The following is a 72,089-nucleotide window of genomic DNA, read 5'->3' on the forward strand; positions in this document are numbered from 1 at the left end:
CTTTAGAAAAAGTCGTTTGACACCTGAGCAAACTGATGTTGACCGTAATATATGATTTAAAAAGAAAACTACAGTAGTAAGTAGATTATTATTAGAGAATGGGGAAAACAAGTTTGAATATACGAAATACATAAATATAAGTATGAATTGATGATTAATAATGAATGGTTTGGTTGAAAGGTGTATCCTTTCTCTGTTCTCATCACACATTGCTTATGGTTTTGTTGTAGGCTGCACTGTGCAGAAGGTGCTGCTGCTGTCTGTGGCCTCTGGAGGGCAGCAGCACTCAGCTTCTTATTGCAGAAAGACCACAGCATCACAGTAACCTTCACCTCCGTCTCCATCAACACAGTAATTAGATAGTGTAGTATGAGATCCCTCAATTGATCTGAGCTATAAACAAAGTTGTACTTTTTAATATAATTGCATTTCTTCTCTCAGTCTGTCTGATGTCAAATCTGACTGAGAAAAAGATTTTACATCACGCTGAACATCAAAAGCTTAAAGCCTTAACTACAACAGAGGAACAAACTCAAATTCTGACTGACTGATGTCTAGTTAAAATTCAAAATCGATGGTGTCGCGCTTTTTTGGAATACAAATTTGATACCTTAATAGATGGAGTGTGTGTTTGACCAAACAGCTGTCTAGAGGAGATACCACAACACAGCTCAAACAAGTCTGCCAAGCCCTTAAGCCTTCAGAAGGCCGGCAGCCAGGTTCACTGAGAGGTCTGAGTGGAAAGTCTGTGTGTACACAGACACCAGTGAGATATACTGTATTCATGTCACTGTCACAGACCCAGGCTGTGTATTTCCCTCTCACCTCTGAGAACACTTGGCCATGAACGGCAGCCACTGCTGCCTGTTTCATGTCCGGACGTCATGGGCTGTATTTGTGCCTATTGGAGTACAGCATAAAACAGTGCTGCATTAGAGCCAGGCCCGCAGGGTAGTAAATAACAGATGATGTTCACTCTGGCCAGGTCTACATACCACGACTCTAAACAGTTTCGCTGTGAGTTATAGCTGTTTACTAAAAGCCCTTGCCTTTGTTATTCATATAGTATATGGCAGGGTGTTAGTCAAGTATACTACTGTGGTGAGGGATTGTGTTGGGTGTTCAGCATCTGAAAGATGGCTGCCTTCTTGTTCTCTAACTGTTGCACAATTTGAAATTTCTTGCCTAAGAGGTTACATCAACCATTTGTATAATGTACGTTTTGGGAAAAGGTAATTGCACTAATGCTGTCTCATTCCCCATTTTTTGTGCCAGACTGACTTCAGTTTCCTGCTGTGTATAAAACATAATAAGGACTGTGGAATGAAAATGGTCACTTTTAACTTTTTATTGCAATTCGAGTCAAATGCTTGAACCAAAGTTGGGGACTGGCTTACTTTTGTACCTAAAGAAGAGCTAGAGTATGGGCTCAAAATGTACTTTTTTCATGTAATAAATAGTAGATAATAACAAGCACAAAACCAGTTAATCTGACATAAACTTTATTTAACAAATGGAACATAATTAATCCACTTTAAGAATGTTTTTTAACAGCTAATAGAAATCCCAAGCCCAGGAAACCCAAAGTTTCTTGTTCAAAATACACAATGCCCACCTTCACTTACTTGCTGGTTTTGTTTCAGACTTTAAATATTTGGTCACATTTGAACTCACGCCTGCTTCACTACAACACAAATTCAAATATGCACAAGTAGGACAAACATAATTTGACCAACTAATAGGTAACCAATGCCAGCTTTATATATTTTATTCCTGTTTAATATCATATTTTATTATATGACATTAAAGCAAACGTTTGACATGTTGGGAAATACACTTTCTTTCGCTTTCTAACGGAGAGTTAGATGAAACGTTTGATACAACCCTCATATTTGTCTAGTAAGTGGTGACAGCTCGCACAGGGCTCCCATGAACCCCCACTATAGCTGCACATTATAAATCATGGCCCCCCACTTTGCAAGGATTTTGTCCCATCTGAGTAATTTATTTTATTTTTAGGTTTGAAGATAATAAAGTTTTTATAGTCAATCAATGATCAAACAAGGATCACTATAAATTATTCAGCCAGCCCTATTTCTTCCCTTTGTTGTTCCAACCTACAAAAAATTTAAGTTAAAATATTCTCTTCTTCCTTTTGCTGGGGATTCTTTACAACCCACTCAAGGACCCCTGTTGTTTCCTGGACCACAGTCTGAAAACCTCTGAGCTAACCAACGGTTAGCTTAGCATAAAGACTGAAAACGGGGAAAACAACTAGTCTGGTTCTGAACCTCAGACGTAACAAAATCTTAATCTAAACTAGGGCTGCATGATATGTTAAAAACATCATATTGCGATAATTTTCAAAGTTATTATGATTGCGATATGATTCACGATTATTGTGGGATTGATCATTTTGGCATCACAATTTTCATTTTCACCGAAAAAACAATTAAAATCATAAAGATATGACATTTGTTGGAGTCTGTACCAAACAAACATGTTTTCTCAAATAGGGCAGAGCACCTCTGCAGAACTACAGCTGTTCATTATATATATATATATATATATATATATATATATATATATATGTCACATTTTACCTTCATTAAAACACTCAGCCTTATTGCAATTTTGATAATATTGCTATTAATTGTGCAGCCCTACACCTCAGAAAATAACATGTTATGTCTCACTTGTTAAAAAAAGTGTAAAAAAAAAAAGGAAAAAAAAGGCAATTTGCTCTTTTACAGGGGTTATGTGCCGGACTTGGCCAGACAAAATTTTTTCTTCCTAGGACCTGTTGCCAGGCAACCAGCGGAGACTACAGGAAGTTACTGACTGTGAGCTTTTGTTAGTGTTTTTACGCTAATTTATATGTTTTTATATTTATAATATTCATTCTTTGTATGTTCATCACTACCAGCCACCAGTCATTTTATACATTGTTATTATAAAAATTTAATTTATATCCATTTTAAGAAAAAGTAGTACAATGATACCATAATATCAAAATGTTCCACTCCATTCAAAAATTCACTTAAGTACAGTACTTGAGTAGTGTACTTGAGTCCTTAAAAGTTACATTCCACTACTGTGGAAAGGTGGTATCTTCTCATCTAACTCTCCACCAGAGTGAATAAAGTGTACTTAATAAAATGTCAAACTATTGCTTTAAGTGAAAATCATCAGACAGATGCACAGAGCCTTTCAGGGAAATAAAGTTTTCTATAATCTTTAACTATGCAACAACAAAATAAACAATATTCTTACCTTTTGGACAATATAGCCATACATATAAAACAAACAGTGATAATTCTTTATAGTAGCACTGACAAAATAAATAAACCTCATAATGTACAGTTAATATTACACTCATCAATAACGTTTTTCTATCAAAAATCTTTCACAATGTTTTATTTCTGCTAGGTCATATTTGGTCAGGAAGAAAAACAAAAAAAAATTGTAAAGGCTGAGCAACACAATTCCAGTATCATACAATGCAGTGACAGAGGGGACAAGGCGATTTTTAACATTTCATCTTTAGCAGTGAATAAATTCACACACTGATATTAAGAACACTGAAGTGTTGCTTTGTATTTGTAGGTTGTGTGGTTACACCTGCTCACACCAGAGACATCACAACCACATAAGAGTGATTTTCAGATGAATATGAACCTCGGTGTTCCTCCTGGTTTTCACTGGTGAGGAGCCTAACAGACCAGTGTTTGTCCAGACTTCTCTTTTTAAAAGGCACACAAGAAAACTGTGACTCAAATGTTATACAACTTAACTGCTAATTTTCCCTCCACGATGGCGAGATGACTTAAGCTGAAGCTAACACCTTGAAAAAAAACACAAATCAGCACTTACTACTATACAAATTACTGAGTAATGTTTCATCAAGGCCAAAAAACACCTGAAAATAGCTTCTTAACAATTCAAAGCAGTACATAATGCATGAGATTAGTCAAGTGAAAATGTCCTTGCAGTTTGCTTTTACAAACGGAGAGCAGCACTCTGAAACTGATATGCAAATGAAATTCTCACAATGTCCCACAATTACAAGCTACATCCTTGTCACTGACTGCACACGAGTGAATTTCTTTTCCACTTGAAGACACAGTGTACTGAAATACGTCATCACTGAAAGCAAATATTCATGTTCTTACTTAATGTACATATGAAAGAGAGAAGTGTGTAACCTGAATTAAGCTACGCCATCTGTAACTTCGTGTTTTATGGGTTTCTCGTAATGATGAAGAGGTTGATTTGTCATCCTTGTGCGCTCTTTTAGCATTTTAAAAATACTTTGCTGCCCACCAATGTTTATTTGAATGTCCAATTACAGCATCCAGCCAGCTTACTGAGCAGCCAGACATGGCTGCCAAGAAGAAAAACATGCAAACCATGCAAGTCCCACATTTTACAGGCTTTCATACAAACTTCAGATGTATCTGGTGTGCCTGAGTGAGCAAACACTTTATTCGCGCTTTGCAGACACACAGCAAAGTTGCCCCTTCCTCCCTTGTCTTCATCCCAAACATACGACATCCTCTCTCCCACCTCCTCCCTCGCTCCCGCTTCACTGATTTACATCCTCATTCACCGCAAGCGTGACCTTCTATGGTGACAACGTTCACACTTTTTTACCCTTCGCACAATCTCGCCCTGCCTGAAGTTCACAGAAGCACAGCAGGTAGTGAGATATCCGACAAAGCACTCCATTTATTACACAACAGAGTTCGTTTAAGGATTTCTTTTTTCTTACTTCTTCTAACCCTTTAGTCTTAGGCATTTCATTGTGTTTTATTGCAGGAGCAGCATTTTTTCTACGCATTCAAAAAATGGCTTATTTGAGAAGTACTGCAAAGTTTTCACCACAAATGTCTTTCTTTTTCCTCACTTTCCTCATTCCTCACTGGCCTCTCAAAGCATTCAGGATAATCTACCAAATCTTGATTTTCTCTCAGATTTGTGGTCTCTGACAAGAAGTGGATTTATTCTCCTTGTTTCTTCTGCAGCTCTGGACAATTTTACCTCTTCTAAAACTAGCTAGCAGCGATGCTATCACCAGCAGAATGAAGGGTTACTCTGCAGGAAGTAGGACAGATGCCTCTTTAGATTACTCTTTCTCTTCAACAGATGCACAAATCACAGAGTCGCTGGACAATAGTAGGTCAAGGCGTTACTGTGTGTATTTAAGTCCTATCTACATTTACTGCAGTAGCACATATTTTGTTTCTGTTGATCACACTTTGATGGTCTCTGATTAATCTAGTTGCTGGGTCTTTACTGAGACATCACAGGTAGGAGCCACTGTGAGCGTTCCAAGGATGTGCATTAGACATGACATAGATAAACTGTTTAACGATAGAGTCCTGCTGTAGAGTACCTGAGCCAGATTGCACACACACAAGCGGGGCTTTCACTTCCGCTGTGTCCGTCTTTACAAAGTCTTACATGGCTTTGACAACCTCTTGAGCTGAACCTGACGTTGCGACACACTGAGCCTACGTGCTCCGGTAGGTCTTGATGATGTCTTTGATTGTCCTCCTGCAGATGGGGCAGCAAGCATTGGCCATCTTCTTGAGTTTGAGGCCACAAGCGTAGCAGAGACACATATGTCCACAGGCGTAGAGGACTGTGTCCACCACGTTCTCATAGCAAATGGTGCATTCGTCACTCCACGAGCCCGAGCAGGATGGGAAGGCAGGGGACTCTGGGTGGCTGGAGAAAGGAGAGCTCGGGGTTGTGCCTGAGGTGACGAGAGAAAAAGACATTAGGGATGTGTGAGTGTATGTGACAAAAAATTGCCAAAACATGGACAAAGCCTCTCACGTAGTTCAGGCAGACAACTGTAGTTGCATTACTACTCCAACATATATCCAACACACCTTTTATTTGAATACCCTTTTAAGTAAATACCCTGCCCACTGGTTTTCTATGCTAATGACGCTTCAGGAAAACTTTATGTAGGAAAAATTGGGTTTGTGCTCCAATCTTAAACCCTTCTGCCACCATCATCTGCCAGGAGTTTTTCTGTCATACTGTCGGCAGCCCGGGACTGCAGTGATGTCCGGGATCACTGCTTCACATCACCAAGGTAAATATTTGCTTCATGTGCAAACATGCGTATTGTGAGTCGATGTTCTGGTGCTGTTCAGTCATTGTTTGTATGCTGCTGGCTGTTTTATTGCTCTCCTGCATGTCTGCATTTTAATCAGTTTCATACACAAAAAAAATTGCTAAACAAGACAAAAAACTAAAATGTTGGACAAGAAATACATCACATATGTGAATGCTTGAATTGGAGACCATGACTTTAATAGATGTTGTCATTACAGGAGAGGCAGAAACTTCTCTATGCACAGCACAAGATCAGGAATAAAGATAAAGAGAAGATAGACAGATAGACAGAGAGAAAGGAATAAATTGGAAGACTTGGACAAACCTGTGGAGGAAGAAAAGACGGTGTGGTAGTTGGAGTTGAGGCTTGAATTGAGGTTGATATTCAAGGGTGTGTTGAGGTTGGGCTCGGAGTTGCCGCTACAAAGCATTGTGGGGGTGTTGGGTGTACAGGATGGGGAGCTGGGGGCCGATGGGCCTCGAAGGTCTGCGTGCGGAGATGAGCCTGAAGGCACAGAAGAGACACCAAAGATTTACCATCGCACTCTACTTAAGTATGAAAGTTCTTCTGTGTTCAAAAGGGCCAATGCAATGGTTTCTTAGCTGGGAATCAAATATTTCCATCATTCACACTGTGCATCCTTCACTCAGTCAGTGCTGATAATTAGCAAATGGAGGAAGTCTTGTTGCATCTCTCTTTCACACACACACACACACACACACACACACACACACACACACACACACACCCCCCACACACACACACACACACACACACTAAATCTTTTCACCAAGCAGATGACTTGAGAGTGCACAGTGTCTGTGTGTGGGTGTGTGTGAGTGAGTCAAGAGCCTATGACTTGATGTAGTCTCATCAGGGACGCCAAGCCTTTCTCCTTCATGAGCTCATGATCCCTCTGGGTAGGGTACAAAACTCTTCGATAGTCTATCTGTTCCGTATGATCTGTCCCCATCCGTACCCCATAACCACCGGCCCTGGCTTCAGTTCTCATATTGGCAGCTCATTTCTCCTCACAGACGGTAATGCCGACCCTGGTTCCACTGACAAATTCTGATCTAGTCTGCCTGGCAGGCAGACGGCATTGTTGTTTACACATTGTCCTTCAACTGACCATGGCAGAAATATTGCTATACTATCAGGCTGGCCACTTCCTTGGCACCACCATCCCTCCATGTGCCAAATTATCTAATATTGGTAGTTTACATCCTATCCCACAATTTGCTTATCCACATTTTCCTACATTGACATTGTGGAGTGGAGCAACAGCTAAAAAAAGATCCAGAGATGTTGAGAGAATGCAGAAAAAATGAAATACAGTTGGCTTAAAAAAAGAAAAAGACACATTTATGTGGTCTGTTGTTAGCACAAAAATGTATACAGTTTGTTTCATAACTCTAGCTACGTGCTCTGATCCATTGCTCTGAACTCTGTTGGCTTTTCCTCGGACCACTCCAACCACTGCAGTTTCAGTTTCAGCCTATGTAAACAAACCATAGTAGCTTTTTAGTCATGCAACAACCAGTTTGCCGCTAAAAAATCAACAGATGTAGCAAAGAGCACAGGACTTCTGGCAATCCATACAAAAACCTTTCCATACTTTGCTTGCATTCAAGGTTTGCATTGGGATCAATGTGTTTGTACCACTTTGCTGAGACAAGCTTTTTTCAGTCATCTATTTATTTATTCTTTATATTATCATATTTTAGTGTGGATACAGTTCCGTGTTTGCATACAGTAGCATTTATACTCCCTTCCATTACCTACTTAACATGACCTATGTGGCAGCACAGCTGTTAGCAAATGTCTTGGTCAACACTAATAAGTAAGAATGGATAACCTTCATGTCTATTCATGTCCCTTTCATCAAAGGGACCTTTCATCTTCTCTCGTATTATGAATTTACTGCTGGCTCCGCCACCAGGAATGAGCATGTGAATGTCTTTCGCTATGCAGCCAGTGCAGTAGACTTATTTGGGGTTCAGTATATGTGTGATGGCTTTCAACACTTGCTTATCAAATATAGAGATCTCCACTAGGCATCCGTTAGGCAATTTCTTTTTCTGTTTGTGTCTGAAAGAAGTCAGGTCTTAAACAGTAACATTACCTTTTAAGCTGATATTGCAAACTTAACTTGTGTTTGTGTCCATTTGAGGAATTCAAGTCCAATATTCACTCTCCTTTTAGCTCTGTTTTGGTCTCCATCGGGTATATACCTGGCTCTTCTGCACCTAATTGCTCCATGTTCACCAGCTACTTGCTAACTATGTTCATGTGTCGTACAGCGGGTTTTTAGAGCTTTTTTTACTGAAAAACGGCGCTATCGGAGTGACGAGAATGGACCAAATATAAAATTAAGTTGTGTGCTGGACAACCCGGGCTCTGTAGAGCTGAAGGGAGCTGCAGAGTCAGGTTGTAATTTTCTGTAGGTTCACTAAGAGCGACTGCTACATTGTTAATAGAAAAATATTGATCATAGCAGCTTTTGAAATTGAGCACAGAAACCCACAGCGAGACACCTGTAATGAGAATTAAAGGCCTACTGCGAGCCAGTGCTGATGATCTCACAGGGAATTATAAAATCTTGGTTTGTAAGATAACACGGACAAAATGACCATGTGAGAGCAACAGACTCCCATCTGTTCCACTTCACAGGCTTGACAACACCCAGGCATGACAAACTGTCACTTGCCTCAGTGGCTAGATGTTTCCATGGCAACTCGTGGCGTGCGGCTGCAGCGAGTGGGTGAGCAGAGACGTCACAAATGCACTCCCCACAGCTGGAGTGGGTAATGACTCGAAGAACGCTCATACCCCAAAGAATCAGGGGAGAGGAACGGGGTGAGTTAGTAAGAAAATGCACGAGGAAAAGAGGAAGAGACTCCAGAGACGACTGGAGGACCAGTGTTAAGGGAACGAGCTGTGGGTGGAAAACCGAGCATCTCGAAACCTCCATGCAATTACATTTTAATAATGCATATGGAGGGCATCATAAGGAGCTATCACGGCTCCCCTCTTGATACATAATGCTGGCTGCTGGGAGCCCACGCAAGACAGAAATAACCTCCTCAGCCCTGGTCTGACTGACTACATGAAAGAGAGGAGAGGAGAGGAGAGGAGAGGAGAGGAGAGGAGAGGAGAAATTGTGATCCAGAAATGAACTACAAGAGAGAATTAGTTCAAATCAACAAATTCTAACAAATCAATGCATATCGACCATCTCTGAAGTTCCTCAGAAAACTTGTGAAAATAAGGCTAACTTGTTTGGACAGAATTATTATCAACTTAGCCAGAAGACAACACTGTGGTGGAGACAGATTGTTTTCAAAGAATTAAGATGAACGTCTTTATCTGCAGCGACCGTAAACAAATCAAAAGCACTCACATTTGTGCTTGCCGCACTCTGCAGTATTTCACATTCACATCATAATACACTAAGTCCAAGCAATGCCGGAGCTCCATCTTATGAAAAATAGAGAATTTAAAATCCTTTAAGTGCAGGACCTTTAAAATGGACATACTAAATATTTCAAACTTAAATTGGATTCCCACAAATGTGCTGCAGCGTATTTACCTCTTCAGTGAAGATGTGTACTGTTTGTCCTAGAAAATAAACTTAGCAATGTCAGAGAATTCTCCAAACCAGATAATAACTGCTACAACCTACGAACGGCATGTCCTGAACACTAATTATAAAATGATATCTTCATCTTGACTGAAAGACAGACAAACTGTCTTTGAATCCAACCAGAAAATGACGGCAATCTTCAGCCTGTGATCATCACCACAACATTAACATGTAATGGTTTCATTTTCAAAATCAACAGAATCCAGAAAATCTTTTGTGAAGGGAAATTATACCAAAACTTGCAACCACTGCTTGTCATTAAACCACCACTTTCCACAGCTCCTGAACCTGTTAGCCATTATATGTTCTTATTCTGCTAATACTGCCTCAGACAGTCCTAAACTGTGCATGCAGTCTCACATCCAAGCAGCCAGAATCTCAACACCAGGCATGATTAACTTCAGGGTACCTTCAGGTAATGCTGCGTTATCTTTGTGTGAAATCTGCTGGAATCAAACGGAGCTGACAGAAATTCTGTTCAACTGAAGATACAAAGTTAACATTCATATGCAAACTGTGGGGGTAGAATGTAAATTCCCAAGAGATATACGACTTGATAAAAAGTCAGAGAGCAGCCCAGACAGCAAAGGAGTTGGAAAGTATTTCGTGACTTGGCTGAGTGGGAATTCAGCCTCCAAAGGTCGTTGATGGATCACAGACTGCATTAACTTCTGAATGGAAAGTTACAAATGACACCCTGTAAAGATCTGTGGGACAATTTCCTGAACCACGATTTAATTAAATAATCAAACTTTTACTGAAACTAATGCTAATGAGGAACTGTTGACCTGTATAGGTACATTTATGCCTCCTGTCGGGATCCAAATGGTGTAACTGCAATCTAATGAAACACATTTTTTTAATTCCAATAGTAGAGTTTGTTCAAAATAGACTGTGACTCTGCATTTAGATGTCCTGGTCACCTCACTGCAGGCAGGTCATGGCTAAGATCTTAACATGGCTCTTTTCCTTGGAGTTGTGGGTATCTATGAGTAGTCAAGCACATGTGGAACATTACATCTGAATCTGAATAGGGAGGAGATATCAATTATAGTCCACTATTGTGAAAAGTTTACTTTTTCCCTAAATGTTTTTACAGGTTTGCTTTGCATTCCCAAATTAGACCATAACCCTGTTTTTGGGAGTTTAAGATACAATCTAAGAATGCTGTTGCAAAAAAAGATCAAGTGAACAAACCTAAAATCCTGAGTTGTGTGATGTTGCCGTGCAGACCGTAGAACATCCAGAGTGGCCTGGAGTTATCCACACACAGCTGCATCCCTGCACTAATGCCGTTATGGCTCATCATGACCTCCCCTTCTGCATTCACCACAAAGCCCAAGATGTCTCCGCTGTGGAGCGGCACTGCCACCCGGCACACAGCCCAGAATTCCTTGCGGTCAACCAGGGATTCTGGGTTGGATGGGAGATCGCTGGGCCTCAGGGTGGCAGGGTCACACGATGTCACACCGTAAGAAAGAGACCCGGGCCGCGTGACACCCGCCTTCACTTTCACAAACACCGTCTCTGAGCAGCGCATTGGCCGGCTAGTGAACACCAGGGTCCTCTCGTCACCGCGGTGATCCAACCGTGCCACCGTGTGCTTATCTAGCACAGTCACGTGGATGCCATGCACCAGGTGGAAGCGCAGATCAGTGTCCAAATGGCTGGGCAGCAGCGAGCACTGCTGCGAGTTCTGAGAGTTTTGGGGCACATGGCAGGAGGCGGAGCTTAAGGGTTGTAGCCGTTCCTCTTCCTCATCATCTTCCTCCAGGGTCGTCTCCTGCTGCTGCAGGCTCAGGTCACACAGGCTGATTGAAAGGCGAGGGTCATCACCGTTTCGCTGAATGGAGGCCCGGTGGGCGGCAGCAAAAGAGCGAGGACGCAGGCAGTCCAAGGGGAGCATCTCACTGTCTGTGGAGAAAAACACACAGGAATGTTATATAATCACTTGTTTGTGGTGTTTTCAATTTGAATCAATGCCTTATTTTTCTTGTTCTCTAATGTTTTTTATTTGGATAACATCAGACTGTGGCTAATACAGTCACATGTACAGTCTTTGCAAAAGTGGGGGAAAAATGTCCAGAGATCCAAATTGAATTCATGCACCCACTTAGTATTCTGCCTATTTCCACGAACAACACTGGTTTGTTTTACATTCGCTGTCTGTTCATCTCCAAACACACGTACACACACACTGTTCATTCATCATACCCGTCACTGTAAACAAATGGTGGCTTCCGGCTTCTCTGCTTCGTAACGTATTAACTCTAATGCACTCTCTCTGTACTGAGGCTTGCAGTTCAACTATATGACCAAATACATCAGTGTTTACATGTTTAGAAACACATCGGGACTTTAAGTGGGGTCACGCTGTAGCTTCAGGCTAGTGGCCACATCACAGTATGAGAAACATAATAGCTTTATGTAACATTGAAGAGATAAGAGATACACATGAAGCCACTGAAAGACAGTGAAGCTCAGTTGTGTTTCCCACTCTGCCTTTAGCTTGGAGTCCTGTGATAATCAGTAATTTTCTTATCTTATTTCTTATTCTTATTTTCAGTCTTTTTGGACAATCCAGAGCCTAAAGTCTGAAAATGGAGTCTATATTATAATCTATTAAATCCAAAGATTGGGTTTAAAAAAAAAAAAAGGCTGCTCTTTAAAGAAGTCCTTTGTCTTTGTCTTTGTCCAGGACTAAAAGTATATGTATAGTATAGAGTGGGTTTCAAATAGTTGCAATGAGCCGCCACAAGTCCTATGTGTTTACATAACAAACTGTCTCAGCAGCAGTGTATTAATGTACTGTATTCTACCTCTGTACACTGTTAACATTTTCAGTTATGTGTCTGGATGCTAAAAACAGCTTATTTTCCAATCATTGAAAGGGAAGGGCATTCTAAAAAGTGTATCACATGTCTCTCCATGCTGTGCAGCCCCCTCACAAATAGCCCTTCCTATGCTAAATTCTGCCCGCTGTAAAAAAGAAGCCACATGGGAACATCGTTGCAAAAAAGAAAACAGAGAGAGCGTGTGTCTTTCCATGCACACAGTCAGTACAAACGGATCTGCATCGTGGCACGCTTAGGGACACGCTGCCAAATTTAACACAGCCCTCTAACACAGGCTAAAATTAGCCTGATTGGACATTTGAGGAGAGCAGGGGGGGACAGGCCGAGGGATGAGTGACATGATGGCTGAGCTGTGTGGCTCTTAGCCTCGATCTGCTCTGGGCTTCCCCTGTGAGAAGTGGATGAAGTGGGAGTGCGACAGAGGAGGAGAAGATGAAAAATAGGGTGGGGTGGACACTTGAGAGAAAGGGCATACCTCACTAGCTCCTCTTTATCACACAAAGACAGCACATCTCCGGCCAGCCACTGATAAACTGCTTGAACTTAATTACTTCCTCAGTCAAGAGTGTCCACAACCAAGCATGAGGCTCTTATTATTAGCCGCCTTATCATCTTCAAGGCAAAGTTAGCCGACTTTGGGATACAAGAGATAATTTCTATTCTTGCTATTATGGCTTGCTGCAGTTCACAGTTTCTGTTTTTGAGAGTGCCGCCGCAGTCAAAACAAGCCGTGCAGAGAATTGTAACACTACAAGGAAGCTTCTACCTTTTGCGAAAAACAAGATGTACAAAAGATAAAAGAAAACGAAACAATGAAAGATAAAGATGTGAGCCAAATAAATATGTATGACCCTCTTCCTGGGTTTGGTCTCTAAGGAGTCTGAGACAATCTCACACATTAAACACCTGACAAATATGAAAAGCATCCAGCCAAACAGTAAGATTGCAAGGCTTGAAACACAAAAACACTATGTTTATCTTCACGTGTTTACGTGTGTACACCAACATTCACAGAATGGTTGCATGCACAGGGGGAAAGAACTGCTCCTGTAACAGTGCACACATAGCAGAGACAAGGCTGGAATAGTCCTGTTCAACCTGTCCACACTTTCTAACATTCACAACAGTAATTCCCAAACGGGGTTGGCTACTTGTGTGCCAAGGGGTACTTCTGTCATTGCCAAGGGCTTGTGGACAGATTGTGAGCTCAATTAATTTTGAAAAAAATGTAATCCACATACAGAGTCAGTACACTAAATAGTTAGTTAAACATGATGGATAAATAGTTAAATGTCCAGCTGCTGCCACTCCCAGTTGTACAAATGCAAACTTAATTAAACTGACCTTAAAGGTCCAGTGTGTAACATTTTGGAGGATCTATTGGCAGAAATGGAATATAATATGCATAATTATGCGTTCATTAGTGTATAATCAGCTGAATATAGGAATCATGTTTTTGTTACCTTAGAATGATCCGTTTTTATCTACAAAGACCACAGGTTGCCTTCAATGGAGTCATTTTTATTTTATTTTTTAAAATATTTTGTTTGTTTTTTTGCCTTTAATCGATAGTGACAACTGCAGAATGACAGGACAGGGGCGAGGGAGAGCAAATGACGCACAGCAAAGGGCCAGAGGTCACATTTAAACCCTGATCCACTGCAGCAAGGACTCAGCCTTGGTACATGGGGCACCAGCTCTACCAGGTGAGCTATCTGGACGCCCAGAGTCCGCCTTTTTACACCACAATGTTTACTCAGTAGCCCAGAGCAGACAAACCAAACACTTCACATGTTTTACAGCCACCATAGTTTCTCCTCCTTCAGGCTTGGAAGGGGAGGGTGAAGAGAGGGAGTTGTTATTTGCAACTACACCACTAGACGCCACTAAATTCAATTCAGACAGTTCAATTTTATGAAACAAATATCGTAACAATATCCGTTTATCTCACAAATAACTCAATGATTCAAATGAACACACGTGTTACTGGTGTAGGGTAACCTGAGTTCATCTGATGTGGCCGTACATCTGGAAGAAAAGGTTGGGAACCACTGACTTGAGATTTTCCAACAGGAAACAAATCTTTTTATGTTTTTGTAGCTGGGTTATAAACACTGTTTGTTATTACAGTTGATAAGGAGCCATCTCTGCCTCTCAGACTGCTCACTCATTAAAATGTCAGACAGACAGGTGCAGTCTTGCTCTCTCTTTTGTCCTCTGATTTCTGTTAGAGAATTAAGCAAGGTACCAATAGGAAATTCACTGCAGCATAGCATAACACACTTTTTGAGTTTTAACATTTGGCGATGCTTCAGTGGTTTTACAATAGCATGTCTTGAACATAATGTTGATTATATTCTACTTTGAAACTTTGAAAGTTCATGTCCTTGAAGCTTTTGAATAGCAAGGCAAAGTCTGAATCCCTTTTTTTCTGGCACGAAAACAATACAGACGTGATTAAGTGTATGGCTGAAATTGTCCTCGTAAAATTAAGTGGTCTTTGAGCAGCTCCAGCCACTTAACCACAGGAGAAAAGGTCTATTTAAACAGAGGAACACATACCAGACTGACACTCTTCTGCAGGGTCAATGACTGACCTCTTGGCTTTGGCTTTTTATTAAGAACTGTAACTGTGGGAAAAAAGTCTGAAATCAGGCTCGTTCAGCTCTTGCTGAACATTATGGAGGAATTTCTTGGCTTTGTGGAAGTAAGAACACTCCCACACCACAAAATACACCTGCAGAAAATCCCTCGACCTGTTAAACATATACCTTCTCAAACAAGTTGCAACCTCTTACTGTAAATCCGGTAAAACCAGTTCCTGGGAAGTGAAGGGATACTGGCAAAGGAAGATGTCTAGAAAGTAACTGACGAACTGGCATCCTGTTTCACTGTGAACACAAGCCAGAATGACAACTAACGTGTTGCAGTTAAAAGGACGTTTAAGATACAACGCTGCCAAAACAAACAGCCCGGCTTCTCCTCATCTCAAAATGCTTTTTTAGAGAGGCCTGCATGTATTACAATACACCCCTAAGTTTATTATCTAAATGACTCAATTGAATTGAGGATTTTTATGTATCCTATTCCTTTTTTAGTCTTGAACAGCTTTCAGTCAGACAATTGCATGGTACTGAGTTATACAAGGGAGGGTTCAGTTTATTCCTTGGCCCGGTGGAACAGGATTAGGAGGCTTTTGGTTTTAGTGAAGCTGCAACCTCTATACAAGGTCAGCTGCACCAATTGTGTGCGCGTGTGTATGTGTGTGTTTGGGGATTTGCCCCAAGTATGCATGCCTAGGGGGCCTATCCAGGGCTCTGTCTAGAATGAGTGAGTGAAGTCATCTGTCATGAGAAGGGAGATTGAGGGGGGTGTTGTGTGTCTGTCCCAAAAAGGAGAGAGAAGGGCTTTCGCTTATCAAAAAAATAAGTTAAAAAAATAATCTGTGTTGATGAGCTTTTAAGGAGTGATATCCTGGTCCAGATAATGGCACAAGTATACGAATGTGAAGCAAGGCTGGAGTGCTACGATATCGATACAGGGAAGAAGCCCAACAGTTTGAGTATCTTTGATGCCATGTGCAATAGGAGCCACATATGTGGCGCTTTTGAGAGATCAAGTCAAGTCTCTGGTTTAGTGCCAGATGTTTTTGAGTTTGGATCGTGATCGTGGAAAGAAAATGGGACACGTGGAGGTGACAAATGGCAGCACTGACAACAACACTTCAGGGATGTCACAAGGGCACAGTGTTCAGTTAAAAGCCACTTTTGAACTAACTAAGTGTCCCTGCGTTTTACAGCATGAACATTCACACAGCCCTGCTTTGAAGAACACTTGTCTTGAGTGTCCATTGGTTGATGAGGCGTCTTTGCTGTTTTAGTCTGATCTCAAACACATTTCTCCAATTATAGATTAATCTCTTTGTTTTGGTCAAAACTATATCAAGAGAATCTCTATGAAAACTACACAGATGGATACATTTGCACACCAATACACAGAGAATACACATTAACGTCTTCACTGGGACTAGACTCTGGTCATCTGAAAGTGATTAGCCTCCCCTCTGAAGGCTTCCCCTTGTACAGTCCGGCTCCCAGGATCCAAACCTGACGGGCTCCATTACGATTTCTATTTTGATTTCTCCACAAATCTGTTCGATTCCATCTGGGCCGATTAAATCCCAGCTGAGGCACAATAGCCTGTCCAGCGGCATTTATTTTGGTTCAACAAATCAAATAAATTCCAAGCACTGAGATCACTTGAAACAGAGCTCTTATAAATACATAGACTCAGATCTTGATGTGTACATGCTGGCAGATGTTGGGTCAAAGGACAGTCCTCCAACATTTTAGTTTCTAGTAGGCCTCTCATTTCATCCTAACTGTCTTCAGTTATAAGAAGTGTCCAAATGAGAAATAATAATAATAATAAATAAAAAATAAATATATATATATACACACATTCGTCCACATACCGAGTTAAGTCACCATGATACATGCTGGCTTTAGAAGTTTATTTCTTTTAGCCCACGTGCTAAATGCCATGGCAAAGATGATATTTCACTGAGTCTGTGAATCTCTCAGTTATTTTCTATGTTTTAAAGTCATTTCTTGGCATCCTGCTCTGTTCTTGACTCACACCAGCCCCAGAGGCACCGTTACCATGGTTTCCTTCATCCAACAGTTTTGTCTTGTTGATTACAGCCAATGTACTGCAGATTTTCAAGAAGGCTTATTATCTTGGGCAAGGTGACGTCGGCTGTAATTGTGAATGTTTTTTGTGATGAACACTTTATTCATATCCTTCTCTTCTATTTTCATGACTGTATTACACATCTGATATCTTTTTAGCTTTCAAATATTTGTTCACATTGTAGCTTTGTATTATACCAAGCTATAGAAATTATTCTTTTATTTTAACAAACGCATCACAGGTCATCTATGCTAGAGTTCCTTTGCACTGGAATTTAGGTTATCTAGGTTATCTGCATCCCAATTCCACACCATATATAAATACTACACTCTAATCTCCGTAGTACATTGTTTGGCAGTTAGTAGACTCATGCACTATAATTACTTATCCGTGCAGCATTATCAGGATATTTTGCAAAGTGTGCAGCTGCAGATGCCAATCAAAGTGAAACTACTACCAGAAATTCCAAATTTGATTCCAAAAGCATCCCATTTAGCAATGAAAACATTGAAGGTTTCCCTCAAAAATCATGTGATTTTAGCAACAAGGAACTTTCCTTTTTTTGTTTATTCTGGCCACCCCTGTGGACAAAAGAGGAAGTGTTTCTACCGCCTCCTTTCATTGATTTCAAGGGGAAACTGACTGAATCCGACCTGGTGGCAATAGCCAATTTTTCCTGAATGAAATAGATACGATATTGTTAATATTCAGCATGTAAAGCTATTATATCAGTGCTGCCCTTGGGAAGGTACCAGGGATTGGCTGATTGCCGAGGAGCTGGTCACACCTTAAAACATGGTGGGAAAGCAAAGATGGACAATGTACCTACTGAGAAATGGAAAAGGTTACCACAGCCTTGGACCACAATCATCTCTAGCCTTATGATTTTTACCCAAAAAAGGTATCAACATGGCTCTAATGGGTTCCCTTGACCTGAACATAAGTTGCAGGCTTCAGTAATTTCCAAAAGAGGAGAACTTGGGACCGGGTGCTTAGTCTTGCAAAATCTTAATGTGACTATAATCAGGTTTAAATGTCCAGTCCCTCGAAAAAAGATCACTTTTCATTTGATTTATTGGTGTGATCAGCATACAGAGAGGGAACGTCTAAGGAAAGAGACATCTAGAGGGAAAAAAGAGCGACAGGCGGTAGTATGATTCATGATTTTAGTCTAATTCTGCCAAAAGAATTCAGCTCAAGGAAATTACTAAATGTTTATAATATGGAGACATTTAGCATCTCTCTTTGCCTTTCTCCCTTACTGTCTGCTGTTTGCCTTTGGCAGGAAACTGACTTTTGACTGATGACTTTGCATATTGTTATTACCATCCTGAATTTCCAGTTTATTGTTTTTGGAGGATTTGGCTGTAAGCAGCAGACCAGAAATCGAACGTATTAGTACAACATTCATTTGCAGTACTTCAGGGTAATCAGACCCTTTAGGCCTTTTGCATGTCTTCATCAATCTTAACAAAAGAGTACTGCTCCCTCATGAAGCACTGTGGAAACAGGTGAGGACCACACCTACACAGAATAATAACACAATTAAAGATACAGTATGAAACTGAATTTAAAGTTTTGTAAGTATTGGATTTCTTATAGTTTACATTTTGTTGTGAGACATTTTTACCTGCATTGTTTCCAGGCTTCCACTACACTGTATATCTGGCCACTGGTATCAGGTTGCACCTATCTGACCTCTCTATATTTAAAACCATTTCATCCACAAATCAAAACCCTGTGAAAGTCCCCATAATCTGTGTTGACAAGTGAAACAATACGTGAGATCTCTAACAAGTGAGCGTGAGCGTTAGGCGCACTGTGTGAACACAGACAAAAATAGACACAAAGAAAGGAAAGTACAGCACAATCAGGTTCAGACAATTCAACATGTTTGTGCAGCACAGAGCTTTTTAACATTTCCACGCAATCTCTTTATCTGTCGACAAAACAGGTTTGAGTCAGAGGTACAGCGATCTTCAATTGTCAACAGGTAGTTTCAGTTGTAATTTGAATAACATGAGATTCATATGATAACAAATGTTGCAAATGAGCACCAATGAATTTAAAACTAGACTGAGAGTCTCCTTTTTGGGACAGACACACTAGCTGCACTTAGGCACAGCGGCTCTTTGAGTTAATGCTTATTTCAACTATGCTATTAACTGATTGCTGATTAATTGATTAGTCGTTCGACCGAAAAATAATGACTATTTTAGTGATGGATTCATTTTAAATCGTTTTTCAACAAAAAATCCCAAATATTTCCCAGTTCCAGCTTTTATTTATCATATTTTATAGTAAACTAAGTATCTGGGGGTTTTGGAGAAGTTCAGAGAAAATGAGCAGTTTGATGTCATTACCTTAGACTTTATGATTATGATGGGTATTTTTTCACTAATTGAATCAAATAATTAAAACAATTAACAACAGATTAATTGATATAAAAATAATAATTAGTTGCAGCCCTAATGCTGATGTTTTGCTGCTGAGGATGATGTGAATGTCAATAGTTGACAAATGACAAAAACGTTTGTGTCATATTTCATGCAATCCAATACCTGTTGTGACATTTCACATAAAACCACATGGTGGCGCAATAGAAAAAGTCATGGTACCAAAAGTCACAATTCATTCTCTCATTCTCAATATATCTATATAGATATTGCGATATTTCACAGGAAAAGTGAAACCTTTGACCTGCTGGTGGCGCTAGATGTAAAGGAACCATTCATCCTCTGGAGACCATGTCTCTACCAAAATTTCATGGAAATCGATATTTGTTCAGACAGACAAACAGAAAAGCGTTGCGATCCAAAGAGCCATGCCACTAACATGGCAAAAAAAGCTTAATTCATGGGATTCCTGCAGCTTCTGTCAAAACTTTTCACTCTGTTCTCTGAGGTGGAAATGTTAGTGATGTCTCTCAGAATGTTAGTAAGCATGAAAATCATACAGCAGGAGGTTTTCCCCACTATGATGCTCTACAGGTCTAATGCATCGCAATGCTGTGTACAGAGATGATTGATGTCAACACCCTCCTCTTAATCACCTGAGAGGTATTCAGCCTCTTGACAGTCTGGCAGCCATTTTGAATTCTTCTCTAATGACTAGAGAGACAGGTTGCAGATGATGTTAGCTGACGCCGGTCTCACGGATCACTACCATTCTGTCAGTGATTAAGTGACTCATCTACCTCTAGTAAACAAACCCCCAGTAGAGCATCTTGCATCCATCAAAAGATGCCTTTGAGTCGCTCCGCTTATCTAACTTGGAAGGAATCCATCATACCTGTACAAAACGGTGGATGCTGTGTGGTCTCTCGGGAGTTGTCCCATAAACAAACACATTCAGTTAAGACTGCAGCCATACATGTGTAAAGGGAGCACTGTTACTTTTTGTCGTGCAGAAAGGTATAGCATTCCCATATGTGTTCCGCTTCGGGGAAATAAAACTGAAAAACACTTGCAAGTTTTTTGTGACCTGATTTCCGAAGCTTCTCAAACAAACTTGACAAAACTCGAAATGCTGCAAAGTAAACTTCTAAAAAAAGAAAAGAAAACTAACCTTTCGAACTTCACATTTTTAAAATATCTATTAGGAAATGAAGTTGTATCTAAAGCCGAGCTTTCTTAAGGTAGTGCTCGGAGAAAAATAGTAAACAGACACATCTGTGAAAATACAGCTGACAAACTGACAACACAGTTGCTAGAGACATATTATACACTTGAGGAAACCTTTTATAAGTCCCTCTAAGAGCTAATGTGTCTCAGCGTAGCGGTGCAGATCCTCAACAGCACAGGCCGTTCTACACAAAACCCAAGCAAGGCACTTTAGTTTTTATTGATAGCTGCGTGAGTAGGACAAGTGTGGTGATGTAACAGATCTTTCTTAAATTGCATGGGCAGCATTGTTGGTCTGGACAACCCCTGAGGCTCAGTTTGATTTCAGCAGATTAATTTAGCTTCCTCTCTTACGCAACACCATCTCAGCTTTCAAGCTGTCTCACTGATCTCAGGATCACCTTTGACTCCTTGCATGGGTGGCTAGCTGCTGAACTGCACTCCCTTGATAACAGCTTAGAGAGGAAACAACACCGCTCTTGAAAAGATCCTTAAACATCAGAATCAAACCAGATAGCAGCACGACTGTTTGGCAGCAGAGAGACAGGTGAAAAGGCAGTGATGGATAGCGGCTTTGATGAATTCCTTAAAACAGCATGTAAGGTTGTAAAGGATCAAACGGAAACAACAGTATGAGAACCCTGCGTAGCATGTGTTTGATGTGGATTATCCACAGGCTAAAAAAAAAACCTGGTTCACTTTCACAGTAGGTTACTGCTACTGAATGACAAAAAAATCAACTTGGCTTGGACAAAATGGCTTGGACAATAATGCAGCTTTATTGTCGATTCAGAATGAAATTTAGAGGTTTCGTTTTATTGAAATAGTCACCTACTGGAAGGATCACAGACACCATTGGTTCAGGAAAAATTACCAAAAGATTTCATCAGAATAGCTATGACGCATTGTGTCGGTAACACTGTCTTCAGGAGATGTTTATTCTCAGGTGGTGTTTCACAAAAAGATTTGTGACAGTTAGGGTTATGTGTGCTGACATGTGAACAGGGACACATTCATAATTAATCCATTAAATATTAAAGGCGAGGAAGCTATTCACTGAAAGGATGTGCTCACTACATGGGTCTTAAAATAAGAGAGAGTGAAGGTTGATTGGTCTGAGCTGACGGCTGTGTCAGGAATGAGGTCACAGAACGGTTCAGCTAAGAGAGACAATGGTTCATACATATTTATTTTCTCAATATAAACTCAAAGGGGAACACAGTGATGTTGCACTACTGTACTGTCATAAAGTTTGGGGATCATAAGAGACAGAGAAAAAAATAAATTGAAGTTGTCATGAAATCTAACTTTTGGGCCAAACTCCAGAAACAGCGCCTCCTACAATTACCATAATTCAATTCAATACATCTCTCATTAAACCTTTCCTTCCTGCTAAATGTCCATATCGTTCTAACCAAGCAGCAACCTCAGTGGCTGGCAAATAAAAGCAACACAGAAGTAACAAAAACTGCAGTTCCCCGATCGTCCACTTGAGACTGTCTACAGAAGTGAGTCAATCTCCAAAAGACTCCATATTAAAAACCAAACTTTACAGCCTGGTACAAAAAACTATTTTAGTCTCTATAGCTAAATTTCCCCTTTCATGATAACTGTACAGGGCGGAATTTTTATATAACTCACCTGTATAAATTATATTAAGGCTTAAAGTTATGCATAATCAAAGGCATGGCTGCTTTGAGTGATGGGTGGGTGGTGTCACAGGTTCAGTAATCAGGCTTCATTCAACCCGCCTCAGCTCCACAGACACTGCGCGATTAGCCGGGAGCCAGCGGAGTCACAAACACGACTTTTCCCTGTACAGTCTGTTTCAAACCCCACACAGTTTGTAATGCAGCCTTTGATGCAGAATGCATGGTATAAATAAGATGATATCTCTAGTTCTGCATCAATTTTGATATTTTTTTGTGATTTCCATGCAGTGGAGTACTGTTTTAATAAGCTCCTTTTCGAAGCCACTTAAGACTTTATACAACTGTCTCACAGTACTGCAGTTCTCTTAGTGACAAGTAGATCTTTATATGTAACATTGGTCACGTGGCCCTTTAATACACATGAAGCTCTTAAAACAGATTATATCACTGACTTAGACAACAGGTTTATCACAACTTATTTTCTATTATATTCTTACTGTCTTGAGCATTTATCTCAAAAGCCAAATCAAGGTCACCTAACCAAAGCCATTTTCTACACTCCACAGAGCTTATTCACAGCTCCACGCTCCATTTGTCTCCTGTGGAAAAAAAATAACAACTGCAGCAGATCTGTAATTCCCACCTGGACAGCTTGTGTGATAACAAGCCCACAACAGGTGAAATGTGGCTTAATTTATCAGCTGGTGCAGCATTAATTTCAGACCCTAGCGTAAGCATCATTAAGAATCAAAATGCACCCTTCTGTTAAAGGAAAATATGCACATGTGCCAGTTCACAGCACCAGACTTTGATGTGTCCGCCCATATTTCAGAGACTAAGTGTTTGTTGAACTGCAGCCAACTGCCGAGACAATACTGGGCTTTTGAGATATACCATGCTCTCGAGTAGTGACGCTCTCGGGCTATAGCGGAAAGCTGATAGCCAAGTGATCCTTCAGCTGACTGAGGGCTGAGGCTTTTTGGTTTAAGCCTTCAATGTGGGGATGAAGGTGATCGATGTGGGAAAACCAAAGTAGAAACAGTGGGATTTAGGGGCTGCTGGCCTCATTCACATGCAGAAATTACAATTAATTTACTTTCATTGTAAAACGCTATTAACCCGTAACGTTTGGTGAAGAGTCCTCTCATTTAAACATATGAATCTGTATTAGGGGCGATTGCATGGTGATAACATGTCACTTGAAGTTCAATTCAGACTTGGATCCAAAGAGTGAGACATTCCACTGGTTTGATTGTCTTGGAAAAAACACCCGACACATGTCATTACCTGACATCATCCCTCCTCTTGTCTGTCCTCTTGGGATGACCAACACACTCCTCTTGTTCTTCGACAAGAGCTGTGTGCTGGTCAGCACCGAGAGGCCAGTGAACCCCAGATAGTCGCACTCTGCCGCTGGATACCAAACAGCCCATCACGAGATAGCATGCTTCTCGCTGTCAACCACACCGCAAGAAATGAGGTTAAATGGCACTATCTACACAATATGGGAGCCTCTTCTATTTTTATTAACGGTGCTGACAGCCTCTATTCTTTGGAGAGAGGCTGTGCGATTCTTGGAAATGGTTATAAATACGTACTGAGGCGTCTACAATGATTCCTATTTATCTATTTTGCATAGTTTTGTATTGTTTAAAAAATTGGAAACAGCTGTTTTCAGTACATGATGTGTTTCATAAATGCATTTGAATCTACAATCCAAACATTCTTGAGATGATTCAGTGCGGTGAAAAACTGCTGTTAATGATTGGGGGGACCTGTTTACTCTTAATTTCTTTGATGTAATGACCCTTTAAACAGCACGGAGAACTTGTTAGAGGGTTTCAGACATTTTGAAATTCCCCCTTTAGGGACATTTCTTTGATACTAACAACCGTGGTAACTATACAATCTAACTAATCTCCCACCATCTTTTTCCACTGAGCTATTTTGTGGGTGTGGGAAAAGCAGAGCAGCTGTGTGTAACATCACCTTTTAACATTCACATTGAAAAAACATCAGATGCAGAATCTTTTCCAGCGGTGAAGCATTATAGTAAAAAGTAACAGCCTTGCAGCTCTGTGAGCCTGTACTTAAGACACAGCAGTGCTTTGAGCTAAAGGTTAATGCAAATATGCTGATGTTTAGCAGTATAATGTTTTCTATGTTTACCATCTTAGCTTAGCATGCTGAAAATGGTATTGTCTTGTGTTGTATTGCAAAATATTGGAAAATTAAAATTCAGAGGATCACCAAAGTCATTAGGATTCTTCCTCTGGGGACCATGAATGTCTGTACCACATTTCATGGAAATCCATCTGACAGTTGTTGAGATATTCATCGTATGGCTAAAAATCTCTAAGGCTGCATTCACACTTCAAGAATTAGCACTCAATTCTGATTTATTGCTCAGATGTTTTTGTTTTTTGTTTGGCTGTTCACATTGCTTTTTTTAATATGGCCCATATCAGATTCCAGTTTTAACAGGTCACAGCCCCGCATGATGAATGTAGATCTAGAGTGATGTAAAGGTCACATGAATTCTGATATGACCGTTTACACTGAGGTCACAATACAAAAAATCTGACTTGTATCTAATTTGGATCACATATGAAAGTGACCCAAATTAGAATTGAAAAAAATTTTATTCTGGGTGATTTGTGCTGATCTGAGTCACATATGAGAAAAAAAACAAAAAACAGATTTGGGCCACTTATGCTTGCAGTTTGAAGTCCAAAAATAAATAAAATTTCCAATTAGAACATCATTTCACAGAAAGGACCTGGTTCTGAATGCATGACTCACCTAGCAGCTGGACCCCCCTTGTGAGGCCATAGATGTCTATGAGAGCCCACAGAGGTTCAGAAACATGTACACCGCTGAAGAATAGCATTGGGCTGGAGTCATTGATGCGGTAAAACACCCGGCCCTTCTTGTCCACCCAGAAGGAGATGATGTTCCCCTCATTGGAGAGCTCCTCTGGTAGGGCCTTTGCCCAGAAGCCGCTCTGGGAGACCAGGTCTGGGCAGGCGTACTTCGGCAAAGTGTCCGGGTTGATCCTCGATGGGTCTTTGGTTGTAAAACCCAGCCGCAGAGCACCGCTCCAGCAGCACTGCTTTTTAGTGATCTGGAGAATACATGTTTATAATGAAGGATCAACTTTAAAATGAATCTTTACATTTTCTTCTCTGTTTGTTGTATGAATTATGAGCTAAAAAGATCCCATGCTAGTGCTAATAGTAGTACATTAACACGACTGAATAACAATGCTAACATGCTGCATATAATTAATCTGTAGTTTGTGTATGGTAATACAATTAATAATTACCATGTTCTTTATCTTATTTTAGCATGTTAGCATTCTAACATTTTGTAATTAACATTAACCCAAAGTGTGAATATCATTTGTTTTGCAGATATTTGGTCGTAAAACAAAGTAGATCAACATTTCGACCTGATGGTGGAGCTTTAAGTTTCATCCTGGGGGGGGGGGACTTCAATGTCAGTTAAGAAATTTCATTCACATTCATCCAATAGTAGCTGAGAAATTCTAGTCTGGACCAACACACACCAACATGGCCATCCATAGTGCCATCAGTGTGGCTAAAACTCTCTTTTAAGCAAACTACGACCAGTTACCTTGGTATGTTTATCACCTGCAAACGATTTTTGTCTTATTTCAAACCTCTATTTACTTTGCATTTACCGTGCCAGATAACAGTATTCCTCACATGGCAATGCTTGCCCTGCTCTCTCACTTTCGAGACATAGATGGCCTGATAGGTGAAGTGGAAACTTGTTCTAAGCTGCTGCTGCTTTGGCCCACACAAGAGCAGAGAGAGAAAATCAAAACAAGGGAGCAAAGAAGGGGGATGAAGAGAGAGAGACAGACAGACAGGGAGGGAGAAGGAAAATAAAAACATACTGGGAGAGTGTATCCAAACTGGGTCAATTTTCAACCCAGTGATATTTAGCATGCAGCACACTGGGATTTTTCATTTGACCTCTTATTGTAATTTCCCAACATTTAAAATCAATCTCACAAAACATTATCAGAATGAGAATAAGTAGTATACAGCTAGTGTATTTTTTTTTTTTTTACCTTTAGCCGAACTTGCTCGAACACAGCTATAGGCCTGTTGCTGAATGTGATGGCATTACAGAAGCTGGCCTGTCTCTTGACGGTCCTCTGGGAGATGTCCATGACGATCTGCGAGCCCTTGGTGCTGGGGTGGAAGAGCAGCGGGAAAGAGGACAAACTCCCACATGGTTGGATGGGCAGGCAACGCTTGGGCTTGTGGTGGCATCTGTGGGATGTGGCAGGAAACGGCCCGTTCAGAGAATCTACGTGGAGAAAGAAAAGTGCTTGCTTAGTTTGGTCCACAGGTGGGAAGCAGAAAATACATTACTGAATAAATTCTTCTTTGGGGACGATTTACCAAGGGGTGTAACAAAACACAATTTGATACAAAAACACTGGGTTTTTCTCTTATTTTATTTATCAAATTAAAAAAATATATTATTATTTCTGACGTAGGGTATAAACAGTGGAAAACAATGCATACCACAATTTGAATCCCTCACGTATATTGCGATTTAACCTTCTTGCAATATATATTACATTCCTATAATTTACAGTAAAATACCCACACTTTAGGTTAAATTAGAAGATTAGATTAGATAGTCCGTACCACAGCAGGCTTCCCTTTAAATTATATAATGACATCATAAGGTGAACTCCAGGTTGCGATCTGCTGTCACATATAACTTCCTCATACATATGTTACAAGCTCCTGTAACATCCAATCAAGCAAAAATACATTAATAGAATCTAATACTTGGATTATGCTTCAAGGTAGCACATTGCAAACACACAACTGCTGCAGACATTAGAGAACAATGCGCAAGGTAAATTACATGCAAAAATGTCCTTGGATGGAAAAGAAATTCTGTGCAAGGACAGAATTGCTCCCTTGGTTATGTAATTAAGCAGAACAATGCAGCTGTGAGAAGTGCATGCTCCAATTTCAGTAAAGAGTAATTTCACTTTTTGCTATTCTACATCTTGCCAGATTTTAAACCAATTTGTTTCTGACCGTGCTGGAACACACTGTACAATAATCAGTAGAGAGGAGATGAAGGTTAAAGAAAACACAAATGATTACCTCACATGTAATGTGCTCTAACGTCATATAGCATCCCTAACAGCTAAATTAGCGCAACAGAATGCAAGTTCTTGATGTGTAGCTTTATTTTCAGCTGACTGATACAGCATATTCAAAGCTACTCTCATAATAGCGAGGCATGGCTGTTACGTCCATCCATCTTCTTTCCAACTGTGCTTCATGTTTTAACATGAATCACAATATTTATGCCTGAGAGTCACTACCTGCCTTAAATGAAAAAAATGTAAAAGGATACATACAAAATAGCTGCCACTAAATGAGATTAAGTGACATTTATTGTGCTTAGCTGGTCAGAGGAAGTGGCAAAATAAGAGCAGACCCAAAGGAGAACATCTGACTCACAATATGCAGCAGAGTTTTGGACTTTTTTCCCATGTGAACATGTGTGAATCATGACTGCTCCCACTTACAGTAACTCATAATAGAGCAAAACATATTTTTTTCACATCACATCTCTCTGTTGGGTTTTATGCTCACAGTCATCATGAGCCTGATATTGCACTCACTCCCTTTCATTAGTACCAGCTCTCCCCATTTCTGTTTCGACATTTCTCTTCAAAGCACAATGCCAAGGTCACTGTGGTGTTGTGGAGAATGCATTTTCTCACAGAAACTGGGTTCTCGTTAAATGTAAGGCAGGATTATTAAGAATTGGTAACATGTACAAATATCATCTCATCAAGAGATTTGTTACAGTTTCCTGCACTACAGTTCTTGAGTCTTCTCTACAATGACATTTAACAGTCTTAAAGTGCCATAAAATCCAGTCAATGTGCCAAGACTGGAAGCCAAATAAATAATTTAGGCCTAATTAACACTTCTTCGTCCTTGAGAACTGCACGTATTTTCACACCTAAATTTGGAAGACTGTGTAGGAGCTGCTTCTATTTGTCTGTGAGAGAAATACCATTACCATTGCTGAAAGAGAGATATTCTTGTTTCCTTTGAGTGACCTTGGAGGGTCAAGAGGTTTATTGTGTACCCTGGAGACCAATCAATTAAGACAGTCAGGCTTGACGATCACTAGTCATGTGACTTTTGAAACTAGGTCTGTTATAACACCACTGGGCTTGAGCGGTGGATGATTTCCCTCCATGGATGTTAAAAATGTATAATATGTTGAGGTTAAACTAGAAAGAGTGTTTCCTTTCATATCACAATCAGAGAGGCTCTGCCAAGTGTTCTGGGCTCAGTACAGTGTATTTGTTAAGCTCTTCGCATGCTCTTGTCCCTGCAGAACAATGTCGAATTGTGCTCTGTGCACAACAGTGGTCTTAAATGAAGTCATAACAAATCCTTCAACCATATTGCATCCATGATGTCATGTTAGACGTGATGTCTTCAGGAAAACAAAACAGGACTGTATTGTACTCCATCAATGACCAGGCCCAAGACTGAATAGAGTATTTCCTGTAAGGTCTGAAAACAGAAGCAACACCTCACAGGCTATCTGCAAATAGCGTAGCAGCACTCACGCTTAATCCTCTAATCCAATATCGTCTTTTATTCTCACTATTCTAATATCATCTCTGGAGCAGCTTTATTTTCTCATTCTGGAGTGGGTTTACAGCATCCGGAGCACACAGAGGACTGTATAAACCATGAATACAGTAAATAAATGGATACATAAAAATACCACATTTGATTTACTGTAAATGGCAGTTGGTTAGAGCCAACAGTGCTGATGATACAGTGGCTGCTGAAGTGTGTTTAAAAAGTCATGCAACCTGACGGAGACATCAAGGTAAACAGTGACCAGAGCCCTGCCATGATAAAAGAGAGGTGCCATGACGAATGTCAGATGAGCAACTTAAGGGAGGATAATGTTACTTAATGCACCACCGCACACAATGTGACTGCCTCTGCTGTCATTAATCGGAAAGGACAAACAGTGCAGAGACAATGAGTGGCCCTGGCCAGTGTCACCTGGCCTCTTACGCTCCCCTGTGTTTTATCCCCAGGCTCGGTCTCACTATGGTGTGACGTCAGTATCGAGGCTCGGTGGCCCCCTCTCACAAGACAGGCACTCACAGGAAGCATGCTGGAGAGCTAAAGGGCACATGTATGTCTTTAGTGATTTCAAATGTCTCGTAGCTTGAGTGGTTTCAATAAGAACTAAACAACAAGTGATTCTTAAACATCTCAGTATCACTGTGTATCATTCCTGTTACTTTTACAGTTCTGTTTATTTGCACCTAACCATCATTTTCATTAGTGATTAATCCGTTGATTAGTTTCTCAATTAATGGATTGATCCTCAGGTCTAGAAAATAGTGTAAAAATGCCTGTTACAATCTCCTGAAGCTTCCAATGTCTTGTTTTGTCCAACCAACAGTCTAAAACCCAAAGATATTCAAGGACTAAGGAAACCAATTCACTTTTGAGGAACTGGAACCAGACAATTTTGGCATTTCTTTCTTTTAAAAAAGACTCAAAAGAATTAATTATCATTATCAAAACAGTTGCTGATTAGTTTCCTGACGATCAGCTAAATGAATAAACTAATCAACTTGCAGCTGTAGTAATGCTAAGTAATGACTCATCAGTGCTGCTGGTTCTGGAGCTATTTTCTAAATGACGGGACACCACAAGCCAAAACTGAAGCACAGTTTCTGTTGAACAAGAAAACAAGAGCTAGTGATCCCTGTTACTTGAAATCTCAATGCTTCGATAATCATTTAAAACTTAAGAAAAAAAAAAAAAACTCAAGTCAACACATAGAATTAATTTCCTTTCTTTAAAAACTGGTTCTTCAGTAACACAATGATGCAGAGCTGCCAAACTGGAAGAGCTGAATAAATCATGAGCTTGTGAGCTGGTCAGGGGCCTTGCAACATAACATAGATTACATTTTGAGGGCCCTGGCTGAGCTCTTGTCAGAGGGCCAAGAATTTCTAGCAGCGACCCTGCCTGCACCTATATTGTTATGTTGTTATAGTGGCCCCAAACAGTGAAATTGGAAAAAGGACTGTATGGATTGGCCTGTGTCCATCTGTCCAACTGGGAAATGAGATGTTTACTGTTGCCTGGTTGTGTACTGTGTGTCAATTAAAATCATCGGCTCAAAACAAAAAAAGTATGATACATTACATATGTCCGCTTTATAGCCAAACAACATGAACATGAAATCAACTCATAAAACATCTAAAGACATCTGAACTGAAGACCAACTTCATGAGAAATGAGCCCTACAAACTTAATTACTGCAATTGTTATCAATAAGGGCTGAAACTAATTATTATTTTCATTATAGAGTATTTTAATCATTTCATTTTCTTTAATTAATTGATAATTGTTTGGTCTATCAAATGTCTGACAAGCTGTCCATCACAATTTCCGAAAGCTCAAGGTAACTTCTTTATATTGCTGATTTAGTCCAAAGACATTGAATTTACAGTCATATAAAACATTTCATACATACAAAAACATTTATCATTTTACTTTAAATTATTTATGTATTAACTATCATCATAGTTGCTGGGTTATTTTCTGATCAACTTCTCTCCTAGACTAATATTTGATACATCAGATTTGATCAGAATATGAAGTAAACAATTAATATGCAGAAGTCTGAATAAAAGAGCATTAATGAGTGAAACACACTTTAGATTCACGCCTTGCTTTCAAACGTATTGTGTTCAGGACATTTAAACTGCAATAAATATTATAATACAGTAAATAATTAATTATGTATCACTATCAGAAAGCATATGAAAACAATTAGACATTAAGATTATATTTGCTAATAACCAATTAATAATTCAGGACATCAAACACTAAATTGTATCTTATGTTAACTAATTGGCATTAAAGCTCCTGCAAGAAACTTTAATGTGAAAACGGATCAATAAAAACGTCCAATGCACCTGTTATCATCCCTTGAGACATCTATAGCCTAACATACATGATCAATTGATTGCCACACAGAAGCATAAACACCATTGCCAACATGTTGACATCCATTAGGTCTGTATCACTTTCAACTGTGGGCGTCAAGACAAACAACAAGCCAGGTGGAAAAAGTTATGTACCAACTTCGTTCAGTTTGTCCGGTTCTATTTCTTTTAAGTATAACTGTAACTTAAGCAGGCTTCAATGCAAAATAAATGAATAAAAGTGCAACTTGTGATGTTTTAGAGTATGATGCTGTGGAGGGTTATCAAATTTATTTCCTTTATATTAAAGTCGTGACTTACAGAAGGTGGTAAAACTTGGCTACTTTCTCTTCTCATTTATTTTAGGCTGCCAGGACGCCTACAATGTTCATGCACAAAGGCTTGAGGCTGCACAAGCACGATTACAACTCGATTATATCATCTTCTATTATAACAAAGCCTATAATAAAGAATCAACACAGGATGCCAGCTGTCCCTTACCGTAGAGGGTATTTCTGGTGATCTGACCTCCCATGGCTGGATGCAAGGTGCGTTCACCTCTTCTCTAACTGCTGGATCCACAAACGTTTCACATTCGGCTGCGCGTCCTCAGCGGCGACATTAGACGGACACGACTCCGTTCACAAAATAAAAGTCCCGACAGTTGATTCAGCGGCAGGTTGTGTCTATCCAAAGCCTCATCGACATTAAAGCAATCAGCAGCCAACAGATCCAGCACTCAGCGGCTCCCCTCAGTCCGCGCACAGATCACGCTGAAATTAACATAAAAGGTGGTAGTGGAGGTGGGGCTTCCCAGGACTATTAACGCTGTAGCTACCAAAGAGAGGACCCTAAGAGTCACTACGAGCAATAAATCAGCATTATATTCCTATTGACTCTTAGAGGACACTCATCTCCATGTAATATAGGCTAAATAACTCTCTAGAGATTTATGTCTGCAACAGAGATCCTGTTTTTTTTTTTTTTTTTAAAGATTGTCTACCATTTATTTACCATATATAATATTTATCACCACTCATTTCCCCACAATCCCCAATTCCTGTAGTCTTTTGCTGAAGTCTTTATAAAACAGGTTTGCGGTGGGTTTTTCCCTCCCCACCTGTTTGCTGCCCTCACCCACTTTGATCTCCTCTTTCACTTTCAAATTGCAGGCTGTTGTTTGACTGCATGTACATTCACATGAAGAAGCTCAGATGTTCCTAGAATCAAGCGAAAAGAGGAAAGAATTCTGACAACGGGGTTTAACATTTATAGTTGTTTTGGCACAAACTCTCTGAAAACCACTTCCAGGACCCATCTGGAGGGAATGAATGAAACTGACCGTTAATACAGAGATGTTTTTCTTCCAACTACTGAAGGTTTAAGGGCTTGTTGCTTTATGTTCATCTAAAGTCAGTGTCTTTACTCAACCTAGTAGTGTTTTCAAGATTTACTTGGCAGCTTGTAGGAAGATGAATGCTGATGCATTATGACTTCATGTCTTGGCGGTGGAGTTGCCACGATGACCGGGCAGAGACAGCGCTGACTTCAGGCTTACCATAATACTGGAGCTGAGAAATTGGGCCTGAACAGCAAGGTTGGGTTGTAAATTAACTAAAGTTTTTATTTCATAACAAATTTTCCTCAAAGAGAGTTTTATGTCCTTCCTCTTTTCCTTTCAAGTAAAAGGAACAACTTTTTAGGGCTTCTCTGGAGTGTCTGGCTTCAGAGGTTCAGAGTTGGCATGATGGCCCTGGTCCCTACCGGGCACCTCTCAGGATCTGCCTTGTCGCCTTAGCGTTTACATAACTTGTGTCGGCAGCCAAGGCCTGTGAGACACTGTATTGGCTTGGTAGCATGAGCTATATTCTCATATTGTTTATACAAACTGATTGCGGTTAACTCGACTGTCTGTAAGCAATTTGCAATGAGGGTAAAGCCATACCACTGGGGGTTTTGCAGCATTTTACATAGAGATTTTCTATGAGAGGTGGTCAAACCATTGTTGCAGGAAATTGAGATGAACTAAAAATATCAAAGCAAAAAGTGTGAACAGAACACTTAGGAATTTATGGCACGGACCCTGTAGCTATCACAGTCACGCTTAATGGAGTTTGACATGCCACCTGATCACGGGGCTGTCAAAATGTGATTGGCTGTTCTGTAATACAAGCAGATGTGTTGTTCACTGTGAAATAATAAAACATGATGCCTTGTGTCCTACAGTAATATCAAAGCAGCATGCCACTGATCAGGCACCGAGGGAGGTTGCCAAATATCTAACAATTGCGAAATATCAATTACAAAACACGAAAAACTAAATATTTTTGCCTAAATTGAGTGTAAATTCACCTTCATAGTGCTGCACAACAGAAAAACTGTCACCGCATTTCTGATAGTATGTAGATACTACCCAGTACAACACCTTTTATAATGGTATACCTGTAAATAATCTCCACAGAAGTACTAATTTTGCATGTCTTTGTGGTAGTTTTCATCTCTTTTTGTAGTCATTTTGTGTCCCTTTGTAGGCGTTTTGCATCTTTTTTGGTCATTATATGTTTCTTTGTGGTTGTTTTGTGTTAGTTTGTGGCAGTTTTGAGTCTCCTTGTAACAATTTGAATGACTTTCCGAAAAGAAATGTTACTTCAAACAGAGGCTCTGTGACTGCAGGGGGTGAAGGGGGCCCCTCTGCCTGTGCCCAGCTGTTTTGTAATCCATCCACGCATGGAAGTCACAGCATAGTTGTTTCAGAATTGGCTAAATTTGCTTAAATTCAAACATTATATATTCTCAGCACTTTTCAAATGATCATTATTACCCAGTTCTTTGTGTAGTAGTTTTGAAGCATTCACTCAGCATTGGATATACACTGTATACCCTGACAGAACAGACTGACACCTCCTCCCACAGTAGATTATTTGTAGATGGGCGCCTGGCAGGCAGCAGCTGCCTGGTGGGGTGTGCTGGCGCTGGGCCTCCGCGGACATCTTGACAACCTTGTTTGAGGGAGCAGTGTGCGCTCGCTCTCTTTGGGGATGATCCATGTTGAACAAAAACACCATTCTACTCAGAGTTTGGACCCTCGCCCTGGAGCCATATGCAAAACATTACAAAGCAACACAAGAACATCATATGATCCTCAACAGGGGGGCGTCAGCAGAAAAGGAACCCCACCCAGCAGGAACTTATCAGAGGTGAAATCAAGTTGTCACATAGCATTCAAAAGTGACAGTGACATATAAGAAACTGGGGGAAAGGTTATTGATCATGAGATTGTCATCAGACAAGCTGTAGCTAGAAGGGACTCATTCATCTAATATTACCAGAATCCAGTTTCTTTATTGGCAAAGAATTCTCGCAGAAAGACTTTTGACTGCAGTTGTTGCAGGCTCTCAGTGTATCCACATGCAGAGCTAGAAATGTGCAAACAAACAAACAGACAGTCAGCTAATAGGTGTACAAAAAGTTCCTAGTTCACTATAGTTCTGCATTTCTTCACTTTTCCACTTTGATAGCTGCTCAGGGGTTTTGGCTGTTTTTGAACTAAGGGTTGTAGATCTAACAAGAAGAACATAACAGCGTTATGAGCTTGGTTTAGATTTTATTTAGCCTGGCGTTCAGTGGTGTGCAGTGATCCAGAGACTGTGGAACCGAAGGATCATCACTGAGATTATGATGTGTTTAAAGACCTGAGGGACTATGAATTGACTCACTGAGACGCATACTCGATGCGAATCTCACTGCATCTCTTTAATCATTCAATAACTAAGCTAAATGATGGCCAAAAAGCAGCTTTGAGTGTTTTACCATATATATCCTGTGGTTCACAGCAACGTTGCCATGCCTTCTTTTAAGGGTAATTGCTGATGATGGATAAACGTGCCCGACTGCATGACTTGACCCCGACTCTTGGGTCAGGACAGATGTTTTCCATGAAGGGTAACTGAGCGGCAGGACCACAGGGTAAATCTAGGTAGTGGTGTCAAAATATTTAGAGTGAATATATGTGATTGTTAACCCTGTTTTCAGTGATATTGTCATTTACTGGTTAAGTCTGTGCATAAGTTAAAGAACATTTATTCATGGTACACTTTATATGACTGGCAAGAGGAAATTATTAGGTATATCATTTTTAAATAAATAAATGTATTTAAAATGTATTGTTCATTCTGTTTATAAGAGGACCTGCTTTTATCTGTTGGGCTCCCACATGTGAAGAAATAATTTCCACATCAATCTTTGAATCTTTCAAAAACATTTACATGTGAAATGCTTTCATCTGAGACACCGATAGCCCTGCTGTATATTTGAGACAGAAATCTGCTTAAGACACAAAAATGAAAGGAAACTTGGCCCTAACTAACTTAAGACTTGGCTTGACACCTTAAACCACACTGAGCCACATTGAACACTCGAGTCTCAAAGTTTGGCCAGGTAAAACGGCCTCTTGTGTGTAAGTGTAGTTTGTTCTCTTTCCAGGTCTTTGTAGTGTAAAAGAGGGCCGAATAAAAACAATTCCACTATAGTTGTTTCTGTTTACTTTGTTGTACGACTATTGTACAATTTCATATCTTTCTGACAGGGAGATCCCTCCTTTGTTGCTCTTCCTGAGGTTTCTTCCTGTTTTCCTCTTAAAGGGATTTTCTGGGTGTTTTTCTTTCTCTAAAAAGGGTCTAAGGACAAAATATGTTTTACAGTGTATAGATTTATAAGCCATTAGAGGCACATTTGTGTAAAATTTAACATTAAAAAAAACAAAACAGTGAAACAGGCCTTATAGCCACACACCTTGAATATTTAGTTATTAGGCACATGTCTTCAAATGAAATGCATAACATATACATAAAAGAAATAGTTTGATATTTTAGGAAATCTGCTTGGGATGAGAGTCAGATGATTTGTGCGTTAATTATAAAGCTACAGCAGAGGGTTAGCTTACCTTAGCACAAACCGACATGCAGTGTGTTGGGGGGGGGGGTTGCCCTTACCCTGTTGCACCAGCTGTAGCTGAAATGTAAATTATTGCTAAGTTGTGATTTATGCATTACTAAAAGGAGAAGAGAGAAAAATTACAACTTACCTCTAAGTAACAAACTAAATAGTTACCCACGCCCCTAAGGTCGAGTAAATCAGAAAATGTCACATTATACTCACTGATGGTAGAACAGCAGTTTTCTGCTACACAGCATCATTTTTTCATTGACTGCTGCCATTTTGTGACACGTTTATCGAGTACAGACCTAATTTATTGATATGCTATTTCAATATTCATCTGCTATGTTTTGCTACGATGCCAAGTGACTCATGCCAGCCTGAAAGCTAATGTGCACGGTAACCATGGCAATGGAACTCTATCATTGATTGCTGATTGGCCACTTGCCTTAGTTATGACTCTACCTCCAAACTAACTAGTTTACTAACTAAAGTTATGCCCGAAGTAAACAAACTGGTTGTTACTCAGCCTCTAGTGTCGACTTTACACCTTAGTAGAGAACTTACACAAAACAGGTGCAACCCTGCAGGGGTGTTTGGCCCCAAGTGTCACCCCATTATGCTTACCTCTAACACTTCACACTGTCTTTCAGAGGCTGTAGTGGGCTCAGTTTTAAATAAAGAGTGAAGATACTGATATCATATGAAACTAGATTACCTTACTAACTAACTAACGCTTCAAAATTAAGCTAAATTTTGGCAATGAAAAACCTGGCACGGCCATTTTCATCCCTTGGGTTGTATGGGTACCCAAAATATCCCCCACTTCATTCTATTCCCATAGAGTTTCAAGGCAAAAACCATGCAGTTTTTTGCACGTGGTATTTTTGCATACTGTATTTGAATATTTCAGCATACTGAGGTCTCTAAACAGTATTGGAATTGCATAAATTGGGAATGAATGAAAAGCTAGGACACAAACCTCATGCCACCCCTGCAATAAGTCAGTGCTTCTCTTGTGCCATCCCATAAAGTCTGGAAACGCCCCCGCAACCCAGTCCAGGACGTTACTTCTCTCAGACAGGAGATAGTCCAGCAACACAACCCCCTGTAAAACGATGAACTGTCATATACATTTAGGTTTTCGTACAGTTAAACAAACAAGATATAACATGTTACTATGTGAGCTTTAGCAGTCCTGGTAGACAGGTTTAGTTCTGGTTGGACAGAACCAGTAAATAGCATATTTCCTAAAATGTTGAACTGTTCCTAATATTTGAATTGGATGATTTAAGACTTTCACCAAAAGACTTCAAAACTGCACTGTTTAGTAAAATGATGTAATGTAAATGTCTGTATTCTTTTTATTTATTGTTCATAATTTCCCTCATCGTTAAAGAAATTCATCATTATCTACTCGCCCACATGTTAATCAAAACTCCAGTGACATTTGAATAACTGTCAGACACACACTGATATAGCCCCCACATTTCCATCTTCTCCCAGACTGCTGAAGTTAAAGGAGCCATCCTTTTCCAGCCACAAAACAGCATTAAATGCCAATCACATTTCTCAAACTAGCTCATGCACCATAATCAGGTGTTTGTAGCCAAACAATTGCACTGCGGGTCCAGTCATTATCCCCTCTATTTCCCTCAGTGAATACGCTTTGTTTTAACAGTCACACCAGACCACGTCACCACGAGTGCTGTTAGTGAGGAAAATAATGAGGTATTCAGGGAAATTTGATGGACATTTACTGTTTGGTTTTTTTCCATCTCTGTCTAAAAAGATGGTCCCATTAACGTCATCAGTTTTGGAGATGACAGGACTGAATGGCCTGGTCATAATGTCACTGGAGTTCTGACTGAGTAGTTAAATTGACAGTTTTCATCCTGATTTTTTCTTTTTCATTTTCTGTAGTTGACTTTGAACATGTCGTTTTTTTTAATGTGAGTAGTATTGTAAAGTACGATGTGTGCCTTGTTGTGAGCAAATTTAATACATTAAACTTTATTTAAATATGTGATTTAAAGGTGTCAGGGTCAGATACTATGACTGTAGTTACTACTACTGCTAAACTAGACTAGTTATCCTTTAGCAGGACTACTTCATTTGGCATTACTTTTTTTCTCTTAGATTTACCGGTAGTTACTGCCGTATTTATGTGCTGACAAACACAGTTTCAAAGAATGTAGGGCAGCAAAATGAATTTCTCAATCAAAAAGTGGGTAAATTACCTTAAACTAAGGCAATCTCACTAGCTAGCCAACAAGCCAGAGTGCTGATGCTGCAGTTTGGTTTTGATTCCTGGATATTAAAAAAAAAATCATATAATAATAATAATCATTTTTAAATGGTGAGATGTCAAAAAACGTCTCGTCTAAACTCAGTTTGGTCCAAATATTGAATCAGCCTTCTGTATTTTGACTTTGTAGGGCAGTATAGTGTTCTAGGGGACAGAGTTTGTAATCCTTAATTGATGTTCGTATGTTTACATAGTGTACTGTAATAAACTTGCATGTTCTTTTTAATGTAGGCCTATATCTTCCTTATGAGTTTTGCAGACCCGTAACTTGTAACTTGTTCATTAGTGGTGAGTGGTATATTTAGATCACATTTTACTTACTTACTTTATTTTAGGGATTATAAAGAAACATATACATACATATATAGATCATTCTGGCAGTCACTGATAATTGTTGTAAGAACTGAGATAGTGTGTCTGCAGAGTTCTTGAGACAGTGGTTTCATCTCATCCCATGATGCCCTTATCAATAACCAGATATGATAGTTATGGAGCATTTATTGGAGCTTATGAAAACAGCATCTGAAAGCAGTCCTTCCACCACTTTAATTACTATGGAGAGTTCAGATGATAACAATTGATCTTCCTCCACAGAGGATAAAACCCAAGCCAGAGGGAGGAAAAAAAAAAACCTCACTATTATATAGTCAGGATCACTGTAGCTAGATTTTCATCACATATCCATTGTGCAATTCAGTACAGATTCCCATACAAATTTGAAAGAATTGAAGAACAATAAGCTATAATTTTCTTGTGGAATATAATGTATGCTGACCTAGAAATCCATGCATATTAAAACAGCGAAATAATATGAGAATAACAATGGAAGGGCTCAGCACACAGTTACCAATTAGTTCTTCATTTTTATAAGAAGGCTCTTTGTAAGCTATAGGATCACTGCAGTAGCTGTGGTTGAAATCAGGCACCATCCATTTTACAGATGTTCCCATCAGCTCAGTTTGTGGTTCATTTTATGCAACACAGCAAATCAAATGAATTCACGGCAGATTTTTTTTTCTCTTCAAACAGCACCTGCATCTATTCAGCTGCAGAGGAATTGAATAGATGCTAATAAATCAAAGCCAGGTTAAGTCTCACAGCCCATTCAGTTACTCACAGTGGTTTAGTTATGCAATGGTGGTGAGGTGTCATATGACCAATGTGAGAAAGTGAAGGAACCTTCAATGTTAAAATTCCTACTTTGCATTGAAACCCCAGAACATCTAAGCCCTGCTGTACTATGAGGAAATGCTGTAGTGCAGTGCAGCTGTTTACAGTCTTTCCACCATTGTTAGCATTGTATTATAAACTGTTTAAACCTTCACTAATATAGAGCCTGTAAAGCATTGCTGGGGCCGAGTGTGACTGCAAACATGTTGGAATGTTAACTGAAGCAAAGAGTAAACTAACTGTGAATAAAGCAAGTTTATAATGAAATATGACATTTATAATGAATAAATATTTAAGGTGGTCCCTCCAGCTTTGGCCTAATGCATAATTAAAGTACTTTACATAAATTCATAATGATGTAATGACAATAGAGGACATAATACAAACACTATCTCTATTTGCTTATGAGGTGTAATATACTGATCTTATACTGCTGCTCAAGGCATGTTTTATTAAATAAAACAAGCATATGGGCTGTTGGACAGCTTACAAATAAGTGTCAGTATGGAATTTTAGGTTGAATAATTACAGTAAAGCTGAACTTTAGTTTCCCCTTATTCATTACACCCAACATATGAAATGACGGCATTTCAGGCGAACCAAATTCAACATGGTTCATCTGCTGGGGAACATAAATATGCTGAGTAAATTCCCTGGAAATTGTCCCGTTAGATTTTTATACTTCTTGTGTTTGAGTGGATATTGTAACCGGGTGTTAGAGCTAACCAAATGTCCAAAATTGAGATGGTTTGATCTCTGTGCTAATATTTAAAGTCTCAAGCCTAACTCAAGATACCCCTGATAACATGACATTTATCAGGGTTGATAAAGTGACCTTTACGTGTAAAACTGATGGACCCTTTAAAATTTTATTTTATTTTATTTTATTTTACTGAGGAAAATGTTTCCTCAATGCAATGTGAAAGCAGTTTTTTTTAAATTAAAGGACTAGTGTTTAGGATTTAGTGGCACCTAGTTGTGAGATTGAAATTTGCAATGAACTGAAACCCCCTGACTCAACCATGTGCGAAGAAGAAACTACAGTGACCACGAAACTTGTGAAAAATTCAAAGGGCGCTATAAAGCCAGTGTTTGTCTGTTTTAACTGTAGAAACATAGCGGTTTAACATGGTGGCCTCCAGGGAATAGGACCTGCTCCCACTGTGGATAAAAACAGCTCATTCTGAGGGAACAAAAACACAGCAATTGTTATATTCCGCTGTTTATAAACTAATCAAACATACCTATGAATATTACATTCCATTTCTGCCAATAGATCCTCCTAAATGTTACACACTGGACCTTTAAATGTCAGTATAATTACCATATTTAACATATTTAACTGCGGACAAAATGTATTATGATGCTTGGGGAGAATTTTATATTATAAAATGCACATTTGTGACATTTGGTCAGGATTTTTTTATTCGTCATGTTAGTTGCTACACTTACATGACAATACCCTAATGGAAGAGAGTGGTGGTTTCAAGAATATCTGATTTGCTGCATGCTTGAAAACAACCCAGTCAGGGTTGGTGACAATAGAAGTGCCTAGAGAATTTCTAGTTGAGACCTGAAAGGCCTGTTTAATCTGGCCCAGAATCTGATGGTGTTTATTGAATTTCTTCATATGGCACACGCCCTAAAGGAAAAGGCAAGTGATGACAAGATTGGGTCTTCTTTAATATAAATCAGACAAAGATCAACTTTGAATAAGGTTAATCAAGTTCAGTGTTTTCACTGACTTTTTTCAGATATTTTTAAGAAGGATGATAATTTTAAACACCTTTATTGTAATTTTACAGTATGTTCCCATGCATCCAAACACAAATCCTATAATTTCATCCTAATATTATGTTTTTTACTACATAATACAGTGGCTGAATGCACACTTTTCACCACCTGATTACAGCAGCTCAGCAATAAGATAACATTACAGCTTTTTCTTTGTGTGGTATGACGGTTGTGAAGACAGAAGTGTCAGTGTGGATCTGTTGTGGGAAGGTCTGAATATGATTTTGACTGCCTCTCTTCAACCCCAGCACGAACAAAATACTCAAGTTCAAATGCAGTTTTGAACCAAAACAGCAGCACTGTGCCAGTGTTATGGTGAGGCACTTTCCATCAATAGCAGAGGCAAGGAGAGCAGAGCTCATATTTGTTTGCTTCTGTTGTTGACTGAGATCTGAATTGAGTTTTTCTTCTTTGAGAAAACTAGTCCAAAGGCTGAAGAACAAAATAGTGGATTACAAAAACTACGCTTTCATTTACTGTATTTCAAAACTGTAACAGTTAAAATGAAACCCATAACTACTTTTATCAAGAAGGATATACATGTGATTTTACATTATTAAATTATTAACCTCAGAAGTATAAGCATTCTCCTAATATAGCACACAAAGAAGGCATTACGTTGAGAACCAAAAGGCATAAATCATCTGCATATAACAAAATGCAGATGAAGACATGCATGTTGTGATGATTGTATCTGTATTTAGTCAAAACATTATAGACAAAATATAGAAGTAATCACAACTGTTACTTTAAATAAACAAGGAAGGCCCCTTTAAGATACACTTTTTATCACCATCCCAGAATTACATTAATCACCGAAAAGAGAAAGAGACAGTTGAGATATTGTAGAATATGAAAGAAACTGAGCATTAGATGTTGTTTTTTTTCTCATTCTAGATACAAATGTAGCATCATATTTTTGTCATGAAGCCTTTTTAAAAGACTAAACAGTAAAGTTGATCATTTAGAAGAACTTAAAAAAAAAAATTTACTTCCAACAACTGGGCTTCGAGATGCAATCCAGTTGACGAAAGAGTAGCTCTTAGAGAAAGATAACATGTTTTAGCTAAAATGGTACTAAACAATTCTTAACTTTGTTAAGAAGAGAAACCTAACAGAGCTTGAAGGTTTACCAGACTGCACAGTAATGCAGAGAGATTCACTGATGGCTTCAGTAATTTCTCTTGAGGTAATACATTGATTTAATACCATCTGGTGCGAATCACAGATGTTTGGCAACAAGTTGTGACTTGGAAAGCCTTTTTAAATTACTGACCTTCCCTTTCAGCTTTATATATTGGTTTGTAAAAATGACAAAACCAGTATTATTTTTAGAGAACAAGGCTGATTTTTGCCAGACATGTTTTTGATACCAGCTAAAGAGTAATGATTCAGGATGGTGGAAAGAACAGTATTTTTTTTTAGCACTTTTAGCACAAAAAATGGACACAAAATCAAAAACTCCTGCATACCATTTTTAGCTTTTAGCTTTTTTTCCCCATCAGATATCAGGTAGGGGTCATTTTGATCCTGGGTACAGAAACGTCAATAGTGCACAGTGCAACATATTCAAACATTTAATTTAACATTGAAGATGAAATCATTGTCCTGTATGTTTGTGGGCAGGTATTTGTGGGGTGATGAGGGTGTTAGATGTTTAACACAAGTTATGCATGTTATACAACTAAATATATGTACCACCTGTAACCATGCAGAATAGACTAGCATTAGCGTTTTATTTTACTGACGGCTTAAATACTTGGACCACTCGGGTGACATATGCAGATGGCACAAATTGCGACACTGCAATCTTTCCGCTTCTAGATAAATCACTGTAAGACAGGGAGGGAGAGCCATGAAGGAGAGGCTAATGGAGCAAGGAGCACAACCATGTCATCTCTCAGACAGGTTTACAAGGCATCTAGTATACAAACTTTAAATTTCTTTCCACACACTTTCTGGAACTTACTGGCAAACACACCTGGACAACGAACTGGAAACTAACTTTATGAGCTGAGAACATTTATTGTTGATATACACTGAAAATTGACATGCACTGTATCTGCAGTTCTGGTCCAGATAGTATGTCAACATCCCTGGAAAGTCACCCCAGGTCCTCTTATTCTCAGAATTATTCTCCCATACAGTGCAGAGTAAGTATTTCCACATTGCCTGCAGAAGTATTGATAATAACCCTGGACTGAATGATTTGAAATGCTTTTTATCATAAAATTTTATGTATAAAATCTTGATCTGTAAAGTAACAACAATAGCTGTCAGATAAATGTAGTAGTGTAAAAAGTGCAATATCCCCAGCTTAATTATAGTGGAGTAGAAGTATAAAGTAGCATAAACTCAAAAACTCAAGTAAAGAACAACTATTCCACCACTGCTAGAAATGGATTCTGTTTTAATTGTAGAATTGGTATGTTCACTTAAGTTAATAATATACTCAGGTTACACTTGCTCACTTTTGGCTGTATCACATGGTTTTCATCCTTTTTTTTCAGCCCCCGGTGTTGCTGAAATTCAAATTATAGCTTATGTAAAGGACTATTGTGTGTAATCATGTACTGTATGAACTAACAAGACCAAACCCAAATCTGGCATTTTGAATGTTCATTTTACCAGCAACAAATACAAAAAGATGTTAACACCAACAATTTCAGCATCAGCCCATAACACAAGATGGAGCTAACATTCCCGAGTGCTTCTTTGTATCATTACCCTTTTCCCCACATTCAGGATGAAGATGCTTTTATTTTCAAAGTCAGTCGGTAACAAGATAAATGATGCTTCACACAGAGTATTGATTCCTCTGTGTCACAAACAGATGCTCTGTCATTGGCTGTGACTCACAATCATATTAAGTTGACAACGAGGTGAAGGCCATGTTATAACTGAATGACAGTTCGGCTCCTCTAGATACAAATGAGTTCACATTTCTTTATCTTCCTCTTCCTCCCTTCTCACTGACGTACACACACTCAGAGCTACACAACTGTAACAGCTGTTGCAAATGCTTTCAGTGTTAGTTAATAATATAAGATGTATTAAGGAAACACATTCAATTTGCACGATGTGTTGATTTTAATTCTATAAGTCTTCTGTTTGTGTAAACGTGATTTTCCATTGTTGTGTCTATCACGGGTTATGATTTGAAGCCGCATGACAATGTGCAGACTGTCTGGTCCAGATTTCCACTCTTGTTCCGCCTGTTGTTTCTGTGCTCTCCAAACAGATGCTCCATCAAATCTCTTTATACTTGGCTGAGCAATGGGAGTTACACACTGTCATTTCATGGCCCCCATTCAAAGACACCCAATGTATAAGCTGTCATTCACCATGATAGCTTTCAACGTATGTGTGCCTGCTTGCTTATGAACATATGCCAGTGGGCTCTGGTTTTGCACGTCTTAGTTGAACTCTTGGAAATTTTTTGTAAATTTAGCCTGCCAGTAAACCAGTAATATGTGTATGTTTATTCACATCTGGTCTTTATCCAAAAATGACAGCACTACAAAACATTAACCTCAGATGAAGTCTCATGCGACCTTGGTTACATTTTTCAAAAAGTCCTCTTATCGAGTTATCTCTACACTGCTGTACTTCAGCTAGTCATTAAGTTTTTGCGATCAGGGTGGGCTTTGCAGATCAATGCCTGTCGGCAGACGACAGGCCTAAAGCTGGATGAAATATGAACACTGGTGGCTTTCACAAATAAGGCTCTTCTATATTGCAGGATATCTGAGTGCCATCTGGTAACTCATAACAGCATGCTCTGTGCTCAAAAGAATCATACAAATGAGAAAATAATCAGCTGCTCTCTGAAGAAGGTCACTCACAACCTCTGCTCAAGCTCTCCCATCCCACCTGAGATAGACGTTAACCTACTGTAAGATAGACCAGAGCTGTCAAAGTCTGACACTGTCGGCCCTCCTACCCTCCTTGTAAACAGGAAGTATAATGTTAGATGTGGGCTTCAACTTGAGCAATGCCTTTTAGCTTTTTGTTAACATCTTGGAAAAATGGAAGCATTTAAAGTATGCCAAATTAGTTATTAGCTGTTAATGTTCGCATTGTATCCATAGATGTACAGGCGGCTATCACTGGATTATTTTAATACTGAAGAAAACTTCAACAAACAAAAACCTAATTCTAGAGTTTTTTCTCCTATGATTCTAAGCGGATTATGTAGCTTTATTTGCAATGGACATTGGCTGATAAGACCAAGCGTGTGTATTCTTTCCTTTAGTTTCCTTTTTATTTATTCTTAATTCAACTTTTTATGTGTAGGAGGAAGAATGTGTTTTCCCGTCTTTAAAATGTTGCATTGTCTCACTGCAGATAATCTCTTTCTGTAAATGAATTAGGAAGGCAATGACAATGTGCATGATTTTATGGGAATTTGACACTAGAGTCAATGACATAAAATAGCTAAAACCCTCCACATTAAGTGATCATTTAAAGGGTTAGTGTGCAAATGCAAACCGAGTAGTCTTTTGTGTAGCACACCACAGTGTTTCTCTTGACTGTGTCCGTACTCATGACACAGTCTGTCTTCAGCACATCTGTCTTTACTCACACTGTAAAGCTGACATCATCTCCACACATGCAAATCCACGCACACACACACACACACACACACACACACCCACACACCCACCCTCCCCCCAGCACAGGCCCTGTAGACACTTCTAGAGCATGAGGATGGAGGAGGGGTAAATAAATCAAAATCAACAACAGGCATCTGTTTGAATCAACGAATCCAGGATGCAGCCCCAAAGCAGGCACAACGAAGGTCAGTGGAAAAAAGGGAATACAATATTGTCTCTGTCTTTCAGGCTGCAAGCAAATGGGACCAATTTTTTGCCTTTTTTTTTTTATCTTGTTCCACATAAATCACACTAATAAGAGTTAGGCTTAATCACCAAGGATACAGATAAGAAAATGGCTGAGATGTTGCACTCTGTTGTCAAGGAAACTGGTCAGAGTTGGCCCGGTGGCCTTGGAAGCTCGCAGTAAACTGCTGACCGAAACCATCAGATACATGCAGTACACGGAGACCTTGAGAGACAAAATCTTTCTTTTTTGCTTTAAATTTCGAACCGTTTTTATTTGTGCAACACAAGTTGTCCTCAAGGCTTCACAGAAAAGAACTGTACAATATGATACTTTTTGCTTCTATAGGGAGAAAAATTAAAATATTGATGCATTTCCAGCACGATGAATGTATTCACCTTACCTTCACCATCTGCAAAGATGCAAATCCATTAGAGATTGTTTACAGATTTTGTAATCATAATGATTTGAACCTGTATTTTCTCCTTTCTCCAAACACAATTACAGTAATAAAAAATCAAAACAATGGAATCGAAAGAATTGATTTGCTCATAGAGGACAAAACATTAATATGTTTTACAGTAACATAAATAAATACATTAACAGTTAAATTACCTATTGCAAGAATCCACAGATGTCATTACCACCATCATTATACCATTAATGTCATTTCTATTATGTGTATGACATGTTGGACAATCATGTGACACCAGCCTGAATATGCACATGAAAAACACAGACCTCAGGGATAATGAAAATGATATGTTAAGGACAGTGTTTAAAATCTGTGAGAAATATTCTTTACTGAAGAACTGTCTCAGCTGTGATATTTTTCACATTAAGCAGTCAATTTTGGGATAAGATATTGAGTGTGGCTATAGAATAAATCATGACTGGTATGTGTGTGTGTATGTGTGTGTGTGTGTGTGTGTGTGTGTGTGTGTGTGTGTGTGTGTGTGTGTGTGTGTGTGTTCACAGGCACAGAGGACTCACATCTGTGAAAGAAACTGCGACACATAATGATGTGAATCGAGTAAACACATCACAATAAGCATGATTACAGTTTCTCATGCTGGAATTGAATTGTTGCTTTGAATCTGAGCGCGTATTCAAAATCAGAAAATTATGTCTTTTTTTTAGATTTTATTAACTTAAATTTCACTGTCAATTAATGAGATTTTGTTCCCTCTGGAAGGCAATTAAACAATGGACCCTGTGTTCCCGTCCCTGCCAATATTCTGACAGTTCTCCTCTATCAACACACAACTATCTAATACCAATTAGTTTCTGTCTTTTCAAATACATGCAAATTAAAGTTGCAGCAAATGACCTGGCTTTTCAGCTTATCCTGGGCACTGAAGTGTGGACCCACTGCGCTATATCTTTTATTTTGTCATTATTTCATCCTCCAGTCAAAGTCAGTTCATTTCTCAAGGGTAATATGGTGGGAAGGGGATTAACCTGACCCAACTGGTAATATCTGATTCAGCTGACACTGATGTAGCTGTTTATCTGTTACGTGTGACCAAGAAAAATTACAAATTTGTCCCTCTGTGGGTTACAGAGAGAGAGTCGATGTTAAAATGTGGTGAAATACATGACCAGAGCACCTTCTGTAATCATAATCAGCTTGTCTTTAATGTAACTTCCTCCCAATGATCTAGCCCCCTCTAGTGTGTAAAGAAATGATCACGTAGGAGACTTCTGCCTCAGAGGTCCTCCTTAGACACATCACTCATACATCATACAGGCAACAGACCATTTCAGTGTTTTATTCAAATATTGTAGCATTGCAGTTAACATATTTTAAAGACTATGGAGAACTGCTTCTAAAATAATAAAATCTCATTTTAATGTCAGGTTGGCAGTATGTTTTCCTCATATTCCCACCCCCGCAGTCAATTTCTGCCCTCAGCAGCTAATAGTCTCTGCTGGTCTTACTCTTATGTTGTTGCATACATTTGCTTTTCTGATCAACCAATTCCTCCAGCATCACAGAAATAGGGTATTTTAGACCACTAGGGGGCACTATGAAACAACCCAGCCATTAGCAAATTAGCAGGGGAGTCATAAGGGGTGGTTATTTCTCTAGCTGTAGCTGTTTGTTGCTGTGTTACTGAAAATGAAATTCAAAACAAACAGGCCTGTTTGGTACATTTTCCCTTCATTCCCCCTGCTATTCCTCCGATTCGCCCTCATACCACTTTTTTTCCTTTCTTTTTTCTTTCTCTCTATCTTTTTTTCTAAACCAACCAGTGGTTATGTAGTCTGGAATATGCTAATCTGCTATGCACCGGCAACTCCCTGGGTGAAGATCACTTATTAAAAGCATAGTTGGGAGGGTTTATGCAAATTGAGTCAAATCAAAGCAAGCTTTCCCTTGGTTGGTTACCCCCTTGCATACATTGTGGATTTGAGACCAATATTTTATTCCTGATATTCTGTTTCGTGAATCCTGTGCCACTTTCACATCACCTCTGAGCTCCCCTTATTGTGTATTTAATGTTGAATTCATGTTGATCTGCTTTCTGTATTTTATTTTATTTTATTTATTTTTTTGCCAGTGTATTGCTGCAGACAAACACTTTTGCTTGTCTGCAAAAGGAGAAGTTTCATTTCCCGTTGAGTGGATTGACAGATTTGTTAGGAGGAAAAGATGGATAATATCCGCTGTGGCCAAAGGCTGCCATGAAGTAGTCTGACACAGACACTGATTAAGCCTCTTGAGATCTGAAGGGATTGTGGGTCTTAGTTGAGAGAGAAAAAGAGAAACAAAAAGCGAGGAGAGAGCAGGCGAAAGAACAAAACTGCAAATTGGATTGGATGAGATGCAAGTGTCCTGTGGGTGTGCTGGCTTTTGTGTAACATGTTGTTCAGGTTGGACCAACAATCAGTCGTGCTTCCTTAACTCCACACTATTAGGTGCAGGAGAGAGGGGATAAGCAGATCTCAGATCAACAAGGGGAAAGAGCATTGGGGATAACGTGCTGCATTGTTTGTGGGCAGACTTGACTTCAGATTCCTGGTCATTATTTAGGAAAAAGTCATACTTTCTGAATCAGCTGGGCCCGTTTTGCATGCAGCCACATTTTGCAATGAAACACCTAATTGGACCTCTTGAAATGCATGTGGCTTTATGTTTATACCACAGTAATGCAAACACATCTGACTTTTAAAATCACCCCTGCCCTTTAGTGCACCTCATGCTGTGCATATTTAGAGTGCAAAGGTGAGTCCTCTATGTTCCATATTTATATTTTGACAGTAAATTAAGTAAAAAGAGCAGAGGTCAATGCTTCCCCTCCAGGCAAATATGCAGACTGTGCAGTCTTCTGTTGGGTACTAAATATCACTAGGTTTTCCTATTACTGGGTTAGATTGTAGTCAAACTGGGAATTTTCAGCTTAAATACACAAATCTAAGGTTATTAAGGACATAAGTGATTACTCAACCGTTTACTTCAGCCAAGCAGCAAGATTGATTAAATGTATTGAATGTTTGCTCATGCTTTCAGAGGCAGAAATGCACATTTAGCAGTGCTTTACAAATGACTGCTTGCACAGACAACTAAGAGTTAACAAGGGAAACATTTTACCATCTTTGTCCTGTCATCATGAATGTAATCTTTGATGAAGACAACTCATGAAAGCGCATATGGCTCAGTAACAACTGTATAAAAGCCATAATTCTCTTGCGAGTCTTATTTTACTGTTTTTTTGTAGATTTTATGTGATCATTTAAATGAGGTACCTTGAACTAAATCATGCCATATCGTATTAGAGGTGAAGCCTGCTCCCTGGAGTATTGCTCATATATAAAGACTAAATGAAAAATGAATGGAAAATATATGTTTGTGCAACATCTGAACACTTAAGATATAAATAACTCCTAAATCTGTTTTCTAGCTGCTGTAACAATACAAAACATAATACAGGCAGTTTCATGTGTGTGATGTCTTCACGAGTAGCTTTTGTCTAGTCTTATTCATTTAGACAGTTGCATTCCTCCGTGTTTTTGTGGGTCAATTCAGTAAGGTTTGGACTATAAGGGATCACTTGAGCACATTTCAGCGTTTAACCCGAGCATAAACCCCATCAGCGCAGTAGAGGCAGCTGTGGATGATTCCTTAATCCAACGAGACACCGGGAGAAGGATTCATAAAGGCAGAAAGGCTTCCAACAGCATCCTCCCCATTGCACACCAGCAGGGATAAAATTCCCTAATGTGAATGCAGAAGGGTTTGCCGATTGCAAAGTCTAATTGCAATATTAATCAATTACAGAGAATAAAAAGCTAATTTTTATGCCTACCATGGGTGGCTGGTGTGCTGACTTCCTGTAGTCTTTATTCACTGCATCATATGAGGTTTGTGCTCCATTGTAAGAAAATGAAATTATCCCACTTCACTTTGATATTTGCATATTCACTCAAAAACAATGAGGCTCTTATGCAGTAGTATAGTAGCTACATCATACAAGTAAAGTATATTGAATGTTTGCTGGACTCCTGTTGATATAGTTACACAGAATCAGCCCTGCATTAATGGTGAACGCAGTTCAATAATGTCTCAGTCTGGATGAAAGCAGCCCCCCATAAAAACCATCAGAGGGCAATCGATGCGCTTTCATCCCCAGGACGGAAATTGCACTCATATGGCTCAGACTCTATGAAGGTCCCCCATCCAAAGCCAAATCATTAACATCAAACTTGCAGGAAAGAAATCAAAATGTCAGTCTGCCCTGCAATCTCTGGGCAGATGAGTATTGCCTCTATTTCTTATACAATTTCAGTCTCCTCATATCTACTCCTAGCGTAGCCTACTGTAGGCCTATATCCCCCTGCATGATTTGGCTTTATTGAATATGGAGAGTTGAGACAGTTGTGCATGTTGGAGAACTTGAACATGCACTCCCAAAAATAAGCCACTATACTTACAGACTGATGTTATGAATAATAGGCTCTGAATTCCCTAAAGACTTCATTACCTTGGGTACATGGTTAATTAGTATTAAATGGTCGGTTAGTTCAAATTATACTTTTCTACTAACATAGTGGTGTCTGTGCAGATAGTTTTGGTTTTATTTACCTATTTAAGATTTCCATATTTGAGATTTTTGCCTTCACCCCAACTGAAGTGAATTAAATATATTTTGTAAGGGTGTTGTATGATGTACAGATTGTAAAGCACTTATTATAATTGAGCTCTAATTGACTTTACCTGTCTCTCTGATGCCCATATTCACTTACAAAGAAAACAAATCATCAGTATAATCAAGTATGGTCTGACCAGGAACTCTGCTACTCCCCAATTCAATTTTCAATTAAATTTTATTTGTATAGCGCCAATTCATAACAGAAGTTATCTCAAGACACATTTAATGTATATATTATTTCCATTTAGTATTTATCATCTGTTGAAATGCAGGACTGAGTCCAAAACAAATTTTCCTATGGGGAGTATATTCTATTCTATTCTATTCTATTCTATTCTATTCTATTCTATTCTATGTTTTAGTCCTCCTCTTACACATGTTGAAGACCACTTCTCAGACTGGTAAATGTTAGTTAAAATTGTTTTATTTAAACTTTAAATAGCTGTTTTGTGGGGGAAAGAACAAATACTGAGGTAATGTATATTCTGTTTCTGTATGTATTTTACACTGTGTTGTTATTCTTTTCACATGTTATACTTTATTTGAATTATCTTTACTGCACATTGGTTTTGTTGTCTTGTGATGCCTGTCACTTTAGATTTCATTACAAAATGTGCATGCGACATATACAAATCCTTGAATCCTAACTTAAAGGTTGAGTTCACAGTTTTTCAGGTGCACATATCATCATTGAATTATTCTTCCTGTTCATACTGGCCTTGAAGAGATCCCTTCCAAACTGTTTTTAGTGTAAGTGATGGGCAGCACAATCCACAGTCCCCATTCTGAGCAAAAATATATGTTCCAAAGTTTATCTGAAGATAATATGAGGTTTCAACTGTAACTTTGGAAGATAATCACTGGATTTGACATCAAACTGTTGAAGCCTCTTAATAGCTTAAGATAAACTTGTGAACCCTTTTTTACAAAGGACAGAAGGGATATGTTTAATCCAGTATGAATAGGAGGAATGATTACAGCAAAAAAAAAAACCTGTTTCAATGTTCATAGGGTCGGACTGGGAATGAAATTTGGCAATTTTCATCTGGACCGACCCCATCATTGTTTTTGTGCCATCTTGGTCCTCAGTTCATATTTGATGTTGTGCCAAAAACTGATTGTATCAGTTTATATGTGTCTTCAACTGCTGCTATCTGCTTTTATCAAACACATAAAATAATAATACATAATATACATACATAAAATATACATACATAATATTATGTGCAAATACACACAGATGTGGCCAAACAAGTGTTTGCATTAAGAAGTAAACAGGAATGACATTTACATGATTGCAGGCACTGTTTCTGGTGTTTGTATGCGTTTGGTCAACTATGTGTAATATCCTTGCTTAGGCCTATATTTGGATACTGGACTGTAATTAACATGGTTTATGGATGGGTTATATATAAAATAATTATGACTCTGCATTATTTTACCTGCTCTTTGCCCTGGATACCTTTCTACCAGTTTAATATCTTTTAAGTTGACAGTAATCAGTTCTTGCACACCTGACTGATAGCACTAGCATCGGTAACATTATTTTTTAATAATACATGTGTTAACTTAAAACATTTTGCTGCATCAGCCTCAAGATTTATTTCTTTTTCTATCTTTTCCACTTTTTTTGTCCTTTTTCCATTCCCTTTTTATTTTTGATTCTAACCCCACTCTTTCTGTTCTGTTTTCATTTGATTATTTCCTGCTTGACCACTGACTTTGCAAAGATAGATTACAGATCCACTTGAAAGAATGGGGACGAAGGCACCTGCCTTACAGTATGCAGTATAGGTAGCCTATTGATAATTTTGGGACAGTGTACTCGGTGGGGCCAGTCCATGTGGCATTTAACACAATTGCTAGATTGCCAGTCTGACTTGAATATTTGTGAAGCCATCCTTAAACACCAGGATGAGAAACAAAGTTTCACTGCCGTCCCTGGTTGAAAATGTTAAGTATGTTGAACCTGTAGCCACACCCAGCACTGATGTCCCAGTGTACTGTTACACCCTGGAGTACAGTTTTACATCACTGCAGCAAAGTGAGACGTTTTAACAGGTTCAAGGGTCAGTAAAAACACGATTTTCAGATGCTGTTAAGTTGCTATAATTCAACAGAAACATCAGTTCTTTTTTATTTGATGGACCAGTTCTGCAGTTTTTATTGATTAAAAATAATCTATATGAATCGTCCAAAGAAACCAAGGCACTTTCTGCAAAGGGAAATAGTTGTAGAATAAATTAATTGTAGTTTTTTAATGCTGTAAACACCACACAAGATATTACATTTGCCTTCACTGTATTTGGGTGGAGGCAGAACTATCAGTGACATGAATCTGAAACCCAAAAATAAAACCAAAACAATGTGCAAGGATACCACTAGGGGTAATTGAGGAAATCTTTGATCCTAGATTATTGATATTAATATTTACTAGTTACATAAATCTGATATGGAAATGTTGGCGAATATATATCTTTAAAACATCAACAACATAAACATGTTTGATAAGGAGCCCTAACGTTTGGTTATTAAATAACTATGACAGTAGTAGATATGTTGGAAAACAACTCCTAATATTGACCAATATGGTTCTCATTTTAGAAAGTATGTTTTTGATTTGTTTTTTTAATTCGGGTGAACTGACCTTCTATGCAAACAAGTCCTTCAAATTACGCAACAAAATATGTTATTGTTTCACGCCCTTCAGAGAGACACACACATTTCTGATTGTATACCGCTTCAGTTAAGGGTTGGTTATGTTTAGGTACAAAACCTTATATAAGGTGAGGGAATGAATGCAAGTATTGTTCTCTCTGTGTTTTATGTACATGTGGCATATATCCTCCAAAAAGTGGCTTTCAGGAGTAGCCAGAGGATATCTGTTTTCTGTCTTCCTGCTGCATAATCTGTAATATTGAAAGATTTTTCTCACACCTGAGTTTCTGAGATCTTTCGTAAAAATTATAGTATCACAATATACTTGTCAGGTCATAGTCTGCTGATTCAAAGCGCAAGCCGACCAAAGAAGATGGTAATTTATTGGAAATGCTGTGAATGTTCAAACGGTGTATTAAAGCACAGTAGCATCCACTTTAGCATTCATCCTTTTGATCATCTGGCATTCATGTTAAGTTCAATGTATGCCAAGGCCTTCTGTGATGACTCCAACAAACATAAAAAATACATACAAACACAATCTCTCTCCCTTCCTCTCTGCCTCCCTTCCTATATCCCTCTTTTCTCTGCAACATCAAAATGGTTTCAACATTCTGAAGCTCATTTCACTTGGTCCTTATGGTGGGAATACTACTTGTGTGTTTTGACAATTACTTGCATTTATCACCACTTGTCGTCTTGACAGTGAACATTGTATTGTTACAAGAGCAATTAGCAACCTAAAAACAACACTGGCTCAAAGTAGTGCAAAATTAAAATAATGCAAGGCACACGGCATGTAATTACTATAATTACACTATAATGACAACTACTTTAATCATAGTATAACTGTTTCTTTCACCATTACGGATAATGATCGGCATAGTCTGTTATCTTCAGTCCAAGTCCACATCTAATCTGAGGGTTTTGTGGAATTTGTTCTTACACGCTCCTTATTTTTTTCTTATTTGAACAGTTTATGTCGTCTTTCTCATCTCAAATCCTTTGTCTGAATATTTAACTTTTTTTATTAGTGTGTCATTTATATTGATCCAAACACATTACTCTGAAATCTCTTATTATTCTTTCTCAAACATGCCTTTGGCAAATTTTCAGTCTGCTGTCAACACTTTGTTGGCCTGCTGTTACAGTACATCAAGATGTCCCTCAATTTGGAAAATCATCATTCTCAGAAATTCAATTTCCCAAGTTTCTAAATTTAGTCTGCTCCTCTAAGGGACTGTAGGAAAATGATGGTAGGAGAAGGGTTCAGCTTTAATGTGACTGACATGTGTTTTTATTATTTTGGATAACCACATTTGTAACAATGAGGGTAGACTAACAGAAACACCTCTCTTTATAATGCAATACAGTTCAACAGCACTACAAACTGCTTCCTCCTAATTATCAGAAAGTTGACAACAACAGTTTCAACAGGAACTGAACATTTGAACCATTATAGAGGGAGGATTGCAGGACTGTATTAGACTGCATTAGTTTTAGCAAGGTGTACCTAATAAACTGGAAACTGAGTACCTCAAAACTGTATTTAAACAGTGCAGTTGTGGTTGTTTTTCATTACTTTTCATCGCTGCTTCACGCTTCTCTTAATCTGAGGTAAAATGCAGTTTTTGATTATCATTATGCAGATTTTATTATGCAGTGAAGGAAATTATGTGGTGTATCCAAGTTTTTATGTTCATGGCTACAAAAGTGAGTTTTAGTTCAAGTGATACAACGCTTCGCTTTAGACCAGTGGTCAAATATCAACACAAAGGACAATTTAAGACACACACAGACAGAAACACACACTTGCTGTCTCACAAACACACACTCATCAGGGACAAGGATACAATCGTTCTTTGACATGAATCAATGTTGACATGTTCTTATTTCCAGAGCTGAAGCTTTTTTTTTTCTCCACCCAAACTCTGAGATGAACTGAATGGAAATTCTGCGGCATCCGCTGGTGCGGGCGACACAGCTGCCTTGGTCAATAGGCCAGAGCTGCTCATGGACTCGGCAGCAAGGCACAGGAGCAGACGGCAGTGCCAACGGAGCCGGATCAAACAGCTTGATCTGTAAAGGCCTTGACTCAAGACACAAATTGACTGGGGGTGCAGGAGAGAGCACCTCTACCCCAGTCAGATCGACTTTCACAGTTCATAGACACAGAGAGGAACACATTTTTGGAAGCGTGCCACAGTCATTAAATCCAGGCTATTTTTGTATTCTGCACACACATCTGCTGAAGATCTGTCACCGTGGTTCTGATATCACGGGAGGCGGAATCACCTTTGCCCCCGACTCCCTCCTATGTTGGTGATGGAGGGACTTATGCTATTAGACACCACAGGAAAGGATTTCACTCTTGTTACACTCCTGACTGCTGATTGAACACCCCAGCGCTATCTGTTACCAGGAGAGTGGTCTGCTGCCAGAGGCGCTTCTTGTAGTAGTAGATTATTTGCTTCCACTCAGATGGATGTACTTTACATGACATTAAACAGGAGCAATATGGGTTCTGCCTGGTACAAACCTGTGCCGCCTTCCCCTCCTACCACCCCTATAAAGAGCGTGGGAGAGTTTCATGCATGATTCACTTTGTAAATCTTATATCTTACACTATATGATGCAGTTACAATGAATCCATGGTCACATACACTTACACACACAGAAAAACACAGATAACCCTGTTTACATGTGTATCCTCAAATTGACAATCACATAATTTGAAATGAAAATTGGACCCACTTCCAGTGTAGAATTTTAAAACATGCATCAGCACAGATCTGGCAGGCTCTCTGGGCTAAGTGTTTCTAATGTCTTGAGGGAGAGTAAATAAAGAGTCTAATGTGTTCTAGTGCACACATCTAAATAAGACTTGTCAACATAATCTTCCTTTCCCATGATGCCTTGTATATTGTGACGTTTGTTTTGTGTTGAAGGGGCTGCTTTGAAAGGGAAATGATAGTGATATTTTCTCGTCAAGCGTAATGACTTCCCATTTGGAAATCTTAGAGGAACAGAGGCACATTGTGCATCCAGATAAGCTTCAGGCCTGGACAGGCTTTATTCACTAGAGACATATACTAAAGTATCCATGATTACAAAATAATGTGCAGGATAGATCAACTTCAACATCAAAGATAAAAAAAAGAAGACTAATTGAAACTACACCAATATTTTTATGATATCTAGCCAACTGAATTAATTTTTCAATACACTTTGTCAGTTTGACAGTTAAAGAGGAATAAATCAAGTGTGAGAAAAAAAGAAAAAAGATCTTTGTTCAAGATTGGAAAACATTTATTTTGTAAAAACTGATTAGCTGTCTGCAGTTATTGCAAAGAATTAATGTATGTGTTTCAATTAAAAGAAAAGATTCAGTTTTTCAAATGTTTCCGGTCATTAATGATAGCGTGTAGCCTACCATGACCTCATGGATAGCTTAAGCATTACAAGCATTATCTCTGCTACAGTTGAGGCTATGTGTTCATGTAGATCAGGCAGCACACTACTACAGTCTTGGGAGTCATTTTTGTAAAAGCTTCTGCCTGCAAAATCAAAAGTACCTTTCATTTGTCTTGCATTGATTAAAAGATTATTTTTATTTTGGCCACTTTGGGCAGTGCAGCATTGACATTATAAAGTTGATTTGTCACACATATTGCCAAACAGTTGCCTGTTTACACATCCAGTAGACACAGAGCAACAGCAACACTCAAACACAGTTGTGTTTCAGGCAACCTGATGGCTGTAAGTCCAATATTCACTCTGTTTTTAGCTGTGTTTTGCTCCCCAGCAACTCCTGAGGGAAATATCTCGCTCTTTAGCTGCTAAATGCTCCACTATGTTCATCAGCTAGTGACAAACTTTTTCTGTCAGCTGTTCAGTGCTGGGCAGGTAGCGCATTGTGGATTTATCAGAGGCTGTGCTGAAAACAGCTACCTGCAGCTGCTGGCAACAGGGCTGATGAGAGAAATGAGAGTAAACCAAAAGTAACGGGCTGTAAAACCGAAAGACCCCAAAACTCTCAGTACAGTTTAAGGGAGCTCCAGAGTCAGGTGATCTGTCACTATAAGCTTTCACATCACATATAATCAATAGATAATTTGTTAATATTGATTAGAACAATAGAAACATTATCCATTCAAACACCTGCCATAATACAATGATGCTCTTAGTTTTTCATGTACTGTAAGTGGTCAAAATACTGCTTTACAAAAGTACCTATTCATGCATATGCATGGTATTATTGTGCACATCTAGCAGTAACTAAATGTCACTTACTGAGTTAAAGTTAACACATTTTATTGTTCAGATGCTGTTTAACTGCACAGACTTGTTTTCTTGAATAACTTTATTATTATTATGCAAGTTGATGAATTTAAGTGTCTCCTGAAATGTAAAATTCAATGTCAAATGTATAGGGTATTATATGGTAGTGTGATTAAATGACAAAGGCTCAGTCTCCTTTAAGTGGTGTCATATGGGTGCAGAGTACCTGCAGCATCAGAATATAGTACACTATCTGTTTGTAGATGGATTTCACTATTTTTTGGACAATAGAGAGTCTGCTAAAGAGTCTTTCTTGTGGCTTTGCAGTTCTGTCTTTTATGAGTGGCTGACTTTACTGACATTTCATCATTTCACCATAACAACCTTTGTATTGGCCAAAGTTAGACAGTCTAACATGTCATTATTTTCAGGACAACGGGCTACTGTACAGCGAGTGAAAATCATCACAAAACAACATGATATTGCATTTCCTCATCTAGCTGTGACAATGTGACAGACACCAGTCTCAGTGACAAAGGAAATAGAAGAAATAAGTTCTGTGACTGTTCAGTGTTTCTTTTATTTCCTTTCAGGGAAGAGTTCACCCATTGTTAGGATATTGTGTTTGAACCAAGAGAAACTTTATTGTGTTGGGTCTACAGATGATTTGGTGTTGGTCTAACAAGTTTCTCCAGTGTGACTAAAGGATTTGCACACCTATTCTACTGAGGTGCTGGCTCACAGGCAGACATAAAAAAAGACGATAGAAAAGCGTACACTCATAACTTTGATGCATTTAAACTCATAAAGATTGACATTTCTTCTTCAGAATTATAACACCAGTAACCTCACTGACATTTATTCTAACTAGGAAAGGCGTTACAAGTCAAGGCAATCAAATTAAGGCCAATCGCAGGCCTAACACCAAAACATGTCATCCATTTTTATTTAACCTCTTCTGATGGAGTATTAATTGCTCCATGAAAGATCAATGCTTTAAAGACAATAATGATGCAGGAGTTGAGGGTACAAATACCTCTTTTGAATAAACTATGTGAACTTATTGTCCTCTTAGTGAGCTAAGCTAAGCTAACAAGTAGAATTTCCCTGTTCAATAACTCTTCATTGAATGGAATAGTAAACAAAATGCCTGCGGAAGTAAACAGACCAGTTGAGAGAGAACAGAGAGAATTTCAGGAGATAGCTTGCTGTACCCCTTTCTGGTGTGACCAGGTTTTAAAATTGGATCAAAGGACAAGTGTGTAGCATTTAGGAAGATCTATTGGCAGAATTGGAATATAATATTCATAGGTGTGTTTTCATTAGTATATAATCACCTGAAAAGGTCATTGTGTTTTCGTCAACTTTTTTATCTACAGACGCCCCAGGTCGCCTTCCTTGATGGCCGCCAAGTTGAACTGCCATGTCTCTACAGGCTGCTGGCTGTAGATTGAGCCCTTCACGATTTTCGCAAGTCTTGCAGACACCGTTTCTCCTACACGCTTGAAACAGGATCGTGAGGTTAGGGGATTGTAATATGCAACTACACCGCTAACTGCTATAAATCCTACACCTCTGAACTTTTAATGCATCAGAATCAGGCTCGGACTGGCAATCTGGCAATTTTGGCAAATGGTGGAGCGGAAAAGGAGAGAGAGAAAAATAAAAAAATCTCCAGGCTGATGCTTCAAAATATTTAAAGCGCATTATTCAAAATTTAAGTTAGCAATGCCAATGCCACGCAAAATCCTGCTACTAGCAGTGATAACATCAACAGTACCTCAGCACCAAATAAGGAGGAGGAAAGAAGACTCAGTGGTACAAAATGGGCAGCAGGCTGATTCCAGAGGAGAGCAGGGACAAGAAGAGGAGGCCGCTGCCAAGGACAAGCAACATGACATCCTCCCAGCAGGTGATGCTGCCCTGATATTGCTTTATGTAACTCATAGGGGAAAAAAGGACATGGTCCACATGAAAAATGCCAGGGCCGAATTTTGTTACCAGTCAGACCCTGTTATAACTGTGTGGTTTTCCATATTCTTTCTTTTTTAAAACATTATGTCCTGCCAAAAGGTCAGGAAGTACCATAAGTCATGCAGTCAAGAAGCTTTCTATTATGATTTTTTAAAATTATGTCTTGTGGCTACATCTGTGACAGAAAGCAATAAATTGTGCAAAATAAAGTCAAAGAACCTGACAAACACATCTTTTGTGAGCTTCTCATTTTCAAAAAGGAGGTTTTTAATGGTTTTTAAGACCTGAACACTTCTCCCATTGGATTGTGACACCAGCGAGAGTCTCAAAGTGGTAAATAAAGAGCGTATAAAGAGACAAACATTCTCAAAGCTAGCAGCTGTCGCTGAATCCTTGCTATGGATGATGATAAATGATTGTAAACAACATTTTTAAAAGGCTTGTGCTGAAAAACCATGACAGCCTCTATTGCCCATAATTAAAAGTCACTGACAGTGGCTAGCAGTTCATAAAAAAAGGATACGGTATTTTCAGCTAGTTGTAATAATTAACATTTCCACTGGTCCAGTTTTTCCCCAGCTGGGCATATGAATGAGATGACCAGGTTTGGTCGCAGCTACTTTTGATGAAAAGAGAGAATTCATTAATTTAACTGGTAAAGCAATTATGAAATATGTATGTGGAACACATTGCATCAGTGTGATGAAAGTCTGTCATTGTCCTGACTGCTGGTTTTAGCATTGACATTTTAATTGCCGATTTTCAGCTCTCATTCTGCACCGAAAATACACTGACGGCAGAGGAAGTTTCTAGGACATTTCAGAAAGAATGTTAGCTTCTAAGCTGGTCACATACACAGTCATGCACACTGACACAAACACACACACACACACACACACACACACACACACACACACACACACATTGAAATTGAGTAGTCTGACTGAGCCTTGTGTGGGCTCAGTGACAGCGTTGATTAAACATTAAGGAAGAGATATAATGCCATTTTACCACTGTGAGTTATCCAACCCCTTTGTACTATCATTTCATCTTTGCCCTTGAACTCAAACACATTGCCGACTGACAGGATAGAAAGAATAATGATAATGAATTATGCATAAATGAGAACTTGAATTCATCTTTATCCAACTTTGGAAAGTTGGTGCGTTTGAGGACCCCTGAGTGTTATTTGTCATGCAGCTGACAGGAAACACTGCAGTTGGTACTTGTAAAAATGGGCTCAGTGTCTGTGCCAAACAGAACTGTTTCACGCAGCGTTGTGGACCATGATCCTGATCCTCCTTGTCTTACGTGGGAATATGAAGTTGAGCAAAAAGAAAGAAAATAAACAATTTGTCCACTTTTTCTTCATTTAACCCCTTTCTTGAGCTGATGTGAGATGGGTCTGAAAGAAAGCACTACTGCTGTAGTGTTAAATTATCTGTAGAACAGTGGTAAAATAACTGGTTTACTAAATCCTGGATGTTTTAAAAGACAAACAGAAAAACACCCACAACACTGGAACATTTTGTATTTTTTAGGTCATTTTAACACTGTGTCTCCTATCTAATAGTCAGGGTACAGCAGCAGCTGAATTTCCTTTTTGGCAAAACAGTAAAGGAACAACACAGCCTGTGATGAAGTGTCTGGTGAAGTACTGTGATACAGAAGAGTAGCAGACATTCACAGAAAGGAAAGGATTGCCAGCAGCAATGGTGTCTTACTGATTGTTTTGTCTTAAGCTTGTCTGATCCATCACACTGTAGCCATATTTGGTAAATAGAGGTCACACATGTCTTCTTCTATCGATATCAATAATGTCAAAAGCATGAGCTTCAGATCCACTTGGACAATCAGAAAAATTGCACCCTAACTCACTGATATATTCATAGCTTTATTTCCACCAAGGTTACACACTTATCACTTTCATTTTGGCCATGATATTGCTGTTGGGATATGTGTAATTTTCTCTGCAGGCCTTCGAATTTCCTGGATATCTTATCATCAGCCACTGCCCTTTGATATTATGAAGTTTTGAGCGTGATATGAGAGGCGGTTCTGTGTACTTCCCATAGACGTGCGCTGTGTAAGTCAACGAGTTTTCAGCAGCTTTTGCTTTGGCTGTGTCACCTCAAATTGTTTCTAGAAAATATTCTCATGACTTTTTCGATCGTGGGGTGAAACCTGTGCAGTATGCACGCTGCAAATGATCTGCTACTTTTGCCGATCACCACATGATTAAACACCACAATGTAAAAGAGGAATTATCAGCTAAATGTATGTAAAGTATCAAAAGTAAAAGTATTCCTGCAGAAAAAATGCCTTTCTGACTTACTACTAATCTTATAAATTACATTATCAAAAGCAGTATTTTACTGCTGTAGCTCGTGGAAGTGAAGTTTAACACTTAAAGTTTAGTTTATTTCAGTGGTTCCTAAATGAGGGGTTGGCCCCCCCGAAATGGTCACAAGATAAATGTGGTGGCTCATGAGATGATTAATGAGGTAGGAAAGAAGAAAAACCTAAATTCTGCTACACTGGACTTTTCTTCAATCCTGCTTTTTAAACAAAATTTAAAGAAAAAAAATACAGCAACTTTTTTACCATCGTGACACAAATAAACTGCAATTTCTATCGTTGTAATTGGAGTTACTGCATTTTTGCTGATACAGTATGAACCACTGACCTTCATAACAGCGATGTGTTTTTATATTTATACCTGACCTACAATGCTTAGTGTTTCAAGGTGGGAAGTCTGGCCTATATGATCATTAGGCTAAATGTTCTGTAGCTTTTTTTTAAGCATCTAGAGGACAACCTGAGCCATAAAGTTAAGGACCATTTAATCGAAAAGTGCCCCTTCCTAACCTTGGGAATGATTATTCTCATAAGCACAATGCTGCAATGCATGACAACATTGCATATGCAGCTATTTTAATTTACATGTGCACAGGGAGGTCCTCTGGGGCCAGACTGTGCTTGATGAAGGTGCTATCACCCTCAATGAGAGGAATAATTATCAAAACAACACATACATAAGTCCTCTATTAGATTAAGGCCCACTTTAATAGAGTCTCAGCAAGAGTGGGAGTGGTGGCTTAATGTAATTGGTTACAAGACGACATGCAGAGCGGAAGCGTCACCAAAAATGAAGCAGATTTATAAGACCTGCTCTATATCAGTTTTTGCTTTTTTTTCGGTCTCCCATTGAAGCTTTATTTGACCACTCTAATCGCTCCTGTCCTGTGATCTCACAAGTGTGTCATATAAATGGCTGGCGCATTCTGTTTATTTTTCCCATCCATAATACATAGGCTATCTAAATCCTGCTGGCGTGTGCAGGAAACAGAGGCAGAGAGAGAGAAAGACAGGGGGAGAGAGAGGTGGCTTGCTAATGGTGAGGCATAAAGGCTCAGAACAAAGTGGCAGAAATACATACACATAAGCCAAGAAGAGCCAGAGAGGCCATGCACTGTGGTCTGCTGGTTGAGAAGTGGTGATTTGAGAGTTTGGAGCTTAGAAAGGCTTTAGGCTGAGTTTGATCTGCCCCTTCTCGAGCAGTATTTAGAATCAGCTGCCTAAGTATTGCCTCACGCTCACCTGACTGCAAGGTCACCCAAAGCCACATTTTAATTCGGTTCTGTGGAAATCATGAATTGCACTCAAGTGTAACCTTTATCTTTCTTTATCCCGCAGCACTGGAGTGCTTTCTGTCCTGCTGAATTCTGTGGAAAGCACACACAATTTTCAGACTTACAGGTTGATTTCTACTGCAAATCCTCAAGTTGGAATCATTTATAGACATGATACCATGCGTTGTAACACTTAAATCTGTGCCCCGTATGTGGTGCCCTGTGAGGCTTCCCCTTTTAATACATCTATTGTCAGACCTGTACAAATAACTAAATCAAAAAGCTAAACACATACATCTGTAGTGGTATTTGGGTGATCAGTAATAACGTGTGAATGCATTTGAGAGAATTGGAAATCTCAACATATTTCATCCTTCTTCTCTGAATGTTGTGATCACTGTTAGAAGCTTTCACTGTGAGGTTTTAGAACATAATTAAACATTATTTAATGGTTTAAATGGAGAGCCATTTAACTCTGACCCCTACTCTGAGACTGTATGTCTGTATTTCATAATAAAAAAGAATGAATAAGATCTAACTGTCATGTTTAATTAGCAGAATTACAGTGAAATAGTTTCCAACAAATGTTAACCCGGTCTGGTGTAAGACAGAACTAGTACAGTATAATACACCTTTAGAAACGTATAGAGACAATCCGTAAAAGATGCAGCTTCATTCATCAGCAATTTAGCTCACAAGTTGTGGCAGAGAACGGCCATGGATCTTTCTTTTTTATGCACAACAAAGATTGTTTTCTCGTTATAACAAATTCATTTATTTCGTTATCTCGATATAACAAAGATCGTTTTCTCGTGATAACTAATTAATTAATAATGTGTTTGTCTTGATTTCAACCTACAAGAGCTGCCACAAACGGCTTCCATAGCCACTGGCTGTAGCTGTAGCCTACCGGTAAGTTACACTTTACTTGACTGGGAGCCGTTCGTGAAAGCGATCCGTGTTATATAGTTAATTATTTCGTTATCACGAGAAAAAAAACTTTGTTAAATCAAGATAACAAGATAATAAGTCGTTATCACGATATAACAGTGCATAAAAAAAAAAAATAATCCATGGTCGTTCTTGGCTTCTGTACTTCTTGCCTGAGTTTACTTTTGCTTTTTTTTTAAAGAACACAACTGCTTCCAATTCCTCTGCATCAGCACAATTATTGCATTTGGAGAGGAGTGGACTAAACCACGTGCAATTACAAGAAACAGTCTGTCAAGGGGCGCCTGATTAGCTTGCCTGGTAGAGCTGGTGCCCTACGTACACAGCCTGAGTCCTTTCTGCAGCGGCCATGGATTTTAATCCAACCGGTGGCCCTTTCTACCTCCTCTCCTGTCATATCTAATAAAGGGAAAAAGACCCTAAATATATATAAAAATAAAAGAAATAGCCTGTCAAACTATTTGCAGATAATATAAAATTTCAAAATTGCAGATAAAGTCAAATGGGTCCCCTGGGTGCTTATTTCCACCATTCTTCTCACTAAATGTGTGTAATTCAGCACTACGCATTTTCATTGATTTACTGTGTGTACTGTTGGTTTCCACATGAACAGTTTGAGTCAAGTTTCTTCTGTTTCTTTCCGTACACAAGCTGCAAGCCTGCCTGACTAACTGCCCCATGGTTGACTGTTTAGCTCTTTACTTCTTCGCTCATCCGCACTCATATATATGGATATATGCAACATCTAATGAATATTTCAGCCTTTAACCCACAGCTAGACCACATCAGTGGGACATGAATGTCATCTGTTTCAGAGAGATTATTAAAAGAGTAAAATTAGCTTTGCACTGACAAACACAGACAAAATCCCTCTCTATTGTTTTCTCCACTTTTTTTTCTGGGAGTAGGATTTTAATTTTTACTTTTACGTTTTGTTGCTTGCAGCAGAGCTTTATGTATAAGCTGCTGCTCAGAAAACATGTCGCCTCCTGGTCTCCTGCTGGTATTGCACAGCAAAGCCAGGATAAACAGGTGCCTGTTTTAAGATTATTCCGTCTAAGTGAACCTTTTGGAACTGAACTGCACACTCCTCTACCTTTATGCAGAGTTCATGGAAAGTACAAAATAGGTGTTTTTACTCAGCATATCGAAGTAAATACTATACAATGGCATTAACTAAAAAGAAACAAGGAAACACAAGAGTTTCGTTTTGCCTGTCTTGTCTCCAACTGATCTCAGATTTGTCCAAAGGCATTACCTCTGATTTGATAAAGCTGTCAAAAGCCACATGAAAGGATGATTACAGACGATGCAAGATCAAAGGGTATCTTTCTAATATCTGTCTGTTGGTAGTGTGAGCGTTCAGCAGCTCTGTTTCCTGATACTGTACGAAGGTTTCACACAACTGAGTAATTACATCTGCCAAGTCTTATTCAAAAAAGTAATGCTTTCCACCACTTTTTCAACTCCCCGAAACCCAATCTAGGCTGCTTGAATGACAGCGTTGCAAAAAAACTGTGGAAAAAGGAAAAATGAGAGTGACTGAACTGGAATAGAAGTGTCGTGGAGAGAAGATGGATTCCTGTGCTCTCAGTGGAAAGCTGTCATAACAGTCCTCAGCAGCTGTTCTGGGAGCAGCTAGGAGTCGCTGGAAATATGTCACACACACCTCCACTCCTCTGTACAGGCCCAGGCAGGAATCCCACCTTACTGTGTCACATTTCCATCTCATTGTGGTGAAAGACACCCAACAGAGAGGGAGAGGAGCACAGAGGAGCCAGGGCACAGGGGGAAGATCCTTTAATTTAGTCTCAGAGGAAAGCTTTAAGCCCCTATCCTTCCAGGGAGGGAGAGCACAGCGTGAGGAACTGCTGCTGTACGTTGCCCTCTCACATTGCTTACTTCCTTCACAGCACCTCCATCAGATCTCCAGTGATGACGAGTGATTGTGTAATGGGTATGAACATATGCCCCCTTTGCCAGTATCAGTGCTCTGTAACCATTGCACAGCTTAACTGGAGCAGTTTCCTCTCACCACAGAGTAAAAAAATGTAAAGCATTAGAGTTAACAGCAGCGAGCAGTCGGGGATCCAGAGAGTAAAAGTGGTGTCATCCCCGATAAGACTCAGCCCTTGGCCCTACAGGAGGCAGTTTAAACTTTGGAAATTATGAATACCCACCAGACTCTTATACCATGTTTGTACCCTCAGCCTGAAAAGCTCTGCACTACCAATTCTTTTTGCTTTGGTGGCTCGCAATTACAATGTTGGCACTTTGGTAAAACACCAAATTAAATGTGATCCTTCATTTATTCATAATATTTTTTTTCATCTCAGTGTTTCAGAGAGGTTTTAAATTCAACATAAGAATGTTAAAGATGTGCATCAAAATCAGTCTCCAGTGAAGCCATTTGATGCTTCGGGCAAATAGACTGAAGGCAGAGTCATATCTAAATCAAGAGTGTACAGCACTGACGCTATAATGACCTAACCTCAATGCTCCAGGTGGCTTGTTACACGGAACCATCTATCTATCAAGTCATTGTTGGAAACTGTTTGGAAAAGGGCAAGCACTTTAAAAAAATTCTTGACAGGTTTTGGATGATCCACCTGTCTGTCATCATCTTTTACTGGCGAACTTTAACCAATAAGATCAACATACCATAACATACAACTCACATAACGGAATTAAACTCTTGCCGATGCCAGTTTCCATTGAGAAAAGCCTTCAGTGCCATTCTTTGCTTTTCTTTCAGTGAAAAAATACTCTCCAGCGCTAATATAACTGATGCTGGCAGCAGCCTCTTTAGCAGCTGTTTTTTTTGTTGTTTTCGAGCAAACAGTCACTTCTCACACATTGTCACATGAACCGGGGTTGTAGCTGCCAGTAGTTCCCACGCCCAAAAGCATACCTTGCTTTATTGTCTATTTACTCTAAATGTTACTAAATGAACACCATGCTGGATGGGAGAACACTTGAAACTAGAAAGTGAGTCCATAAACTCATTAGGAAACCATTTACTGAGCCAATAAATCAAGTGAGAAGTTGGGTCATTTCTCCAGAAGATGCATGCATGGTATCAGTTTTTATTGCACCCAATGGAGCTCCCACTGCTGCTTACATCAAATGTAGGTTTAAGATACTTCCACAATGGCTTCACTTCACAGACCCGGAAGCTCTGTCCATTATATATACATTTAACGGTTCAGACAGGCACAAAGCTTGAAGCCTGGTAAGATGCATTGTCTGTTGATTTTGTGATCAAGCGTTGCCTTTCATACATTAATACTGACCCCACAATATTAACCGTGCAAACCTGATTTCCGTCCCAAATTGCCTGACGGGACTTTTAATACAACGATTAACACTAAATATGTCATTGTTGTTTTCTGGTGCTGGGAGAGGTCAATAATGCCTGTTAACACTTGATTTGGTTGCTGACAATTTAGAGTTGTTATTTGAGTTCTGAAGCCCTTAGAACTACATAAACTGATTTGTGCCCACTTGGGGGCACCATAACACGTTGTAAACACCAAACTTGTTAGAAAACTGTTTCCACAGGAGCATGATTAGTATTCATTTTGAGTCGTATTTATATCCAACTGCAAATATAAGTTCAATATTCACTCTTCTTTCAGCTCAGCTTTCTCCACCAACTCTTGAAGGAAATATCTTACTCTTCAGCTGCTAAATACTACACATCTTCACAAGTTAGCCGCTAACTTTTTCTTTATACTGTTTGGTGCTGGGCAGGTACTAGAGTGTTCAGCTGCCAGTTGCAGCCAAAAACGATGCTATAGATCTACGAGAGTGAACCGAATGTTTTGGCCCATAAAATCAGTTAAAATATGCTAAAATGTTTCATAAAGCTGAATTGAGTCAGGTGACCACTGACTGTGGGTTTGTCTAATGACTGACAGTCATTAGATCAAATGTTATTACAGAAATATTGATTACAGTTTTAACCTATAACTGTAAAAGTGCAGGGTGATTCATAATTATCTGGATCATGACTAAGACTTTTTAAATTTGAGCTATTACCAGTACTTTTTATAATTTCATTTTCACAATAAATATCCAAATACCTATAATACATAGTTCCTAAAGAATACAGTCCAAAAATGATCAAATCACTTAAAGTAAAAAAGATAATCAAAATGTATTTGGTGCTCTGAGCTCAAGAGCAAGCCAGATTAATCTGGATTTGCCATTTAAAACGTTAATTAAACTTAATTAAATAAACTTAAACCTAATGAAACTTTTAAACAGCTTCTAAACATACAGGTAAGTGTCACTTGGGTCTGGTTACATGCAGTTGTGATCCTCCTTAACACCACAAACAACATGCCGTCCACCCATGTAGGCTCATTCCCTACTGTTTAACTCTAGGTGAGTTTCCATCCACCAGTTTTCGTGGAAAGTGTGTATCGCGGTGGTCGCAAAACTTTTTTATGCTTGACTGATTGTGTTGGGGTATCAATCACAACAGAATGCAACTTAGTAAATAAATCATGACGTACATCTTATCTGTGTGGAACACTAAGGGGATTGTATTGTTGTTCATCATGTTTTCTGCATTGTTTTTCACCACTTTGACTCATTTAATTACTTCATCTTGTTGCACCCTCTTCATCTGCAATGGTGATTTTAGTTGGACCTTTAAGTCACATAGATTACATAGGTTGTTATTCTACATTTGTCATACCAACAAAACATTTATACCTTGGAAAAAGACTAATAGGCTATATATGTTGAGTGTATCTATTACAGTGATACCACATGGAAAATAGATGGAATTGGCCGTTCTTATTTAATTTTATCACTTGATTTAGAGAGGCTTCTTTTACCACAAAACACCAAAAGCCACACTAAACATCAAGCAAATCTGCCTACTAATTTGTCATCCAAATTCTTATGTGTAACGCAGCCAAGGCAATCCTAATTCAAAACTGGCTGAGGATGAGCAGACACAGGCATGCTTTAACTTGACTTTCTTTGTGTTATAACTGTTGTTGAAATCCTCGTGAGATGTAAGGTGTGCATTGGGGGGCAGATTTCTCTTTTTCCTGTTGATAGTGTTGATGGTTGAGAATGTTGACTCACATGTGTATGTGCTCACAAAGGACACCACTTGTTGTACAAGTGGTACCAAAGTGAGAAAATCTGCTGCAGACACCAAACACCTGCTCTGAGTTCAACTTCAACAATGTTGTTTATCTGCAACTCTACTATTTTACTTTCCAGAGCAGCGTGTTTAGAAAGGCAGAGCTGAGTGATAGTTGAAGTGAGATCCACATGGGAGGGTTTTTTCAGTAAAGTTGAAAATCTCCTTATACCCATTCACATCACTGAATTTGGATTCAAATTCTCCCCTCAGCTCTCAACAAATCCTCTATGGCTGGAATGCTGCTGCAGAGATGGGTCATTTGTGTGACAAAGTTTTAGGAAGTGAATGAAGTCGGTCAGATACAGGTTTCGGAGTCTCCCGTTGCTATCCAGGAAAGTGCTAATCTCGGGGGAGGAGGTTCAGGAACTGGCTCCACAGGACAACCACCTCACCTCACAATGGACTTAAATATCCAGCGTGTAACATTTAGGAGGCTCTATTGGCAAAAATGAAATATAATATTCATAGATATGCTTTCATGATTGTATAATCACCTGAAAATAAGATTTGTGTTTTTGCTACCTTAGAATGAGCCGTTGTTATTTACAGACAGCATGGGTTGTGCAGTAGTAGGGCTTTTTGCATCTGCAACTTCACCACTAGATTCCACTAAATCCTACACACTGGTCCATCAAACACCGTATACTCCGTCTCATAGCCTTCAATTAACTGCTGGGACTGTCTGTGGTTTAGTGGTTCGCAGACAATGAAATTCAAATTTGGGCATTTCTTCAATAAGCTTCTTCTCCTTGCCTTGCATGCTTGGGGCACCATCTGTATACACATTTTCCAAACTTGAACAAGTTTTTTCCATCACAAAATACCAAAAGTTCATGCAGAAGATTATTTGGCAGAGGAGTGGAAGTTTTCTTGTGGGAACCTTGCCCTAACACACATTTGAGAAACCTTGGGGCTTCATCAGCTGCAACACACCAGCAACTAACTGGTCACTGACGTCTTTGCTGATGTCTTCCATTGTCAAAGTCTGCAAACAATATCTCAGTAACCAGTTTTTTTCACCCTACCCAAGACCAGTGCACTCACAAAAGATGCCTCGGTTAAATGCTTCGCTGTCAAAGGTGTTCTGTGGATGAGGTTTTACTGCTCACGAAGCGAAGCAGTGAGCTACTTGATTTTTTTTCTTTCCTGAGCTCAGGTGGATACGTTTAATTGGATGTTGAATGCATGGTGTGGAAATTGTTACTTTGCTTGAAACTTGAGCAAGTTTGATTTGGAGTTGGAAGGGTTGGACACATGGAGGACAAATATTATTTTATTCTGTCCATTTCTCTTGAAATTTACTATGCTTATCTTGTATGGCTTATATCTTTATTTTTTTTACAATGACCACCAGCTGTCTGCCCACTACTCTCCTCTCCGGGGCCCTGCTACATGCCCCGGGTTTTCTATTTCCTAACTTGACACTCAACTTTGTTTCTGGTTTGTGACTTTATTTGATTTGAAATCAATCAATTTTTATTTTTCATACACGTTCTGGTAGCTAGCTAGCATGAGACAATACAATGGCTGAACAATGTTACCAAATTGGCACCCACTCCTTTAGCAAT

The 72,089-nt window shown here is 39.1% G+C and overlaps 1 protein-coding gene across 1 annotated transcript; it reads right to left on the reverse strand.

The window, feature by feature from the left end:
• Positions 1-1,485: 1,485 nt before the first annotated feature.
• On the reverse strand, positions 1,486-32,433 carry neurl1ab (neuralized E3 ubiquitin protein ligase 1Ab). The gene is made up of 6 exons (XM_051375557.1): positions 32,158-32,433; positions 26,698-26,939; positions 25,401-25,722; positions 10,974-11,690; positions 6,455-6,634; positions 1,486-5,758 (listed from the first exon to the last, which is right to left on the reverse strand). The coding sequence occupies exons 1-6, from the start codon at positions 32,189-32,191 to the stop codon at positions 5,514-5,516; spliced, it is 1,740 nt and encodes a 579-aa protein (XP_051231517.1). The 5' UTR covers positions 32,192-32,433; the 3' UTR covers positions 1,486-5,513.
• Positions 32,434-72,089: the final 39,656 nt, after the last annotated feature.

Source organism: Dicentrarchus labrax, unplaced genomic scaffold (genome assembly GCF_905237075.1).
Source record: "Dicentrarchus labrax unplaced genomic scaffold, dlabrax2021, whole genome shotgun sequence".
Lineage (NCBI taxonomy): Eukaryota > Metazoa > Chordata > Actinopteri > Moronidae > Dicentrarchus > Dicentrarchus labrax.

Excerpts from the sequence above, each read along its gene's own strand:
- neurl1ab (XM_051375557.1), bottom strand. The coding sequence starts at position 32,191 with ATGGGAGGTCAGATCACCAGAAATACCCTCTACG. Across the intron at positions 11,691-25,400 it reads AAGGGGGGTCCAGCTGCTAG|ACAGTGAGATGCTCCCCTTG; the intron begins GTGAGTCATGCA and ends TTTTCTCCACAG. Across the intron at positions 6,635-10,973 it reads CACACAACTCAGGATTTTAG|GCTCATCTCCGCACGCAGAC; the intron begins GTTTGTTCACTT and ends CTGTGCCTTCAG.